At 28.7% G+C, this 72,089-nt stretch overlaps 2 protein-coding genes across 2 annotated transcripts; one reads left to right on the top strand and one right to left on the bottom strand.

The window, feature by feature from the left end:
- The first annotated feature begins 3,341 nt into the window (after positions 1-3,341).
- On the top strand, positions 3,342-4,513 carry LOC105846780 (zinc finger C4H2 domain-containing protein). The gene is made up of 4 exons (XM_065816334.1): positions 3,342-3,480; positions 3,582-3,685; positions 3,841-3,944; positions 4,048-4,513. Exons 2-4 carry the CDS (start codon positions 3,596-3,598, stop codon positions 4,328-4,330), a joined length of 477 nt encoding a protein of 158 aa, XP_065672406.1. The 5' UTR covers positions 3,342-3,480; positions 3,582-3,595; the 3' UTR covers positions 4,331-4,513.
- Positions 4,514-25,893: 21,380 nt separating this feature from the next.
- On the bottom strand, positions 25,894-55,085 carry LOC100209061 (alpha/beta hydrolase domain-containing protein 17B). The gene is made up of 2 exons (XM_065816855.1): positions 54,271-55,085; positions 25,894-26,715 (listed from the first exon to the last, which is right to left on the bottom strand). Exons 1-2 carry the CDS (start codon positions 54,912-54,914, stop codon positions 26,496-26,498), a joined length of 864 nt encoding a protein of 287 aa, XP_065672927.1. The 5' UTR covers positions 54,915-55,085; the 3' UTR covers positions 25,894-26,495.
- Positions 55,086-72,089: the final 17,004 nt, after the last annotated feature.

Genomic DNA, 72,089 nt, shown 5'->3' with positions numbered 1-72,089 from the left:
CACCCTGCCTATAGCGTTTGTTAGCTTCCGCTATACCTGACTGTTTATCCACATAAATATAATACTTCGCCAAGTTAAAATTCAACCTTGTGCCAACGTTGGATTGCTGATGTTGGCGACGTTGCACTTGTAACTAAAATGATATAAAAACAAAGTTGGCGACCGACGTTGCGGCAGCCTAACTCCCAGCATTGTTCCACCGTTTTACAAACTTATGTAAACAAACTGGGCAGAAAGGAACTTGATAGCTCACTACAACATAAACATCAATAGTTTATCAAGAGCAATAAAGCTGGCTACAGTTGCAGATTAGAACCCTGCTGCCCTATAAAAAAGTAACGTTTTCTTGAGATTGCATAGTTCCAACAGCCGTTGAAACCTTATTGTTGTGATTTTTTTTTAACTTTCAATTTAAGATGAAGAAACTTTGATGCTTTGAAATTTAAAAAATAAAATTAGGTTAAAGTAGCAAATATTCATTAAAATAAAAAACTATAAACAAGTTAACAAAGGTGTGTTGTTACTCAATAAAGTTTTACACAATTATCAACACTAAGTTTGTTAGATAAAACACACTAAAAGAAAACACCAAAATTTTTAGTTTGAGTGTCTTCTTTAAGTGATGTTAAGTATATAAATAAGTTTTAAAATGCGGTAGTGGTGTAGTGGTGGAGCGTTCGCTTCATAAGCAAGAGGTTCCGAGTTCAATCCCCACCACTTCCCAAGTAGTACCGCGCTCAACTTATTTCTCCGCGGAGCGGTCTTGTTCGTCAAGGTTTGTGTTTCGGAGTTAAAGAGTTGAGAGAGGGTTATAACAACAATTAAGTAGTCTCCTCGTCTGTAGTGGTCTTCTGGGCTTTGGGGAGTTGATAGTTAGTTAGTTAGTTAGAGTGTCTAAAATGCATCTATGCTTGCTCAGTTTGTATTGACAACTGAACTCTGCTGCAACTTTTCCATTCGCTCATAGCGACACCAAAAGTTTTGTGTGCAAGTTCATCCATCGCGCATTGTTTTCATATAAAACCTATTGTATCTATGTGCCCCATTTATCAAATTGCCCCAAATCCCGTTAAATCCAAAAAATATCTATTATTTGGGGTTGCTCAAACAGATGATCAATGAAATTTCATATCTGCGTCTGGTTATAGCGCCTAAAAATTAAACAGTGACAAAGAGTTAACCTTGATCCTGGAAAATTCAAAATGGTCAACTTTACAACTGATGAACTAAGATGTTCTATTCGTAATGTAATAAAATCAGAAAATGACCTACCGAACAACATCGATACACTACTCAATCTAGTCCTGATATAAGCGTTTAGATGCTTGCTCATGTGAATGATGATAATGGTTATTATCATTCAGGCGCTTTGCAAGATTTCTGATTTCACGATATTTAAACATCTTGCAGACTTCTTAGTTGATTCAGTTGATTTTCGAGTCGTGCGATAAACTTTCCATAGGAAATTATATTTGCCCCAGTTTATTTTTAACAGGAAAAAGTCCAGATATTGGATTTGTGATACGTAATATGTATGGATTGATTAGAGATTCCTATCTCTTTTGCTTAAAAGTAAATAAATCTAGCTTAAAAGAAAATGACAAGATTTTTTCTTTTAAGCTAAATTAGCTACAATCTTGCTTTTGAGTGAAAAACCTTTTTGAAAATTTTATTTTTCTAATGATCACTTTAGCAAATATAAAATATTTTTAATCTCTTCAATGTAAAATAAACAACTCATTTGAAACATAAAAAACATTATCATTGTACAATATAAAAATAAAATACAAAAGAGATAAATCAGGTAATGATTAGGCTTTAAAAATCTTTAAAGGCAAATTTTCAAAATAAAATGTTATGGAGAATGGGGAAAGTGGAACGCAGGAGATGTGGGACCGTCTAAAAAATTCCAATTAGGAGAGGTTTCTAATTAAATTTATCTGATGTAAAGAAAGAAATTTCCTCCAATCTATTTAACAGACATCACTTTATCTCCCTGCGAGTTTTTAAATCCGCATATTTTAAAAGCATCCCCTGAAGTGTATATCTTTAGCTTTTTTGCGTATTTTGTTAATTTTTTAAAGAAATGCAATTATCACGTAATATTATATAACATATATAAATTTTGTAGCTTTATTGGGTTATAGTTTTAATTTTTTCAAGAGATAAAGTGAGAAAAATACAATAGTCGATGTCTCACTTCTCTCCCATCATTTGTGTGAAGATGTTGTGGAAAGTGAGATAAATACAATAACTGACGTTTACTTCTCTCCCATCTCTTGTGCAACTATATAGAGGAAACCTTTAGAATATTTTGATGAGGATTACGTTGTTTACAATTTTATTAGTTTTTAAATAACAATTTTTGATAATATGTTTTTAATTACTTGCTTGTCCCACTTTACCCACACTTATCCTACTTTATCCAAATAGAACGGTTCTTTTAAAATCAAAAAATATATACTTTATTATAAACAGCTCACAATCTCAAAGGAATTGGAACCTGAAATGATGCTTAGTTTGTTAAAACTTGTTTGGTTCAGTTTAAAGGCTGTGTTAAAAAAGATATTAAAATTATTTTAGAACTATTTGTTAGTTAATATAATACCATTTCTAAAATAATTTTAATACTATTTATATTTTATATTTAAATACAAAATTTCAGTATAAATAGTAAAATAATTTAAATTTCAAATCAACAACTATAATAACTATTTCATATTTTATTCAAAAGAATATTTTATTACATGTTTTTCATTTAAAGCATAAAAACAAAGAGAAATAGTGAGAATCAAAAATGCACTTATTTGTTAGTATCAATAATGATATCCAGTATGATAACTCAATTATATAGAGGTACTTCTATTCAAGTAAAAAAATTTTTTTCATCTTTATGAATAAATAGAATTAAATCCAATATAAAGCACAAAATAAACATCTAAAATAAAAGAAAACAATGCTAAAAAGTTCTAATTAAAAAACCATTCATTTAATTTAAAAAAAAGAATAGCATGTTTCTTATAAGTAACTGATACTATAAAATCAGAAAAGTTGCAAGGGTACTAAAATTTTTTCTCATTGCAACAAAGACTTTAACATAATAAATTGCATGCATAATTTATGCTGACAAAGAATAGAAGCCACAAGAACATCAATTTACAAACACCGATAAAAATTTCGATTTCAAAGAAAAAAAACAAAAGAAAATATAAGAATAATAACATAATAAATGCAAATAAATACATAAAACATAATAAATACATTATATCAATACATTGATATAAAAAAGTATTTAATAAAGAATGCAACAAAACAACAAGAAAATAACAGGTGAAACATATACTCTAAAATTGATATTAAAGCAGTTGAACAAAACCAGCAAGAGTTGATAGAATCCAAAAGAAACTTTTGTGTAAAGCTCTACATAAATAGAACAGTTGTGAAAGAGTCTTAAACATTACAAGAATAAAATAGAGGAAGGTAAAAAATTTTTGGAGCAAAAAAGTTTGTTACAACTTTTTTTTAATATTTCTAAAATCTACTGTGTCTGAACATATTAAAAAATTCAAAATTCTATTTAGCAATATCCAGCATCATGGAACTAAGTCAAGTTGAAGCAATTTTAAAGCAAGAAGAAGCAAATCATTTAAAAGCATTAAACGAAATACAAATGAAATTGCTACAGGTAAAAAAAAAATTTAATGATTAAATGTTAAAATTTAATAAATAAAAATATAATTAAAAAAAAGAAAAAAAGAAAAAAAGATTTTAATAACTGAAAATAGATTTAAAAGTTTTAAATTAAAACTAAAAAAATAATAAACTGTCATTATTTTACAGATAAGATCATATCTTCGTAGTAAAGAATCAGAAGAAAATCACTTTAAGTTGTACAACCCTTCAATAAATAAAGAAGTATACACACCGTGCCACATCTGTGAAAAGTAAAGCTTACACTCTTTTATGAAATTTAACAGCATTTAAAGTTTTATTGGTATAATATTAATGACTTCTATAATTAATAATAAAAATTATTATTTCTGTTAGGGAGAGAGAGTCATGGCAACATGAAACTGTAAGAAAAATGTGTTTATCAAGCTCACATCACAGCATAAAAGAAAGAAAAAATTCTGATGACATATGTTCACCTTTAGCCAATAAACCAAGCGAATGGTCTTCAAGCTTTAGAGCAAAACCTTTAACAGGACCCCCAATGAAGACGTGCTTATCATGTGGAAACAATATTCATAGAAATGCACCTGTTTGTCCAATATGCAAAGCAAAAAGTTACTCAAGAAATATTAAAAGAAAAATTAACTTGAGTGAATAAAAAATTGCTTAAAAATATTTTAAAATTTCATACTAGTTTAAAAGTTTAAAACCTGATATGTAATTATTGTATATAATATTTATTGTAACAATTATTAATTAAAATTGTATATAATGTTTATTGTAACAATTATTTGTAGAAAACTTTAATTGTAAAAATAATTTTTAGATAAAATTTTAAATAAAAAAAAATTACATTAAGTTTTGTTTTGAAATTTGTTGCACACTTTTTATCTGATTGATTATAAAACAATATAAAACAAAAAATAAAATCTAATCAATTTTACTTCGTCAACTTTTTATTTATAGCCACTTTATAAAATTTTCAGACATTGCATAAAATTTGTAGAAACTGCATGAAATTTTGTAGACATTGCATGAAATTTGTTTGAATCTTGTTTTTATTCTAATAAATAAAAACTTTCTAAAAACTGTCTAAAACAATAAATTGCTAACTTCTTTTATGCAAAGAACTTGTCTGAATAATTGTGTGTAAATAACAAGCTGATAAAGTAAAATATTAAAGATAATGGTTTACTTTCAACTGAATATAAAGTAAGGCATTCGATATTTATTGAGCTAAAATATCTTATAAGTGTGAGAAGGAAATTGATTATAAATAGTACGAAGTAATCTAAAAGCATAATTTAAAAGATAATTGAGAGAAGTAAAATATGTTTATGTAAGTGGCTAGCTCAAATATTTGAGACATTTGAGACAAGTAGAAAAATGTTCCATTCTTCTAGAAAATAGTTTCAGAAATAGTTTAAAAAAATGCTTTCTTATATTTACACTTGAGTGCTTTTAGTGCACCCAAGTGAACATTTGAACAATAATGCTTAAGTAAGATCAAAATACCTCAATAAAATACGTTGAAAAAAGTTGTTTTTTCTCATCTAGTGTTTTTTGCATAGAATAAATGATTCAAATATTTTTTAGTACATTTTAAAAGATATTATGATGTATGCCTAAGAATGTCACCAACGTAAGAGTGTCACCAGCCTAAGAGTGTCACTAGCCTAAGAGTGTCACCACTTCACTAGTCAATAAAATAATGTCAGTTGACCTTTTGACCTATTGTAATACACCGACCTTTTCTATACTTGTTCCTTACTTTGTAAAGCTATAAAATAAATTTTCTATTAACATGTGATAACTAAAAATCTGGACAAATTAGAAATGGTATAACTTTTTAACGGAGTCATCTTTTTTAACAATTTAAAAAGTATAATAACAAAAAATATCAAAATAATAAAAATAAATAGAAGTTTTTCATGCCATGACGACGAACTACTACTCTTGTAAATGTGGCGGCAGCAAGCCGATGTACACGTTCTATGTCGATTCTTTAATTGAAAACTCTATCCGCTTTTTAAGTTTGCCTAGGTTTTCAGCTTGCCAGTTTTTGTTGTACACTAATCTCTTAAGTTCAGACCAAAAATCTTCAATTGGACATAATTCTGGCACATTAGCAGGATTATGCTCTTTTGGCACCAATTCAATATTTTTTGCTTTAAGATAACTTTATACTTTACGTGAATAATGCGACAAAGCTAGATCAGGCCAAAAAAAAATATTGTCATTTTAATGATGTTTTTCAATGAATTTCTCCAATCTTACAAGACATTTTGAAATATACACATCTTTATTGACTGCTTGGCCAGACGGAACAATGTACTGCTGATAGATTCCCTGTGTTGAGAATGCAATCCAAACAAGTAATTTTGGCTCAAATTTGTCTTTTCTTTTTAACCTTACATCATTTGATGCTGCATTTATGTCAGAAGAGTAAAATCCAGCGTTTCCAGAAATATTAGTGTTGCTCAAATAAAAATATGATTCATCGCTTTATCTCTTTTACAGGCATCTTTATCTCTTTTACAGGCATCTTTTCTTTCTGGTCCTATATTGTTCCTCTTTCTTTTAAGTATATTATAAATAGTAGATTTTGGTATGTTCTCCATTCGAAAATGATTTACAATAAAGTTTTTGTTGTCATCCGGATGCAAATCCAAAAATGCGTACACTCGTTTCCAAAAGGAATTTTCGTTATAAGCTTTTTTTTCATTTTTAATTATTCCTAAATAAATTATTTTTTAATAATACATTTAAAGAATTAAATTTGCAACAAAATAGAAGTGATTGTAACTATATAAAATTTTTCCTTTGTATTTTTATATTTACACAAACGTTGTCCAGATTTTTATTTATCACATGTTATAATTAACTTTAAATATTTTAAAGTTAAAATATTAAAATTTTAAACGTTTTGGTAGACGTTGCGCGAAACTCTATTTATTAACGAAATGGATATCAGTACTAGTCTAAACAATATTTAGAGTACCTGCTGGAAATGTTAATTAATTACCATTGGTATAAAAAATTTCAAAAAACATGAGATAATAAGATGAGAAGCTTATTTGGACTCTAGCCCTGTTAATTTTAAAGAAAATTAAAGTTCCTATGTAAAATCTTTTTCTATAAGAAAGAAAGCTGTCTCTTTAATGCGTATATATATATTCTATTACTATACACATTAAAGCCTTGAACTCTATCACGACATTTGCGCAACAAATTTCTAACGGTGTTTTCACACTTTTAAAGATTTTATAAAGCTTTTTAAAAAATTCTCCCCTTTCGTTTGTTATAGTATATAATATCTTTATATATGTTATACATATAATATCTATAGGCCTTTAAAAATGTTTTACTTTGTATTCTAGAAAATTGAAAAAGATTTTCAATTTTCTAGAATACAAAAAAAATTAAGTGTGAAAACGAAAAGATTTAAACCCACGCGAAGCACTTCAACCACTTAAGCATGCTATAATATTATCTTTTAACACTATTTAATAAACAGAAAACTTATTAAACTTTATAAAACGGCATATAAATGCTCTATAAAAATGAATATAAATCAAAATTAAGCTAATAATGCCGCAATAAAATTTTTAAGTAAAAGTAAATCTGTAACATTTGATATAATTTCTAATAATTTACATAATTTGAAGTCTACATTAGATGTTTGCATAGACTTTCGTAAACATAGATAAAATAACGACGGATTGTGGTCTCAAAAAAAAAGCTTAACAGCTTTGTTAAATTAACGATATTTTTATTTACACATTTATTAACAAATAAACAAAAAATAATTATTCAAAGAGCGCACCGTATCGAAAGACGTATTATCACATTATCACAGAGAGTGTAAAGGATAAACCAAGAACTATCATATTTAAACTGCTGAATTATAAAGACAAAGAGAACATTCTGAATCATGCAAAGATGCTTAAACCTTTCGTGACGAGTATGGCGGTTCATAAAATATGTTTCTAAATGACGAGTGACCCATATGGCGGTTCATAAACAATTCTGAATACTTTAAATCATCTATAGCAATTGGAGAAAACTTTGAACTTATCTTTGAAATGTGAATAATTTCTCAAGTTAATGCTTCAAATCGTTTGTTAATTGCATTTATAGATCGCTCAAAATCAATTTTAAATAATGACAAAAACAGATAAAAAATGTAATGTCATTAATGAGGTCCTTGATATTTTTTTCAATGATAGTGGTAAAGATTTTTTTTGTTTGATCATCACTATTAATGCCTCATTTATTTAATATCAAAAACGATATGTTTACGTATTTCTTCTTTATTTGTTTCACTAGTCCCAGTAATCATGAGAAACTGTCACGGAAGACTCCGAAAAAATCCTTTGGAGGGAATGTTCCTCACACATTACTGTTCTCAAAAATCCAAAAAATGAAATCTTTTGTGACCGTCCGAGAAAAAAAAATTGGTTTGAATTTTTTCATTTATTCCTTAAAATCATGAAATGAGAACTCCGACTCTTTTTGCATTTTTACAGCATATCTAAACAAATTCTACTCAAGTACGCTTTAGCTATGGATACTAAGATGAATGTGTACACAATAATCTTTAAAATCGATTCCTAAATCAAGCCAAACAGATTATAAACTCTTGATGACTTTAGACACTCTTGCTGTTGAAGTCAATAATGCATGTTTTGAGCCACTTTGCATACTCTGGATGGTTGTTGGGCCTTTTGTATCTTTCCCAATGATATTTAAAGCTGTGATGCAGTGCCTCAGTGGCTTGCTCACTGTATTTGCCAAGTGAGTCTTTTTTTAACAGAATAAAGTCTTCCACATGAAAGAACACTGCGTAAACTTTTGGGGTGACACTGACCCCTTTGAGAGAAAGGTATGATGCTCTGAAGGCCTAAATCTTTGAAGCGAAGTAAGGATCAAGGGTGCTGCCAAAGCAGGAGGACCTTACAGCATCAAACTTTTGAAGAGTGTCAATGATGCCAAAAATATTGAAGGCACAATCCTGTATAAAGAAATGCTCAAATTTAGTAAAGAAAAACAGAAACAAAGCACTATACCATGTACTTCTGAAGAGATTAGCATAAGGTAAGTTGTAAAACTTAAAAAGTACCTGCTCTGCCAGTTGCCTCAGCTCATCTACATTCCTCAGAAGCTTACGACATTCATTGCCAGCAAACTGGTCACCATGGAAAGGCTGGCTCTTGATGTGCAGTTATCTTAGCCAATCATCAGTCTTTGGCCAAGCCTCTTCCAAGGCCTTGAAGAGGTGATTGACCACACCAAGGAGGAGGTGGAGCTCCCTGGGTGCTATGAAGGTGAGTACCAAAGAGCTGTCTGGTTTGTCGAAGAGTTGCAAGTGAATGACATTCTTGAACAGTCGTGCTTGTTTCGGATCTTGCCCATGTGCCTGAAACACAAGGATCACAGAGAAATTCTCATTACTAATTTACAAAAATCTCTTAAGTATTTAAACCACGATAATAATGTAGCAGTACCTATTAATAACAATAAGTTTTACCTTTCTTCACTCGCAAAGGGCGCCCACCAGAGGCTTGAGCCAGTTTCACAGTCCCATGTGGAGAGGCTTCCTTGGCAGCAACTACAGATGCTGCAATTTGCTCTCCAACCTCAGGGTTTTCAAGTGCAAGTGCTGTCATATTTTCACTGAAGGAGGCATTGCTGCAGTTGTGTGGCATCCCTCTTCCAATGATTCAAAGGCAGTTTGAGCACCTCCGCTGTGTTGCTTGAGGCTGTGCTGAATTTGAAGACGGTGGGTTGTCCTGAGGATGCTTTTCAAGGAACTTCATCCACCCTATCCACATGCTTGCTCTCTTGTAACTGGTCTTATCCTGATAGAGGAGAAGTCAAAGACAGTAGAAATGGTGACAGACTCTCCCCTTGCTTTTTTCCCTAATGCAAGCCTACATGTGTCACAAATGCCTCTGGGCACTCTTGAGTCACTGAAGTCTATAGGAGTTGGAAGGGTTTCTAGAACAACTTGTATCAAGTGACCTGTCACCTCTCTGACACACTTTCTCATGCAGAGAAAACAAACTGTTTTCCTGCATTCATCATGGGACTTGACTAAATTAGGCATGATCGCAAAGCAGACCTAAAGAAAATCACTACTTTTATGCATATGATTAGGGCTGTCATTGGTGACGAGCAAAAGGTGACATTGAAAATGTATTTAAAAATTAAAAAGAAAATGAGTTATTGGTCAAGAAACACCTTGTCATCATTAAATTTTTATGGAAAATTTACCTTTAAAATGGGATCCGAAGCAGATAAATTCTCATGCACAGATATGTACGTATTGCACACTTTATTTTGTCAGTGCTGTTTCCCAGAATTCAGAAAAAAAATTTTGAATAAAAATATAGCACAAAGCAAATATTTAAAGATCGGTCCTTTAGACATATTGGGAAGAACTAACAAATCCTGTCTAATAAAAAACTACATATCAGGAAATGGTATCATTTACGGCTTGTTAGAATAGATATAAAACTTTAAAAAGGATTTATATTAATATATTTATATTTTACTTATTTTTTCTTAGTAAAAATGTTTTCGGTCAAATTCATCTCAGTATTCATATCTAAAGAGTGCTTGAGTAGAATTTGTTTAGATATGCTGTAAAAATGCAAAAAGAGTCAAAATTGTCAATTCATGATTTTAAGGAATAAATGAAAAAATTCAAACTGATTTTTTTTTCTCGAACGGTCACAAAAGATTTCATTTTTTGGATTTTTGAGAACAGTAATGTGTGAGGAACATTCCCTCCAAAGGATTTTTTCGGAGTCTTCCGTGACAGTTTCTCGTGATTTCCGGGACGTGTGGTTTAAGGTTACATAGAGAAACTATATATTTTTGTTAATTTCAACATGATATATTTTGATCACGTTACTAAGATAATAAAAAATTTTTTTAAGTCTTTTAATTTTCTGAAAGCCAGTTTGAAGAAAAAAATAAGGTCTTATTTATAAAATTCTGAGTAGTAGTTTTTATTTTATACTCTTTTAATTGATCATGATCCTCGATCGTTATTTTACGCGCAGTCATATAGCTGTTTTTAACTCAGTCGCGAAAGGGTTAAAGGAACAGGCATTTTTATCAATGAAGATTTTTCATACGAAACAAACAAAATAAGACGTGAATTCTTAATTCACGTCTTATTTTAAAAAAAAGGAAGATTGCACGTAATGCTGGAAAATATGCTGTTATAGAGTACGACAAGCTAATGGTAAAAGAGTTTAATTTGTTTTGTCTTTTTTGTTTTTTTTGTTTTTAGGTGCCCCAAGAAGTCCAACGGTCTTATCACAGAGCACCGCGGATGTGCATTTAACCATGAAGTTCACGCCTCCTTCCTTACCGTGACGCGAAAACTTGTCCAGAAGCTCGTTTCGAACTTTTTTTTTTTTTTTTTTTATTATTTATTTATTTTGCCGTTGATAAATATTACAAAAAAGAAATTACAATAAAAGAAAAATCCTGGCCGGAGCAAGAAGAAGACAGGTTGTCTAATCACCGAGCCGCGTCACACAAAAATTTACATGCACAATAAATGATAAAAGACAAAAAGACAGTATAAATACAAAAACGAAAACAAATCAAATACTTCAGCAATAAAATAATTTGTTGCTAACAATCTTCCAGCAGAATAATTTTAAAAATAAAAAAGTAAAAACGACAGAAAATCATGAAAGTTATAAAAACACACAAAAAAAAATGCGTTGTTTAATTAAAAAAAAAAAAAAAGCAATATATGTAAACATAAGTATTTGGGCTGATTATTTATTATCATCAAAAATATGAACGAAAAAGACAATTTTATTTTCGTTATCTTTAATACTAATGGTTAGAAACCATTTGAACAAAAGCTAAAGAAAGTGATAAAGATTTAATTTATTTTCAAGCGATCCAAACCTTTAAATTGTTTTCAAAAAAGGTATTTGAAATCTAATATATCGAATTCCATGTTCAGTAAATACCGTTTTGAATCATCCTTAAAACTTTGCAAAGTGCAGTTTAAAACGAAGTTTTGTTTTTTACTAAAGATTGGAAGAAATTTTTTCCAAACTAAAGGTCCCCGATATTGAATTTGGTACGAACTTAATTTAAGAAGGTTTATGGGAAACACAAAGTTATTCACTGAAAATTTGGTTGGATATTTATGGGAGATTTCATTAAAGTAGGATTGAAATGTTACTGGAGAAAACCCAAGTTTTGCTTTAAACATAAATAACATTACTTGATGAATATTAAGCTTATAAATATTTAAAGCTCCAAGCTGACGTAAGAGAGGTTCGCATTGTGTTTTTCTATTTGCCCAAATACTATCCTGCAAGCATGTTTTTGTTTACTATAAATTTTTGTGATTAGTGCTACCCCAGGAAATGTTACAGTATGAAAGATAACTGTGTATAAACGAAAAATATAAATTTTTTAAAGACTCGTTATTAAGAAAAGTTTTTGTTCGGTATAACATGACAATATTTTTTGAGATCTTACCTTCAATATATTTAATATGAAATTTCCATGACAATTTTTCATCTAAGAGCACTCCCAGAAAGTTTGTAGTCAATTCCCTTTTAATTATTTTATTATTGATTAAAAGATTGGGTAGTTTAAGAGGAATATTCTCGGCTTTACTAGGTTTATGGAATAGGATAAATTTTGTTTTCTCTACATTAAATGATAGTCGGTTACTTATAAACCACTCGTTGATCTTATCTAATTCTTCGTTAAATATTTTAAAAAGAACAGTAATATCTTTGTGAAAATAAAATAAATTAGTGTCATCTGCAAATAAAATAGTATTTAATACTTTTGATGATAAATATAAGTCATTTATATAAAGTAAGAACAATAATGGTCCCAAAATAGAACCTTGGGGTACTCCACAAGTTATTAAGTTGTTTTTTGAGTCTTTTGTTTCTTTAAGTACAAATTGCTTTCTGTTAGTTAAGTATGATTTAAACCAAAGTAAACTTTGATTTTTAACACCATAGTTTTCTAATTTTTTCAAAAGAATTTCATGATTTACTGTGTCGAAAGCTTTGGATAAATCAATAAAAAAAACCTATTGTATAGCAATCACTATTAAATCCATTTGATATATGCTTAACCAATTCAATTATTGCATGGTTAGTAGAATGATTTTTTTTAAAACCGTATTGATTTTTATAAAAAATCTTATTTTCAGATAGATATTTATAAAGTCTGTTGTACATAATGCGTTCAATTAGTTTAGAAAAGCAGGGTAAGACTGAGATTGGTCTGTAGTTTGAAATATTGATCTCATCATCAGATTTGAAAATAGGTGTTATTTTTGCAATTTTTAGTTTATCTGGAATATGACCTGATTTAAGGGAGAGATTAAAAATATGGAATAATGAGGGTTCGATAATATCAAAAACAGATTTAATTACATTAACATTAATTTGATCTATACCTGCACTTTTATTTTTTTTCAGACTATTAAAAGCAGTATGTAGTTCACTTTTGGTTAAAATCGGTTCTTCCATAATTAAATCAGTTGTTGCATGATATGAATCAAATTTTTTTTGACCAACTGGAATTTTCACAACTAGGTTTGGGCCAACATCAAGAAAAAAATTGTTTAATTTCTGAATAATAACTACTTTATGATGAATCATTTTTCCCTCAATAATAAGTTTTTGTGGTAAGTTATTTTTTCCAATTTTATTTTTCGCAATTAAGTCTCTAATAACACTCCATGTTTTTTGAGGGTTTCCTTTGTTTTTTTCAAGCAGTTTAGCATAGTAATTTACTTTTGATCGTTTTTTAGTTTTTTCAAATAAACTTTTATAATTTTTGTAACTAGTTTCATTTTTATAAGTTTTTTTTTTTAAATATTTATCATACAATTTTTGTTTTTTCCTTGATGATTTTAGTAGGCCTTTGGTCATCCATGGGGATACAATCGACTTTGAGTTTATTACTTTCACTTTTAAAGGAAATGCCTTATCATACATTTTAGAAAATTGGTTTAGAAATAAATCATAAGCATTATTTACATCGTGTGATTGCAGTACAAGATTCCAATCGACGTAATTATTTAATAAATTTTTAAATTGGCATATGGAACTTTCATTGATTTGTCTCATGAATACTGTTGATTTGTGGGTAGCATTATTTAGAGTAACGCTCTCAGTAATAAGGAATATTGGAAAATGATCGGTTAAATCAGTCTTGATTATACCAGTTTTAAAACGGCTATTATGAAAATTGTTAGTTATAACATTATCTAATAATGTCGATGATTTTTTAGTTACTCTTGTTGCTTTGTTTATAGTTGGGATAAGGTTGTATTCGAGAAGAATATCAATAAAAGTTTTTGCTTCACTATTTAAGGCATGGTTGAGTAAGTCAATGTTGATATCCCCAACTACGTAAACATGCTTTTGCAATATATTTTTTGTGTTTAGGAATGTGCGCAGATAAGTTTTGAATGTTTTTAAACTACCAGCTGGTGTTCTATAAATAGCATTGATTATAAAATTATTAGCTAATTTATTTATTATCTCAACGCATAATGCCTCACAATCTGTATTGTTTACATTAAGATCTTTACGCTGAATAAAATCAATAGAATTGTGAACGTATATGCTTATACCACCACCAACGCAAATATCGCGCAATTGATGAACTGATGTATAGTTTCTTAACTCAAAATTAGAATTTGTTTCATTGCTTTTAAGCCAAGTTTCTGTGTAACAAATTATTTTAAAATCATGATTAAGTTCTCCCAATAAACACTTAAAGTTCTCGAAGTTTTTATTCATACTTCGAATATTAATATGCAATATTGAAAATTTATTCTTATTCTCACAGAGATATTGAATAGATTCAGGTATTGAATAGTACTCACTTTCTAATAAGGTTTCAGTATGATTATCAGAGTTATTATCGCTAAAAACAATATTTTTAGCATTAATATTAGAAGAGAGATTATTCTCCATTTCTAAAAGTTAAACTAAAATTTGAAAAACTAAAAAAAAAATAAAAATAAAGTATCGTTAAAAGAAATATAAAATATTTACGTTGCTTTTAGAGACCATTCGCGAACCACCAACTTGTCGTATGAAATATACGCAAACATTCCAGCTTCTCGTGCTTTTTTCATGCCCGCCTGTAATTCTTTTCTAATTAGCATCGTCTCCGCGCAATAATCCTCATTGATATAAATATTTTCCCCTTTCAATTTCCGAGAGTTTTTTAGAATGTTTTCCTTGTCTTTATAATTGAGCAATTTCAAAACTATGGATCTGACTTTTTTATTGTCTCTGGAACCAGTTCTATGTGCCCTTTCTATTTTTATATCTTTTAACCCAAGAGTTTCTTCAAATAATTTTAACACTTTAGCCTCACTATCACTCCAACTTTCATTTTTGCTTTCCTTTAAACCATCAACTCTCAGATTGTTTTTTCTGAATCTATCTTCTATTTCTCTAAGCTTACTTTTTAGTTTTAATATCTCGCTGTTGTCTTTTAGCTTTGAACTTATCTCTTTTGTTTTTGATTTCACAAGTTCAAATTTTTCTGAAGCAATATCGTCATTGATTTGAATAAATTTTTTCATTTCAAGTAAATCATTTTCTAAGGAGACGACTTTTTTATTTGTTTGTTCTAAATCATTTTCGAATTTATTTATTTTTATTAGGTTCTTTATATTTTCTTTTTCGTACATGTCAAGTCTCTCAGTGAACATATTCAAGTTCGCAGCTGTTAAAGACGCAAAGCTTTTCTCTTGTTTTTTCAAAAATTTTTTGGTTTCATCTAAGTTTGCATTGCTTTGTTTTTCAAGTAAATCTGCAACAAATTTCTCAATACTTTCTAAATCCATATTATTATGTTATCTTGATAATGTGATATTTTTATTCAGTCTTCTTTTTTATTTTTATTATAATTATAATAACTAATAAAAGAAAAAACTATTATTTTTTATTTTTCTATATTAAACTTCTTCCGTTCACACGTCTGCTCTTGTTGATTGCGTATTGCGTATAAGTTCTTTAAAAGCTCTCAGCAATTGCGTTGATTGGTTTGTTTGCCAACCAACAGGCAGTGAAAAATCAATTGTGTTTCAATGTCTATCCTTTTTTACCTTCACTTTAAACTTGTTAATAAAATTGCAATCACCTGATAGTATTCGATATGAATATGTATTAAGATGTGCAATAATAAAGTTTTAGTTGCTTCTCCGTTTCTAAGTTGAATGAAAGATCAAGAAAACATTCTTAGTAAAAAGGGAATCAAAGTAGCTTCTTTAAAGCATAATCAACAGAGAAAAAATATTGAAGATCATCAAACAGAGGTAATAATTATCATTGAGTTGCGAACAAAAATACTTACGCCTCCGCCACAATATTTTTTTCGCGGTTGATGAACTTGGATCTCCTGCTTTGAAAGCAAGCGCTCTAACCACTGCGCCACGGCCGCAATTTGAGGGTTATTAGTAATTATTTTTTAAATTTTTTCTAATTATTAATTTATTTTTATTTATATCTTAAATAGAGGAGCCCCATGAATTTAAATTTTCTTTTGATAATCTTAATGATAATGACACTGATACAAATTGTTTCGACAAATTTAGTTTTGAAAGTAAATACTACACGGTTTGGGAATCTGCACCATATTTAATTAAAAAAATAAAGAAGCGTTTTCAATACTAAATATTAACATCCGAAGTCTAAATAAAAATTTTAAAAACTTTAAACTTTTCTTGGATGGAATAAAACATAATTTTAGCATTATTTGTATAACAAAAACGTGGTGCAAATATGATGAACAAAATTTACATTTTTAATTAATTAATTACAATTCATCAACCGCGAAAAAAATATTGTGGCGGAGGCGTAAGTATTTTTGTTCGCAACTCAATGATAATTATTACCTCTGTTTGATCATCTTCAATATTTTTTCTTTGTTGATTATGCTTTAAAGAAGCTACTTTGATTCCCTTTTTACTAAGAATGTTTTCTTGATCTTTCATTCAACTTAGAAGCGGAGAAGCAACTAAAACTTTATTATTGCACATCTTAATACATATTCATATCGAAAACTATCAGGTGATTGCAATTCTATTAACAAGTTTAAAGTGAAGGTAAAAAAGGATAGACATTGAAATACAATTGATTTTTCACTGCCTGTTGGTTGGCAAACAAAACAATCAACGCAATTGCTGAGAGCTATTAAAGATTATTTTTGGTAATCCTTCAAAGATATAATACAAAATAACTCACAAACTATTTAAAAGCATACTGTAAATTATCCTTTTCGCTTGTCATATAGCTTCTGAATAGCACTGATAATTTAATAAAATAAACTTAACCGCATTTTTAAAATAAAAACCCCCGAAACATTACGATATTTCATAAAGATCAAAGCAAAGCCGCATGAACATATTTGTTCCGGTAGATGATAAATTACATTAGCGCAAAAACCAAAGTTTTCTCGTCTGACTTCCCAAAGTTCACGGGAAAAAAAAAGTCAGACGAAACATCGTCTACATTGTCCCAAGAAATGAACTATGCGTTAATGAAACAGGTTGTGAGTCATTATTCATTGAAATTGTTAATAAAACCACAAAAAACATAACAATTAATACTACTTATAGGAAACCGGCTGGAAATTTAAAAGTGTTTAAAACTCTTTTAAATACATTTTTAACTTAAGTCAGTAATAAACGAAAGCATGAATACATAGTCGGGGATACCAATTTGGACTTGATGAGACATGCTTCAAATAACGTTAAATATTTTATAGATACTCTTCTTCAACATAATTCCAACAATAAATTAATAAAACTTTACTGAGTTATAATAAAACTTTACTGAGTTAAATTTTATGAATTTGAGGTTGCTTTTAAGTCATTAAAACGTAATAAAGCTACTGGGAATGATAATATTAACACAAATATTGTGATTGATTCCTACGATGTTATAAAAGATATTCTTTACAAAATCTTCAGAGCATCCATTGCACAAGGGTCTTTTCCAGATAAACTAAAAATAGCAAAAGTAACTCCAATCTTTAAGACAGGGGATCGTACAAATATAACAAATTATCGCCCTATTTCAGTTCTTCCAGTTTTTTCAAAAAATTATGAAAGAATAATGTACAACTGAATCTACTCTTATCTTGTTGAAAATAAAACTCTATACAAAAACCAATTTGGTTTCAAAAAAAATGATTCAACCGAGCATGCCATTCTTCAACTTACGCCCAAAATAACTGACTCTTTTAAAGACTCTTGTTTTACACTAGGAGTGTTTATTGATTTGTCTAAGGCATTTGATACCATCAATCATCAATTCCTGTTAAAAAAACTAATATCATATGGTATTAAAGATAAAGCCCTATTATGGTTTGAAAGTTATCTTACTAACCGTAAACAGTTTGTTTACAATAAAGTTTCTATATCTCATCTATTAATGAATATGACATGTGGTGTTCCACAAGGATCCATACTTGGTCCACTTATTTTTTTAATATACATAAATGATCTTCATAAATCATCAAACTTAACAACAATAAATTTTGCAGATGACACTAATTTGTTTTGTCTCATAAAGAAAATAATATGCTTTTTACTAATATGACAAATTAATTAAAAAAAGTATCTGTTTGGATTAAACAAAATAGATTGTCTCTAAATATAGAAAAAACTAAATGGGCATTTTTTTATCCACCTTCAAAAAAACAGAAACTGCCTCATATTATGCCAGACCTTTTAATTGATAATATAATAATAAAAAGAGAAAAAGTTACTAAGTTTCTTGGAGTATATATTGATGAGAATGTATCTTGGAGAAATCATATTGATAATACCTCCAATAAAGTTGCTAAATGCATCGGAATTCTCTATAAAACAAGAAATATATTATGTAAACACCAGTTAACACAATTATATTATTCATTTATACATAGAACAAAGCTAAAATCTCTTTACCTTCATCAGAAACACGCAGCCCGCGCAATAAATTTTTAAAATCGTTTTTTTCATACGAAACAACTTTTTAAAGAAATGAATATTTTAAATGTATACTAACAAAATGTCTTTAATATTTTATGTTTTATGTTTAAATGTAGAGAAAATTTGTTGCCAAACGTATTACAAAATCTTTATTGTATGAAACCTAAAAACAAATATAATCTTCGAATTAATAACAATCTTATTGCCCCTTTTTGCCATAAAAGCAAGGACCAGTTTTTTGTTTCTTATCGACGTCCTTATCTCTGGAACAAAATAGTCTTACCAAATTTTGATTTTTCTAATCAACTGATTTTTGCTTCATTCAACATTTTATCTTGCCTTTTTAACATTTTATTTTGGTTTTTGAATGTTTTTGCATAAAGGTGTATTATTATTTTACTAAAGACATTGTATTTTTATTAAAAAGTAACCATATATTGTAAAGGGTTTCATGACAAGATCCTCATGATCTTCTAGAAGTCCTGTCGTTACTAATGTAAAAATTATAAAATATAATTGGTTATTGTAATATTTTTAAACGGTAAAATATCAACAAAAAAAAAAAGCCAACCAGAATAATTAAAAACTTATCTACATTACTAGATAATATAATCACCAACAATTTTTATAAAAACCCTATTTATACTGGTATAATGAAGACAAACTTATCAGATCATTTTGCTACTTTTCTAATTACTAAAATATTACAATTAACAATAAGCCTTCAAAAACTATTATTTACAAGAGGCAGATCAATAAAAACTCCTTAAAACAATTCCAAGACCTTTTAAAATATAAGATTGATTGGGACCTTATACCGAAATCAAGTGAGGCAAACAATGCCTTCGAACTATTTCTTCATCATTTTTGTAATCGTATGAAAATGCGTTTCCTGAGAAAAAATTTTTATAAATACCAAGTCATTTCTATGTCCTTGGATGTCTAAGGACCTACTAAAATCCTCGAAGAAAAAAAAAGTTTTATGAAAAATTCTCAAAAAGTAAAACTTATAAAAATGAAACAAACTATAAACATTATAAAAATGTATTTGAAAAAACTAAAAAAAACTCCAAAAAACTTTATTACTCAAAGTTGTTAAAAAAAAACTAACAGAAACACTATAAAGACGTGGAAGGTAATAAAGAAAGTATTGGCAACTCAAAATATTATGAAAAAAATAATCTGCCAAAAAAATTTTAGTAAATGGTAAATTTATATACGATAAAGCAATAATTGCCCAAAATTTGAACAGCTTCTTTCTTAATATTGGGCCTGAAAAAACTCCCTCAAGTTCTTCTTCATATGATTTATATTTAAAAATCTATGATGAAGTAATGGATGAATCTAAACTAGATATTTATGAGTTGCGATCTGCTCTAGATAGTCTTAAAAACAACACTAGTGCAGGTTTTGATCAAATTAGTGTGCATGTTGTAAAATCAGTTTTCAATATTATAGAATCCTCTCTATATCACATTTTTGATTTTTCTATTAAATCAAGTACTGTTCTAGAAAAAATAAAAATTGCACAAGTCTCACCTATTTTTAAATGTGGTGATGATACAAATTACAGACAAATATTCAAAACTTCAAATTACAGACAAATATTGGTTCTGCCATGCTTTTCTAAGTTACTCTAACGCATAATGTACAATAGGCTTAACAGCTACTTAACGGTAAACAACATGTTGTTCAATAAGCAACTTGGTTTTAAAACAAATCACTCAACCGATCACGCTTTGACCGAGCTAGTAACCCATGTAACAAATGTCTTCAATGATGATTGTTTGAAATTAGGAGTTTTTATTGATCTATCTAAAGCCTTTGACACCGTCAACCATGTCATTCTTCTTAAAATACTTGAAAATTATGGAATAAAAAACCAAATAACTTTTTCTGGTTTAAAGAATATTTATCAAGCAGAAAACAGTTTATACAATATGAAACAGGTAAAACGTTCAAAAATATATCGACATGCTGAGTTCCTCAAGGCTCGATTTTAGGACCGTTACTATTTTCACTTTATATATATGATATATTTTTTACATCAAGCTTATTAAATTTTATTTTATTTGCGGATGACTCCAAACTGTTTTATTCACATAGAGATATTAAAACGCTTTTTACAGTGGTTAATGAAGAGTTAAACAAAGTAAACGAATGGTTTATAAGTAATAAACTATCACTTAACGTAACAAAAACTAAGTATATACTATTTCATACACAAAATAAAACAGATAATCTTCCCCTAAAATTACCTGATCTGAAAAATAAATAAAATAAACAAACATCTAGACAAACATCTGTAAACTTCTTAGGTGTTATTTTAGATGAAAATTTATCTTGGAAGACTCATATAAGCTCTCTGGAAAGAAAACTTTCAAGAAATAATCTAATAATGTATAAAGCAAAATCATTCTTAAACATTAGGTCTTTAAAAAATTTATATTTTTCATTTATACATAGTTATTTAACTTACGGAAATATTGTATGGGTAAGCACAAACTACACAAAGTTGAAAAAAACTTATTCAAAACAAAAACATGCATGCAGAATTGTATATGGAACACAAGAAATGTGCCTTGCGAGCCACTTCTAAGTAAGCTTGAATCATTAAACGTATACAAAATTAATATATATTTAGTCTTACAATTCATGTAAAAAATAAAACACGAACTCCAACAATATTTCATCAATATTTTAGTAAAATAAGCCATAAATACCCCACCAGGTTTTCCAAAAGCAATTTTGTAACTCCAAAATTTAATCTAAAGTTATGTTCTTATTCTACTTAGTATTAGGGACCTTTTTTATGGAAAAGTTTTAAACAGATTGTTTATAATAAAAAACAAACACTTCCGCAATTCAAAGCTAATTTAAAATATCATTTAGTAAATATGGATTTTAATATTCTAAATATTGCCAGTCTTTTTTAGAAGTTATCAAAATAAATTTATGATACATTACCTTAAACTTCTTTAATATGTAACTACTAAAAAACTAAAAATAATAAGAAAATCAACTATTATTATTAAGAATATCAACATTTTTATTACACTTCTTTAATTTGTTTACTTTTGAATTTTTAGTCTTGAAGTTTAAAAAGATTTATTTTTTTGTTTTATTTAATCTAAACATGCAGTACCTTTTTGTAAATTATCTTGTATCTATTTTATTTTTGACACTTTTTTATATTTTATGTTTGCAAATCAAGACATGCTCCAAATGGAAATCAAAAATGCCGGTTCGCAGGGTCCTATATATATATATATATATATATATATATATATATATATATATATATATATATATATATATATATATATATATATATATATATATATATATATATATATATATATATATATATATATATATATATATATATATATATATATATATATATATATATATATATATATATATATATATATATATATATATATATATATATATATATATATATATATATATATATATATATAACTTGCAAAGTTAACGCATTAAAGCGCTAATAATCTAACGCAAGTTAAAAAAATTAACGCAGATCAAATTTTCTAAATCATTAACTTTTTTGGCGATTAGATCAGATAAGATCATAAATTTTTTTGGCGATGCTAATTTTGATTAGCATCAAAAAAATTTTTTTGAGAAATAATGAAATTTCTATACTACTTTCTTATTTCTAATTAATGTTTACTCACGTGATGACGCCGTTTTGTTTTGTTTTATTTGTCTCAAATTTGTCTCTCTAACCTTATACTTTTTGTTTTCGAAATTGTTTTGATTGCATTGTTATTTTGTCAATTAATTTATTTGAAATATATTTTCTATTGGTACTGATAACGGTAGAAACATTGTAAAGGCTGTATCAAGTTTTTCCTTGAAACATCTTTCATGTTTCGCAAATACCGTCCAGGTAATTATAAAATCTGTTATTGAGGAGACTGCATTTGACAAAACACTACCTAAATGTCGCAGAACTGTTGGACATTTTAGTCCAGCAAATAATATAGAACTACATGAAAATCAGATTGATCTCGACCTGCCACAAGAAAGTCTAATTCAGCATGTTTTTACAAGGTGGAATAGCATGTATGATATGCTGAGACGTATGTTGAAACAAAGAAAAGCCATCACAGTAACACTTGATGAGCAAAACCATCGCTTACAGACTTTGACAGAAAGAGAGTGGGAAAAAATGGAAAAAATTACTGATGTTTTGCAACCATGCAAAGTGGCTTCAGAATTGTTAGGTGGTAACAAATATGTATCTAGTTCGGTGGTTTTACCAATTATATGCCACTTATCACGTGAAATGGTTATTCAAGATGACGATCCTCGTTACATCGCGCTATTTAAAAAAAAATTTTTAAATGAAATGGAGCTCAGATTTAATGATTTTTCGAATGATAGTTGGTTGCAAATCTTATCAGCATTAGATTCAAGATTTAAAAATGGATCGTTTATAGCTTCAAATAAAAGATCAAATGTCTGGCAGAGATTATCAAGGCTTCTTGAATTTGTTCCAGAGCTCAGACCAGTCAATCAATAGAACCAGAACCAAAAGAGGTGAGCATTTTGTAGTAATAAATTTGATATTGTTTTTTTATTGAACTATTCTAACGACATAATAATGGATTTAAAATTGCATTTATTAAAGTAATCTTTTTTTTTCGGATAAAATTCTATGAGTACTATAATAATAATTGAAATAGTTAAATAATGTCTATATGCTTTATTAATGGTAATATTTGAATAATTATTTTGTAACAGGCATCAGCAAAAAAGCTTAAAATGGCGTTCAATCTACCAGATTTGGATGAAGTTGATTCCCCAAATGAAGATGAATTGATATCGAAAAGAACCCTGCGCTAAAATGGATTCAGATCCTCTTCAGTGGTGGAAGCTACATCAAGGTTTATATCCTCGATTAGCAGCAATTGCGAAGAAATATTTGGCAGTTCCAGTGACTACAGTTCCATGCGAAAGACTGTTTTTAACTACTGGATTTATTGCTGACAAGCACAGATCATCATTGCTGCCAGATTCACCGAACATGTTATTATGTTTAAAAGACTGGCTTTAAAAAAATTTTTATTTCAAAATTTTCAAATATTTTATTTTTATTGGTTGTATTAAAACTTTTTCATGACGTTTTATCATTTGCATGTAAATAGATCAAATGATTTAAAAAACTTTTCCTGTTTGTTTCTTTATTTAATTTAAATTATAATGTTCGATTAATCGCGCGATTAATTATGATCAAAATATTTAATCATGTGATTAATTGCCATTAAAAATTTTAATCGCATTTAAGCCCTAAAATATATATATATATATATATATATATATATATATATATATATATATATATATATATATATATATATATATATATATATATATATATATATATATATATATATATATATATATTTGATAAGAAAACTTTTGTTTCAAAGCAACAATTAAGTGGACGAGAAAGTGGATTTATATAATTTTCATTTCTGTCTACTACTTCAACTACAACTGGTTCAATCATTTTGACTATGTTTTATTTGGACTGAACTCGACACTAATATATGAGGAACTAGAACATGACTGTTTAACAGAAAAATTGTCTTGATTCTGATCAACTATGGTGTTATAGTATGTAATGGAGTTTACTTTTGATTTATATTTTTCAAGTAAAGGCTGACTGTGTGGAGTCAGTATTTATTGTACTATTCCTATTTAGAGGTTGATAGCTAGGGAAGAAAAGAATAACTTTATGTCTAGAATCGTATCCAAGGTTTTCAGCGAGATACGGATTTTGTAATGTAGGTTCTTTATCTTTAAAATGATTGGAGCAAACTCGTGCATCTTTCTTTCGTCAAAAAAAATCAGTTGTTCCAGGAGTTTTTAGGCGGTTCAAGAACCAAATTTTACGTTAGAAAGGAGATTATTTTATAGTTGGAAAATATATATCCACTTTCCTCTTTTTTAGATTTATGTTTTGTGCATATTTCATGTTTCCACTTCATAAGTCATAACTTCCATTTGAGCAACTTTTTACGACACAATGATATGCGCCAATAACTACTTATTAAAACTAATGAAGAATAATGACGGTTTAAATTCAAAAAGTTTTTATCTTAAAATAACTATTTCCGATAGAAGTATCTTCTATGCTAAAAAAATATCTTCTATGCTAAAAATAACTTTGCTCCTTTATAAAATGTACCATTTTTAATGTTTGTTTACTCGAAATTTTAAATAGTGATCGACGGAAACAGAAAAAAAGCCTAAACCGAAATAAACCGAAATTTCGGGTACACTAGTTTGGTGTCGAAACCGATATTCGGGCAAATATTTTACCGAGACCGACATTTCAGCTAATCAAAATTAATTTCATTAGAAAATTTTATTTAAAAATGCAATTTTACATATACTGTTTTTTTTATACGTGTTAAATGTTTTCATGTAGAATTGATTACACGTGTTCACAAATTAAGATTTAATACATAAGTTGGCATTCTAAGTTAATAGCGAAAGTTAACAACTGGTTTCAATTTTCTCTGCAAAACAAGAACTTTTCGAGGTATTTCGTGAAAATTCTTAAAACTTTTGTGATAATTCTCAAAATGTTTTGTGAAAATACTCAAAAGTAACTATTTTTCTAAATAAGATAAAAATTTAAAATCTTACAAATTTTTCGGTATGTGTTTCAACCGAAATTTTTTGCTTTTTACCGAATTTATAAAAAAAACCGAAACTAAAATTTCGTCCGAAACCGATACCAAAACAGAATTTTGGTCGATCACTAGTTACAACTTTTAAAAATTTCGAAAACCGTATATTAACTCAGAGCTTTGACAAACTAAGCTGCTGCGCGGATAAACAAGTTGAGCGCAGTACTAACAGGCACGTGACGAAGATGGAACTTATTTTTTCTAGTGGGCAAAAGACGTGTTTTAGAACTATAATATAAACGTACTAAAACGTATTTATATGTTAAACATTTAAAATACGCCTTATTAACGTTGCAAAGCCTTTACCACTACACCACTACAGAATTTGTTGTTCTGGTAAGATCATTTGTATTATAACAAATTTTAATTACTTACAGAGGATTTGGATTTTATTTTGACGATTTAAGTTGAAATGAGAGTGGAGCTTTTTTAAGTAATTAGCGCCAATCACCCTCGGCAAATAAAAAACAAAACTATTGAATATAAGTTAAATTAGAAGTTTACATAATAACAAAACAAATAAATAAACTTCTGTAGAAAAGACTGAAAATTTCTAGCTTTTTCACTTAGAAAGCAAAAAGAAACTAAAAACAAATAATAGATATGTACATCAAAAATATTGTTATAAATGAAAAGTGTATGAATATTATTCCAATAAACACTGCTAATATAATTTTATTTAAACAAACTTAAATTTCAAGTCTTTTAGTGACTTGTCAATAACTTTTATGCATACTTTATTTTAAAATAGATTTTAAAAAAGTGTAAAAAAAAAAAAGTTAAGCAATAATATTTTATATGTAGTTTCAAAGTGGATTGGTTAATAAAAAAATTAATAAGTTTGTTACGATTATCACTACTAAAATGAAAACTAACGATATATATATATATATATATATATATATATATATATATATATATATATATATATATATATATATATATATATTTATGTATATTATTATTTACAAACACACTTGAAAATTGTCAGGAATAAAAGAATATTTATTTTGATGAGACAAATATGATCAAATAAAAAAAAATTCGCGACGTTCGTAAAACAGAAAAAAAAAATATCATTCTTTAACAAGATCATACTGAACAAATTGTTTTAATCTTTCTAAGTATTGACCATACAGCTCAACATCATTGTGACCGGCACCTTCAACCCACAAAGGTTCGACTGCTTTAGGAGATTTTTCATAAATAGCCAATCCATGAGAAAAATCTATAACTTCATCTTCTGTGCCGTGAATTACCAAAACTGGTGAGGAGATTTTGTGGCACTTTTCAATGCTAAATGAATATTATATAGCAACATTAAATAACGTCAATATAAAAAACTTTATAACACAAAAAGTATTCAAAGAATTTTCCTTGTAAAATTTTTAAGAATTTTATTTAAAAAAATAAAATTTGCCACGTTACTACCACCTCGCATTAGACTATAGCAATACCACTTATTAAAAACCTCTTTATCAAAAGGATACAAAGAGTGTTGTTTTTGAAGTTTTAATTGATTTTAGCTCAATTAAATTAATCTAGGCAACTATACCAATTTGTACCAATTGTTAAATTTAATAATTAAGCGATTCTGTACTTTTAGTAGTAGTATAAAAAGGTAAAGGAAAAGAAGTCAATATTAAAAAAAATTAAAATATAATAACCAGCATAAGTTGTGCCTGCAGAATAAAACTGAATGGAAAAAGTTGTTTTTAACCAGATATAACCCATTAATTCACATTTTTAAGCGTAGGTTTAAAAAAGCTAAACACTTTATCTTCAAATTTCATAGAAAAACTAACTAATTTTTTTACATCCAATGTAAAAATAAAAATACTTTCCTGCATATCATTCCTATTACGGAACTTAAAAGAACAGCAATTTAGAAAAATAAAGTTTTGAGAGCATGATAAATTAACTTTCATTTTATTTTAGAAAACTCACAGTGGTGTATTGGTACAGTCGCCATACAAGATTAGACAACTATACCTTTTGAAGGCTGAAACAGGTAACAAGCTTTAAAATAGTTTACATATACAAGATTTTAAACATTTTAACAATAAAAATGTGTATATAAAATTCTTTGCTAAACAGGCTAGCACAAAAGCTGTACGTGATTTAAAATGAGACAAATGTTTTTATTTTCACAAGGACAAACTAAATGCTATTAATGGTGCAACGGTCTTTAATTCTTAATAATGAAGTTTGTTTGCTTTTAAATCAACTCCACAATTGTAGTTTGGGTTTCCATAATGCCATTTTCTTATTTAAATAACTCACAAAAATAAATTATAGTTTTTTATATTAGTGTATTACTTTTCCTATATAAGTTTCCATTGTCACAGGTAAGAAACTTGGTCTGCACTTATGTGAGGTATATGCATCATTGCAGAAGAATTTTAACAAATTTTTACAGTAACCTGTTTTGTGTATCAAAAGTATTTTTCTTTGATAACAACATTAGAAAAATTTATACCAAATTGTATTACATATACAATTGTATTATTACTGTATTAAACATTAAACTAAAAACATTTAACTAATCAATCAAAGTCAGATTAATATAATGCTTTTCTTTTAAAAACAATTTTTTATTAATGACTGATTTATATATATACATATATATATATATATATATATATATATATATATATATATATATATATATATATATATATATATATATGTATATATATAAATTTACTTCTTCCAAAGCTTCACCTCTGAGGGGCCACTGTAGTCTACTCAAATTTTTTTTTTGCAACCCAATGTCTCAACCCTCAATTCTAAACATCTTGTTAAACAAAGTCACTGCGTGGAGAAACAGGTTAAGCGCACTTCCAAAGAGTGGACTCTGAATATTCTAGCCTAGTTCCCAATCCACTGCATTAATTGTTAACCTACTTATTATAGATATCAACTTAATATCTAAAGGTAGATTAAGCTCATAATCAACTTAACTGTTTACGACTCCTACTCTATGCTCCACCAATGTTGTTTAACTAACTTTTATCTATTTTACAATTATTGTATAACTGATTGATAAGTAATATTATAGTATTTTAAGTATATTTTATTGGAGTTAAAAATTAGGTGATTAATTATATCTTTAAGAACAAACATGAAAAAAATTTAAATCTTAAATAATTTATTTTTTTACTTTGGAAAAGTATTTTTTATCACTAATGGGAAATTTACCTTAAATTAAAAACAAGATCCTCAAATTGTGAAGGGAACACTTCAACAAATCCCTAATACTAAAGTGTTAAAATAAAATCACTTGAATTGTTCTTGGAAACATACAAATGGAAAAGTTAATGATAAACTGTAATATGGCATTTCTTCAAAGGTTTTAAACAGTAGATATGCAGGTTTGCAACCAAATGATAACCTGAAGAATTGTTATTAATGAAATAAAATCTTTCTTTTAAGCAAATTTTATTATTTAAATTATAAATTCAATAATAAATGTAGTAATAAAATATATTTCCTACAAAATTACATTTAGTACAATGATTCACAAGTCTTTTAAAGGAAGTTTTGCTTCTTTTAAGCAAAAAAAAGTCTGGTTTGGTCTCCAAAAAAAAGTCTCCTTTAGCCTGCTAATATTTAAAATGGTAACTGAAATAACTAAATTAGTACTTAAGTTATTTTGTAGGTGCAAGGTGTTTGGAAGAAATGTCTTTAACTAGTTCTACATGACTTTTCTTAATTTTAATACCCTTAGTGAAATCAGATCATTGTTGCTAAAAGCAATAGATAATGGTGTCACAGGTTATTTTGGGACGAGAACATTTATGATAACTAATCTAATACACGCATAATTCTTTAAGAATTTCTCAATATACAAATTTATCTTAAACTTACATTACTCTCAAAAGTATTTGATAAAATCTGTTGCTGAATTTTCAAGCATGATATTTTATTTGTATTGTTTTAAATATAATAATTAAAACAATTCCTTCAATGCATTATAATATTTCAGATGTGTATGGTGATATAGCTTAGTTTAGGTTTATACTACAAAATTTTTATTTTCAATACATGATAATGAATGATATACATGACAATAATAATGTCAGGACTTTTAATTGATAATTTAAATCAATCTAGATTTGACAAATTAATTGTCAACCATAATCAGTGTGTTTAGGTCAACACAACATGTTATCACAACTTAAAGTACAAATAACTTTTGTTTGTACTTTAATTCGTGATAAGTTAAAAAGTAAATAAAGCCCTTGCTCCCAGCGCTTTAACTGGCAAGTCAATGTATGCACACTCATTTTTTCTAATCCCTCTTCCAGTATGATGTCATCAATCATGACATCATACTTAAGTATGATGTTTACTTTAATTTAATATTTATTTAATTTAATTTAATTTATTTAATCTAATTTATTTAATTTAATATTTATTATAATATTTATTTAATTCAATATTTATTATAATTTAATTTAATATTTTAATTTAATATTTAATTTAATATTTAATTTAATAAATTTAATAATATCATTCAAAGTTTTCCAACTGAACAATATTTAACTGAATAATTGCACAACATTACAATAGTTGCCTTTTTTTTAAAAAAAAACAATATTGTTTTTAGGGACACCCTAATAAACATACACACACATATTTTTTCTGTACAACACTACACAATTTTTTTCATGCCACGACAATGATCACTATTGAAAGCTAACCCACCACCATCATACCAAGCTATGCATCAAAAACATTTTCACCGCATTGGCCCAAAGAAAGAAAAAATTAACTTTTTAACTTAATAAATTAACTTAAAAAACTGAAACTAAAATAGTTTTAAAATCATTTAAAAGCGTTTTTTTGCATAATATAAATGGCTGTAAAAGGCTGCAAGCAACCACTATTAGAGTTGGAAGTTACTGGAAGAGAAAAGATGAAGTTTAAAAATCAAGATAACAATTCACAGACAATTTTAAAGATTGCAAATTATATGAATCAGGAAAACAAGATGAAGGGAGCAAATTCCAAAGAACTGATGTTGAAGGAAAAAAACTAGACGAATAAAAGATTTTGGAGCACTTTAAAACAGTCACAGTAAAAGGGTGAGACTTAATTGAATGACAAGTAACATGAGAATGAATTTTTGTAGATGACATAAGAGACACTAGCTTTTTAGAGCAGTGCCCATTAGAGTATTTATAGAAAAGAGAAAGAGAAGCAACATTATGACAATGTGACAATGATTGGAGGTTGGCTGCTAGAGTAGGTTCAACTATGTTTACAATGCATTTGTGCACCTTGTCTAAAAGAGAAAGGGCATCATTAGAAGATCTGCCTCAAATATGGCAACAGTATTCCATAGAAGGACGAATTAGAGATTTATAGAGATAAAAAATAGAATTCTGAGTAAGAAAGTGGCAAGATAAAGAGATTAGGAATTGCCAATTTTACTAATTCTATATTTGGTTTCCTAGAAAGATTGGAAGTTAAAAATGTAAGAAGATCTAGACTGTTGCAATAACAATTAGTTGAAGAAAAATGAATTTGATCTGAGTTAAAGTTAAGAGAGCCCCATGTTGTAGCAGAAGTGAGATCCTTTTCAACCTCAGATGCCTGATCCAAGCAATCAGAACTTCTTATCAAGTCAAGAGTAAATGGCAGTATAGTCAGCAAACACCTTAAAATTTCTGGGAGATCATTATTGTAAATTTAAAAAAGTATAGGGTGAAGGTATGAACCTTGAGGAATTCCTGATGTTACAGGAAATGAAGAAGAGTGCTGTCCATCAAGGACAACTTTTATAATGTGATTGGTAAGGAAGCATTCAATAATCTTAAAAATATTACATGATACACTGTAAGAAAAGAGCATATGGAGAAGACCAGCATGCCAAACTTTATCAAAGACTTTAGCAATGTCGAAAGTGATAGCCTTAGCCTCAACACATCTATCTAATATACAATTAATTATAATAATCTCTGCAACAAACCCAGGTTTATATAAGGACATCATTTTTTTTCAGTGACATGGACTGGGGAGGGGGAGGGAGAATGTTCTTTAAGTAGCTTTTCCCACTCCCTCACCCCCCAGTAAGTGACTGGGGCCTCAGCCCTGGCTAAAAATAAGACTTTTTTTAAACAAAGGGGTTGATAGCCGGGACTAGAAAAAAATTTATAATACTTTATAACTTTATGCTTACATTTACTACTTATTAAATACTGGCATATACTTATATATTTTTAAACTCTAATTTACTTCCTACAAGATTGCAAGCAACCACTATTAAGTTATGAGTTACTTTAAAATAGAGAATAAGTAAAAATAGTAGGAAATGGTTAAATGAAGACTTGAAAAGTTGTAAGTTGTATAAAAAAGAAAAACATGAAGATGGCTAATAGTTATAAGGTTTTTTTGGTGAGCAAGGAAAAAAGCTGGATTAATAAAAGTTTTTAAAATCAAAAAATAACAACGCATTATGGTTTAAAAACGAAAAAAACTGGGTTAATAAAAGTTCTTATAGCATGAACGGGCAGATACAGTAAAAGAATGCAACTTGTTGAATAAGAAATAAGCAAGAATGAGTTTTGGTTTATCATAATATAGATAATAGCTTGTTTAAGCATTAACCATAGCTGTATTTGTAGAAAAAAGAAAGAAACGTAACCTTACAACAATGGGAGAGTGGCTCAAGCTTGGCAGATAAAGCAGGTCTAATTACATTTACAATGTGAAGGTAAGAAGGTTACTATTTATCAATATAGGAATGCCAACAATATTAAAATATTTTTTTTCAGTAAATAAATGAGTTTTGTAGACTAACAAAAATTGGATTTTAAATCCAAACTTAAAATCCACAAACCACTGCAAGTCTTGGGCTGTTACAGTAGAGAGATTGGATTAAAAATCAGCTGCTTGTTCTATCCAAATTTTTATTCCAGAAGGAATAAAAGCTTCCAAGATGCACTTTATGCATACATATTATGGATATAAACATATGTTTGCTATTTATTTAGATGCCGGCATACAATATCCTTTAATTTTTATATAAACTTTAGTATTTATATGGATTAGTATTTGCCAAACGAGAAGACAATCAGATGAATGTGTGGTGTGACTTAAGCAAGACAAAAAAAGAAGGCATAATCTTAGACATTTGAAAAAACATTGTAACGAACAACCTTTGTTAGAAAAGATTAAAGTAATTTAGGCTTCAGCATGTAGAGAGGTAGCAGCTTCAGTAGAAAATTATAGTGGTAGTAAGAAAACTTGAAGGGAGTGCCTTACATATTGTATGAATGAGCTTTAGCTAAGAAAAAAAATGCTCTAGATTGTTTATATTAAAGAAACAGTATAAAAGAGGAAGGCTAAAGTCTGATGATGATCATGATGATCATAATCATCATCATCAGGGTTTAGCATTCCTATTTTATGCTGTTGATGATGATGATTGTGATCATAATGATAATGATCACGATGATGACTGTGATAATCATGTTGATCATAATGATGTTTATATATGCATATATATATATATATTATATATATATATATATATATATATATATATATATATATATATATATATATATATACATATATATATATACATATACATATATATATATATATATATATATATATATATATATATATATATATACACAAAATATAACATGAAATTTGAATAAAAAAAAAATACTTTAGAATGTATAAATGTTTATGCAACCCCGGTCACAAACCCGGCCCCAGCTATATTTTATCAAACCTGGCCCCAGTCAAATATCAACCCCGGTTGTTTACTACCCCCCACCTCCTTCCCAGTTAAAATTGGTGCCATTATAATTAATTTTAAATATCAATTTGTTTGCATTCACCTTGTTTAGTTTTATCTGAAGGCAATGAGTTAATTTAAAAAAGTGTCTTATTGTAAAAGGCATTTCTATAAATACATGAATTTGGCGGTAAACGTAGGCGTATGCTAATTAAGTAACACTTTGAAAAACTATTTCATTTATGATTTTAATAAACATTCAAATTGCAATTACAAATATACTACGCTACTTATTGAATACTAAATATTTATTGAAAATTGTTTAAAGTATATTTAACATCATTTACTATTTATTTAAACTGTTTCAGTAATTTTTATTTTAGTAGTTATATATATATATATATATATATATATATATATATATATATATATATATATATATATATATATATATATATATGTATATATATATATATATATATATATATATATATATATATATATATATATATGTATATATATATATATATATGCACACATAAGTTTATAATTAAGATGCTATTAATTAATTAATAACAGCTTTTAAGTAAAAACTGTACATATAATAATATGTACAGTTTATACTTAAAATATATTTATATATATAATATAAGTATAGTTTATATTTATAAAATTATTAGATATGTAATTATGTGTGTGTGTGTGTGTGTGTGTGTGTGTGTGTGTATGTGTGTAATTCTATAGAGGATATATATCATATAAAAGGTTATCCAAGGTGAAAATGAAATGGCATCACCATATAGTAGAAGCATCAAAAAAGATAAGTATAAGCATCTACCTACTTAGAAAGTTCAATAAACTATTGCCTAGTAAATCTAAAATTGTTTTATACAATGCTTTAATCAGAAGCCATTTATTGTATGGTGTTGAAATTTGGGGAAACAGTATTCAAAATAAAAAAAAATTATGCAACACAAATGTTTACGACAAAAGAAAGCTCTACAGATTATTGGTCCGGACAAGGTACACACAAGACCGATCCTAAAAAAATGGAATCTGTTATCGTTAGATCAAAACTATTAAATGGCTATTAGAACCCAAGCATGGAAGATACATGTTGGATTAGCACCATCATCTTTAATTAATGATTTTAGCTGGATTAACATTGATAAATCTTTGAGAGTTAACAGAATAATAGCACTTCCTAACTTTAAGAGTTGTGTGTTGGCGAATCAAGCCATTAACAAAATTGCTATTGAAGCTAATCGATTGAAAGATATGAATTTGCTTTTAAGCACACAAAAATTCAAGAATCAAACAAAAAAAGCCTTTTTTTCAACCATTTACATGTTTGTCAAGCCCTAAATATTTATTACAATTTATTTGCCCTTGGCCTACCTGACATTAGTAGCTATAACATTTAATTAAATATTTATACACACACATATATATATATTTATGTATGTGTGTGTGCATGCGCGCGCGTGTATGTGGGTAATACAATAGAGGATATATATCAGTTTTTGTTTCTTTCTATAAAATTAAAGTTTTATTTATATATAAACAGTATTTCTAAATTTTTTAGATTTTACAAACTTTAATGATTTCCAGGATATATTGGAACAATAGATGGAGCATATTCTATAACAAGTCCTGAGGGAGAAAATACAGAATTGTATCAAAACAGAAAAGGATATTTTTCTTTGAACTGTCAAGTAATTAAAGGTCCTTCAAAAGAAACTTTGTCTACTTGTATTTAATGGACTAGATGTGTTCAAGGATCACAAGATTTTACCAACTCAGCCATTTAACAGGTTTCAGAAGCTCATCAGCATGTCCATGTTATAGGGAACAACACCCCAAATTCTCAGCACAGGTGTGACAGTGGAATGTTGTTATTGAATTTGTTTGCAATATCTCTTTACAAATAAAACAAAAAAATTTTATAGACATTATTGGATCTTACTTTACTTTACAATATTACCTTTTAACAAAATGATCTTTAGGTATATGATTAAATGTAAAATCATAATGAGGAAAATGGTTCCAAAACATCTACGAGAAGTTTTGTAGGAGAAATTAAAACAGTGACTCGATTCTTATTATTATTTAACTTATCAAAGAATAAAAATAATCGAAAAGTATCAACGAAAAATTTTTTTTTTAATAATTTTTATCAAGTAAATAACTTATCTTGTGAAATAAAAATAACATTCAAAAACATAGAAATGCTCTATAAACAATCTTTAAAATTGTGTTTATTAAAATCAATGTATTAATATGTAACATTGTCAATATTTTTTCTAAATTTTTACTTTAATGTAATAATACTTTCATTATTTTTTTGGCTTTTCTGGTAATTCAAGTTCTCTAATAATATCAGAAGACCTTACTTCAAATATGAACTTCAGTAATTCTAAAATTGCATTCTATAAATTTTTAAAATAGAGTTAAATAATTTTGTGGCAATTTTTTCAAAATGTTGTCTCTTGTTAGGATATTAGAGTTTGAATAGGTCAGTTTCACCAGTTTTCTTTTCCTCTCTTTTACTTAAATTCGAAAAATAAACAGGTTTATTTAGCCGAAATTAATTATTTATATTATAAACTTAATGAATGCAAAAAACTTTTTCTCTAATTCATATATTGAACCAAATGGTCACACTCTTTCTGACACTTCAATGGTACAAGTCAGCTCAAACTGAGGGCAATTTTTTGCAAAGCATTTTTATTTATAATAAGTTTTAACATATAATTGCTTGGAGTTTGCTCCATGTCCAGAGGTTAGCTATCTCAAAGGACATAAAATGCTGGATCCGCCTCTGATCTATACAGATTTTGATTCTATCGTTCTATTGCTAACTTGTTAACCATTATAATAAAAATAGGTTCTGCCGTACATTAGATGAAATCTAACTTGAATTTACCATTTTCTTCTACTAATTTTGTTCTCTATCTCTATAAATATTATATTTGTCATGATATTGAAAACTGTTGTCATAATCTTAAATTAATTATCTGCTAACTCACAACGTAATTAGTGTTTACTTGCAGCTTTGTTGGAATTTAATTTTTTTAACAAAAATTTCAATAAGAAAAATGAATAATAAAAACCTTGTGTTTGACATATATGCTTTGCTGATAACCGCATAACATATATGCTATTTGAATGTTAAGCAGCTGTTACGTTGAGTTAGAGCCTTGGACTAAATAGAAGGTAACACGAACATGTTCATTTAAATCCAGTTTTTTTAATTAAATTACCAAGTTTTAATAAAAATAAAATAGTTAAATTTATTATTTTTGTAACACCTTTTAATTTATTTTTATAAGTTAATGCTTTAGAGTATAAAACTCAGAAATATTATTTAAAAATATATAGTTAATTTGCTTTATTGAAAAGGTTTTCCATTTTCAAATACTCTGCCGCTATTGGTTGCAAAGTGTTTTTTTTCGATTCTGTCTGCCTTTTAAGTTTTTCAAGTTTGACTTTTTTAAGCGCAATCTTGAAATTTTCAAGTTTCGTTTACGCATTTGGTCAAGCTTTTTTTTGAAGTTAATTTGACAATGTTTAAGTAGAACCTCACTCAAGGTCGCTTCTTGCATTCCACCCTTTATCTTATGTTTTATGATCTTTATCTTATGATAAAATAGTATTTTTTTAAGTATATTTTGTTTTGTTTTTTATGAATATTTTGTGAATATTTTTGTAAATACTATTATGAATATTCTTTTCTTCTTTAAAAACTTTTTACAAACACATAGGATTAGTAGTAGTTTTTACAAACACATAGGATTAGTAGTAGTTTTTACAAACACATAGGATTAGTAGTAGTTTTTACAAACACATAGGATTAGTAGTAGTTTTTACAAACACATAGGATTAGTAGTAGTTTTTACAAACACATAGGATTAGTAGTAGCGACTACCTTACTATTAATATGTAAGATAAATAGATATAATAGTAATTACTAATAGTCCATAGAATTGATAGTAATGAAATGGAACAATCTATCAACAAAACAAAATGTAATTTCTTACTAATAGCCTTTTTGTAAATAAGATTTAAAGTTTAAGTTCCTCAATATTACTTAATTGATTAATATTTATAAAAACTAAACTCAGTCATCAAAACATGTTTCTGGTATATACTTCATAATTGTTTTGCATATACATTCACCTTCAGAATTATTGCAAGAGTAAATTGTCGACAATGTAATACCTCGTCAAACACATGTATATAATGTGTCAAAATGCCAAGTCAAAAACATCTATTTTTCAGGAGAAACATTTTTTTATTTATAAAATCAAGTTTTGTAGTTAATTTAGTCAATGTTTAAAATAAAATGTTTGGACAATTTTTTTATTAGTCTATAATGGAATTTTAATGATAAATCATTTTCAAAATGTTTTTTTTGGATTTTCAGTGTAGTTAAGGAGAGATCTGAAGAAAAGTATTGCATTTAGACTCTTTCGTTTTTAAAATATGCTGATTTCTTTTTTGCGCGTTCTGATTGGTTTATTTTTTTTTCAAATCATGAAACTCATTGTTTTATTTTGTTTATAAATAAAATTCTATAACTCTGAAACATGAACCTCAACGAACAAAGTCGCAGTGCGGTGAAACAAGTTGAGCGCTGTACTACCAGGGACATGACTATGAGAAAAGAGTTAAATAAAAGCTGAAATGTTTTTTTTGAAATTGTTTTCAACAACTATAAAGAGATTATGGAAGTAAATTGTCTGAAGTGAAAACTGATGTGGAAATTTTGATTTTAACATTTTTACTGTTTACGGAAAAGGAAAAATATGAGATTTAGGGCTATTTGTTAAATATTTTAATGCTAGAAACAAAGAGACTTTTTACTATTGAATAAGAGACATTTCTTTGGATTGTAAATACTTAACACTTTGGTTTGAATTGTTTTGTAAAGGCTGCCCTGTTGTGTTTTATGTATTATTGTGATGTTTTATTTTGTTTGATAGATTAAAAAAAAATTATAAAAAATAATTAATTGAATAAGAGGAACTTTAATTATACTTTTTTTAAATAACAGTAATAGTCAAAAATGAGCAGAAAACAAAAAATTGAAGTTGAAAAATAAATATTTTAGCTTTTAAGAATTGCAAACCGTTCAGATCAAAAGTTATGAGATTTTATATCTAAAATACTGATAACTGATTTACACGATAGTGTGTCTATGTTCTCTTTAAACCGTCTATATTATATATACATATATATATATATATATATATATATATATATATATATATATATATATATATATATATATATATATATATATATATATATATACAGCGTGCAAATAAGAAATTGAAGGCAAGCGGTGTAATTGACAGTCAATTGTTTTTTTTTGGACGGTCAAAATTTTTTTCCCCTTTGTTTTAATTTTTATTTTAGTAATAGTACATCATGTTCTTAGCAATAGTTCTTTAATCTTCAACTTTATAAATACAAAAATAAGTTAATGCTTGAAAATTAACAAACTTGAACTATTTTAATAACAATTTTAAATAAATTCAATGCATTTTTTTAAAGCACAAAAGGGCAACTGATAATTTTTAATTTATATTAAAATAATTAATTTCATTGCAATGACTTCGCAAATGGTCAGAAAAGCTACAAGAAAAATAATTAAAAAGATTGAATGAAAGAAAAAAGCACAGTTGAGATTATGTTCTTAATTACATACAATAATTTCAAATAATAATGAAATAAGTACTTCAATCTCTGAAGTTAAAGAAGAAAAACTAGCGCACATTTTAAATCTCTAGCTCATTAAAATCATTTCAAAAACCACTAATGTTAATTAGTTAATAACAATATTATCAACTCTCATTCACAGATACTATTTAACTGAATATATAATATTAGGAAGATAATTGTTTAATGAAACAATGCTATAAAAACTACTGTTACATAAAATGAGATTTAGGATATATAGTTGTTTATGCAGCCCTGGCAGGGCAGTGCCTACTAATAGGCAAACCAGGCAGCTGCCTGCAGCCCCCAACATCCAAGGGGCCCCAAAGAGGCTTCAAGTTTTTTCAAAATTTTGAAATTAAAAAAAAAACATTAAAATTTAAAATTTAATTTACTAAATATTTGTCTAATTTTACAGCAAATGTCTTTGAAGCAGAGACCATTACAGCATTACTCAATGTAGTACTATGCTCGTGCTCTTCTTTGTGCATCAATACTGCTCACTCTTGGGCAAAATTGGAGAGACTGGCGCAGTGTCTATTGTTCTCAGTACGTCTGTGATACAGTCAATGATACAGAACATGTCAAAAATTGTGTAATAAGATAACTTGTGCTAAAAACTGTAGACTTTGAGAATGAGTTGAAATTATGCTAGTGGATTCAGCAAGAGAAAGAAAAAGCAAGAGGATAAGAAAAAGATTGAACTTTTGCCAAAAATTAGTTCATTTTTCACCCAACCACAACACGAAAATTAAGTTTTGCCCATTCAAAAACCTCTAACATGGGCAGTTGATGATGCAGCAGCAGCAATTATTGAAAATGGTGAGGACAATATTTTTGTGTCAAACCCTTTGGCAGAACCTGCATCAATTATAACATCAAGGGAACTAACACCAACAAAATTCCTGAGGTTGAGCTTCACGAGATTTCTTCAGATCCTGCACACTGGCCTGGTGATTTGTCTTATCTCTGAAAACAATTACTTCTATCAGGACCAATACAGGTAAAGGATTATGCTTTCCCAAAGAGTTGCTTTTCCAATTCCAAAGCAAAACAAAGATTTTGCGCTTCAAACTACAATAGATTCCTGACAAATGATCAAACCATAACAAGATCATGGCTTGTATACTAAAAAAAAGCAGATGCTGTACACTGTTTCTGCTGCAAGTTGTTTAGTGTGAATAAACAAAAACTTAGTACCACTGACTTTAGTGATTGGAAAAACACTTTTTCCATGTTAAGTGAGCATGATCATTCATAAGAGCACAGCAATTCCTGGATAAAATGGAAAGAGCTGGAAAGTCGCTTGAAAGCAAACAATATAATCGATCAACAGAATCAGAGTATCTTTCAGCAAGAACAGCAATACCGGCGATCAGAAATTGAGGGAATTATTCAATATTTGGCAAAAAAACAATTTGGCTTTTCGTGGCAGTGAGGAAAAGCTTTTTGCCCATGGGAGTGGAAACTTTCTTGGCCTAGTGGAGTTATTGACAAAGTTTGATAGTGTCATGCAGGAGCATGTTTGTTGAGTAATCAACAATCAGTTGCCAAATCATTATTTAAGCAACAGGATTCAAAATGAGCTAATCAAAATGAGCTTAATCAAACTTATGTCAAGAAAAGTGCAAACTGAAATTATTCATCGTCTAAAGGTAGCAAAATACTTTGCCCTCATATTGGATTGCACCCCAGACTTGGCCCATGAAGAGCAAATGACTGTAGTGGTACGTTTTGTCGAAACTTCAGAAAGTTCTGCAACAATTAAAGAATATTTTTTGTGCTTCCTGGTAGCTGGAGAGAAAACAGGTAAAGGAATTACAATATTAATTACTACTTTTTTTATTGAAAATGACATAAATATTGATGACTGCAGAGGACAAGGATATGACAATAGAAGCAACATAAAAGGTTGCATCAAAGGAGTGCAAGAACGAATTCTGGAACAAACCTCTTTTGCTTTCTTCTTTCTGTGTGGTGCCCATTCATTAAATCTGTTTCTGATGCAGACAAATGCAATCCATCCACAAAGTTGTATTTTGGATATCTTCAACGCTTGCATACATTTTTCTCAGCATCACCACATAGATGGAAAATCATGGAACAATGTGTTGGAGCTACAATAAAGAAATGGAGTGAGACATGCTGGGAATCTAGAATAGAAAGTGTAAAAGTTGCTAGGAACCATTTACTTGAAATTTTGAAGGCCATAGAAGAATTAAAAGACTCAATAAGTGATCCCTTTGCCTTTGCTGAACTGAGATCTTTGACAAACAAATTATCATCATATGCCTTTATCATAAAGACTGTGATACGGTATGAACTCCTGCTGCAGATTAATACTGCAATCAAGTACTTGCAGTCTAAAAAAATGGACCTTCAATTAACTATGCAATATATCAATAATTGTGAAGTAGCTCTAAGTGCTCTTAGAAATAATTTTGACAGTTTGTTACTTGAAGCTCAGAAAATTGCAGCTAACAGTGAAATTGATACTGAGCTGCCTTAACCTCGAATGAGAAAGACCAAAAAACAATCTCTCTACAAATCAGCTGAACAAACACAGTTTACACCAAACTGATTAAATTCTTTAATGAGACAAGAGAAGTAGCCATACATGGGTTGGATGAACAATTCACTGAACTAAATTATTTGCCTGGAACATTTGAATTCCTTTTTAATATTAAGACTGCTGATAAAGAAGGGTTAAGGACTAATTGTGAAGTATTGAAAACAAAACTGGATAGAAAAGGGAGAAGTGATATTGACAGCCAAGAACTTTTCATGGAAATTTCGAATATTATCAACTTACTACCAGTTGATGTGACATCACCAATTGAAGTGCTTCAATATATTACCAAGAAGAATATCACAGAGCTATACCCTTACCTTTGTATAGCACTTCGAATTCTACTGACAACTCTAGTCACAGGGGAGAGATCTTTCTCCAAGCTGAAATTGATTGAGACATATTTGAGGACCACCATGTTACAAGAGCGACTCAATGGGCTAGCATTACTGAGCATTGAGCATGAGATAAGCACTAGCCTAAAGTACGAGGAAATATTAAGAGAGTTGGCAATAATTAAGGCCAGAAAGATTGCATTGTAAAATTGGAAGAATATGTCAAGTTGTAAAAGTTTTTCTTGAAATACAGTTAACTGAAGGTTAACTTTATTTTAAGAAAAACTTTTAAATTGTGGTTGGGGGCCCCAAAATAGGTCTACATGGCACTGAGCCCCAGTCACAAATTTGGCTGGGGCCGGATATGTGACCGGGGCTGCATAAACAACTATACATCCTAAAGTATATTTTTTTCATTCAAAATTCATGCTATATTTTGTATATATATATATGCATATATAAACATCGTTATGATCAACACGATCATCATAATCATCATTACCATCATGATCATGATCATGATCATCATCAGGCTTTAACCTTCCTCTTTTATGCTGTTTCTCTAATATAAACAATCTAGAGCATTTTTTTTCATTCAGTAAACCTCATTCATACAATTTGTAAGGCATTCTCTTCAGCTTTTCTTACTTCTAGCACTACTATTTTCTATTGAAGCTGCTACCTCTCTACATGCTGATACCTAAATCACTTTAAAGGGATCCCCAAGTGCAGAGACAAATTGTGTTCATATTAAAGAAAATGTTTAAAAAAAAATAATTGAGCTAAATTTTTTTGATTAAAAATAAATATGAATAAAAAAAATAAAAATAAATATGAGTCAAAGCTTGCTGTTTCCATATTTTTTTTTGGTTCTTGGAGTCCGATAATGTTAGTCGCAATCTGCAGACTTGATAATTTATTCCATGCATGTTTAATTCATAAGATTTTCGGTATATGACATCATCGCGTAAATTTTTTCTAATAAATTATATTATTTTTTTGCCACAATCACCAAATCATGTTAATTGTATAACTTTTTACTAATCCCAAAAAAAAGTTTGTGATAGAATTAAAAATTAAATTTATAAAATAAAAATTTAATATATAACGAATATTTGCAGTAAAACGTACTGGTTTAAACTATATATAAACTAGATAATAAAAGAATAATCTTACTCAAGCATATAAATTAATTTTAAGTATAAACTTAATAAAAAATAAGTGACTTGAATAAAACATATAAACTGAATTAAGTAGATTATAGATATTAAACAAATTATTTTACTAATAACTGTACAAATCAAACTAAATTAAAGTTAAAACAAATATTTGTACTTAAATATACTAAAGTTAGTTACAATATAAATATAAAAACGAAGAATCGCATTAACTTGTTTGCTACCAGATGAACAAAAATCTTTTTGTAGCGACCATATATTTTTTTGAATAAAATTTGAATGAAATAACATTGACAATTAATTAAAATTTGAATAGTAAACCTCTTTAAAAGCATAACAAACTATATATCAATAGAAAGCTAAATAAAAGTACTTTTTAATTAAATAACTTTTTAACACGCATCATTGAACAATAAGAAATACAAATTGCCTAAAACCATTGTTTTTATAAATAGTAACTAAAACATTAAGTCCGAAACAAAACACATTTAATGAATAAAAAAGTATTTTTTCTTCAAAAGACTTTGGTAATTACTTAACACTTCTACAATTTTGGTAATTTCTTAACAATTATTTACTAATTACTAATAAGTAAATACTTTCTACAATTTTGGTAAATACTTTCTACAATTTTGGTAAATACTTTACACTTCTACAAGTTAAATTTCACAGAGTTAATGTTGCTTTATTTTATAACTAAAGTTTTTTTATGAAGGATTATTCAAGATTTATTAACTTTGTTAAGTGATAACTTTTTATAATTACACAATATAGCTCTTATTTTTTCTTGATTATGTAGAGAATTAACTAAACCTTTAGAACAAACAAATTATATGTGTCTAGAATGGAAATTTATGTACAAAACAAGATAAACTGTGAAGCATACTCAAAAGCCGCTACCAGCGGCTTGCGGTTGTGAAAATGTTAAACCATATAAACTAAATGTAAATTAAACATAAAATGAACAACTCTATGAACTAAATATAAAATGAGAAACCACATCATACTGCCTTATTTTTTTCTCTACCTGCCAACTCTAATAATCACAAAATATTTATAATTTTGTCATAATTTTGGCTGGCTTCTAAAGCCAAAATCATGACACAATTATAAATACTTTACTTCTATCAAAGTAATAATCAAGCAAGTAAAAAAAAATTATACAAATATTCGATTTTCTGATTGTAGTAGAAAAAACGCTTATATCTTTAAAAAAAACAACAACAAAAAAATGCTATCTTAAAAAGAAGTGATGACATCATATACCAAAACTGTTATGAATTAAACACGTATGGAATGAATTATCAAGTCAGCAGATTGCAGCTAATATTATACAGACTCTGAGAACCAATAAAAATGGAGACAGCGAGCTTTGACTAAAATGTGAATTTTAAAATTAATGGTGCACATTCATTATTTAGTTTTAATCAAAACAATTTAGCCTAAACGTTTTTTTAAAACATTTTCTTTAATATGAACACAACTTGTCTCAGCACTTTGGGATCCTTTTAACCTTCTCTAGCAAACATTGTTTGATACAACACTTTTTTCTAATGTCTAAGATTATGCTTTCTTTTCATGTCTTGTTAGAGTGACACCACACATCCATCTGATTATCTTCTTTTTCGGCAAATACTACGCCATATAAATACTAAAGTTTATATAAATATGAAAAGATATTGTAAGCCAGCATCTAAATAAATGGCAAACATATATTTATATCTATAATATGTATGCATAAAGCACATCTTGGAAGTTTTTACTTCTTCTGAAATAAAAGTTTGGAAGTTTCTATTCCTCCTCTTCAAATTTAAGTAAAGCCTCATTCTACTCCACATTTTTCACCATCTTGAGCAGTTGCTTTATTAAACAGTAATAATTTTTGTCATCTTTTTTACAAAAATATCTCTCTTAAGAACAAATGTCCTGTCTGATGTTAAGCTCAGTTTACTAAACCTTGTGTCTTATCTCAGATGTTAGATTCTAGATACTTTTGGCTATTCTTCAACAGTGCCATTAACTGAAGTAAGTCTAACATTTAATCTCTAACTCATGGATCTAATCTTTTTACTTCTCCCCAGAAAAAGGCAGAGTTATTTGCAAAAAAATCTTACTCTAACTTGACTCTTGAATCTAATAACCATATTCTTCTTGTCATATCAGTTAAACAGATTAACCCTATGTAAAGCATCACTGTGGCTTCCAATGTCAAAGTTAATTCTCAATTTAACACTTCTACAGTTTGTGCTTCAGACAAGATTTCCATCATAGTCTTAAAAAAGTGTTCTCCAGAACTCTTTTCAAATTTTTGCTAAACTATTAAAAAGTGCTAAATAAGTGGCTCTAATTTTTCAAAACTATAGAGAACACTTTGACCTATTTAACTAACCTACAATTAGTCTTCACTCTGTTAATAGTTTCTTTATATAAAGGTTTTACGATTATTAAACTACTTCTTTCTAACAGCAGTAATAAAGTTTCATTCTTGAAGGCCTACACTCCTCTTAATTTCAAGTAACTTTAAGGGTACCACAAAGTTTTATCTTTACTCCTCTAATGTTTCTTATATATTATATTTTCATTAAGATTGTTATTCTACAATAACAATCTTCATAAAAATTTTACATCTAAAGTGGCTCTATTTGCTGACGACTGAATTATATACTCTTGTCTTGACAAAAAATCTTCACTTTTTGATTGTTTTGAACAAGCAGCTGGTTTTTAATTTAATCTCTCTTCTGTAACAGCCTAAGGCTTGCAGTAGCTTGTGGATTTCAATTCTGGACTTAAAACCCACAATTTTGTTAGATAACAATACTCATTTATTCACTGCAAAAAAATATTGCAATATTGTTGGCATTTCTATAATGACAAATAACAACCCTCTTACTCTCAGACAAAGTATAAAAATTGTAAATGTAGTCAGACTGCTGCCAAGCTTGAGCCACTCTCTCAGTGTTGTATGGTTGCATTTCTTTCTTTTATTAACAAATACTATCATGGTCAATACTCAAACGAGCTATTATCTTTATTATGATAAACCAAAACTCATTTCCACTTGGTTTCTTATTCAACAAGTTGGATCCGCTTACTATATCTGCCCCTTCATGCTATAAGAACTTTTATTAACCCAGTTTTTTTCGTTGGACATCAAAAAACCTTATAACTCTTACTCATTTTCATGTTTTCTTATTTTACACAACTTACAACTTTCAAAGTCTTCAGTTAACCATTTTATAGTATTTTAACCTATCCTCTATTTTAAAGTAACTCATAACTTAATAGTGGTTGCTTGCAATCTTGTAGGAAGTAAATTAGAGTTAAATAGATAGTTTATGTAAGTAAAAAATTAAAATATAAAAAGTACTATAAATTTTTTCTAGCCCCAGCTATCAACCCCTGCTAAATCTTATAATTTTGCCGTGGCAGGGAACAGGTTTCCAAAAAGCCTCATTTTTAGCTAGGGACAAGGTCAGGGTCCGGTCACTTCCTAATAGAAATCTTTTATTTCTATAAAAAATGGAAAAGGACTCTTGAAAATTGTCAGTTGTTGGCCAAGAGAACAATGGCCAAAATTACTTTTTACTGATGAATTGAAGTTTATTTTATACAGACCTGATGGTATTAGATAAGTTCGTCATCCAAAAAGCTATAGAAATTATCCTAAATACCAACAGTAAAGCATGGAGGTGAAAATCATTATGGTTTAGATTGCTATACACTTGATTGATGCCATTATGAACAAAAAATATGCAAGAATATAATTAAGGATGTCATGTTATCACATACTAAATCTGTAAGGACGCTATGCTATCACATACTAAAGATAAAATGCCGAGGAATATCAAGGATAGATATTTCAACATTGACCTAAAGTAAACTTCAACCCTGGTCAAAGATTTCAAAAAAGTCCAAAAAATGTGATTAATGGAAGGCCTTTGCAAAGTAAACATTTACAAACAATATCTAGTAATGCATTGAAATCTAAAACATGAGATAAAATGCACTCATTAATTTGAGTAGAAACATTTACATAAAAAGACAGAGTTACAAAGAAAGAGTTTTGTAGTTAGAGGTAAATCATCAGTTTTAAATGGTTACATTGGATTATGTGAAATAGTTAAATTATAGTGCTTAAAGTTTAAGTATAAATAATTATATTAAACTATAAATAAAACTTTAAAATTAAATGATTAAATAAAGATTTTAATTTTTGATCATTGTAAGAAATATTTTGCCGAAAGGCCATTTTATAAAAAATAGCAAAAAACACATGCAGGGTTTCTGCATAGCTTCTGGGGCCAGCATGTCTATGGATATATAAATACAAACACCCTGTTTGTAAACAATTGCTGCATGTCAAGTAATCTTCTAGTTTTATTTAATATATAGAAATAAAAATGCTATATTTAAGTACTAATTAAGTTGATACAAAAGAAAAATAAGTTTATTGACTTGTTAGTTAGGTGCGAATTGTTTTATTGAGTAAGCAATAAACTCCATTAAAGTTGAGGAGAATAAACAGCTAGAACAACAGTGGCCCGATGCAACAGCCATCACAATTATAACAAATATACTTATAAGGAGTAACTTTTTTCACTTTAATTTTTCTTAAAAACAGTGTTTAAAAAAAATTTTGTAATTGAATTTATATACAAAAAATAGTTTTAGCTGTTATAAATGTTTCTGATACTTTTTAAATACCAGTTCAAGCATTTTTATCTTTTTTTAAGTTTATATTTTCAGAACATCATGCAGATATTTTAGATTCTTACATTGTTTCTAAATTTTAAATTATCAGAAATAAATTTAAATTCAATTTCAGAAAAATGCAAAATAAATAGTTTATACTTATTTGATATTTTACACATATTCAAATTTAAAAATGAATAGCGAATGATGAATAATAATAATAATTCTGAGGCATTGCCGAATGCCGACCCTGAGAATCAGGTTGGCATTGCCGAATGCCGACCCTGATTCTGAGGCACAACCCTGATTCTGAGGGTTGTGCCTCAGAATCAGGGTCGGCATTCGGCAATGCCAACCTGAAAGTGTTTGAATTCGGCAAAAAATTGCCGACCTCCTTTCTATGTTTTATGGTCACACCTTTGTATCAAATAATTATTGACGACCTCAAAAAGATTGAGGTCGGCAAATTATTGCCGAACTCATTTTTCCTAATTCCGAGGGTTGAATAACAGTACAATGCAAAAATAAAAAACAAACATAGGTACTATATTGAAGTAAAAAAAAATGATGTTTAGATTAAAAATTCTATAGGCAATGCTAAATTAAAGAGTTAAAAAATAGGTTTTTGTTTAGATGACAACTTATAAAAATGGTATCAATATGTCAAAATTAGGAAGTTAAATTAGTTGAATACCTAATTTATTTAAAAAAAGAAACTATTTATAATTTATAATATATAATTTGAAATTCTTGTACAACATTTGTATATTAGCTTTAACTAGCCGGTTAGCAATAATTTGATTTGCATATTTTGAGGTTTTAACTAGGATTATAATTTTGCAATTTTTAGCAAAAATTGATTATTTAGTTGTTATGTAAAAATATGTCAATTGATTGATTGTATGTAACTATAACAACAAAGTAACTATAACAATTATTTATAACCAATATATTTATGCAGCTACACTCAAGTAAAACTTAATATATAATAAATATTCAACTTTTTATTTATTATAAATAAAAAGTTGAATATTTGTGATATATCACTAAAATTGAGGTGAAATATCCAGTAACTAGAATTAAGCTACCTAAAAGTTACCATTAAGTAACAGTACAGATAATTTACTTTGTGAAACCCTAGTAAATATATCATCATTTCTTTTATTAAATCAAAAGCAAGTCAGCATTCTTATTTTCCTTTTGTTTTATTTATTTTTTTAACTCTCTATAAATAATTCATTCTTAAATAATTTATTGCATTTCTATCACTTCATAATTCTATGACTTCAGATTTCCGAAGATAAGGAAGTATGAAGAAGTACGTCTCTCTGAAAAGTATTCTGAATTTTATAGTATTTAAGTGTTTTTCAACAACAAACTAAATCAAATCAAATGCACTGGTTTACAAAAAGAAATAATGTTGAAGCAATGTAGTGGAAATTTAATAATTTCTTTAAATTGTTATAAATATATATGTGTGTGTGCGTGTGTGTTTATATATATATATATATATATATATATATATATATATATATATATATATATATATATATATATATATATATATATATATATATTTATATACATAAATATATATATATATATTTATATAAATATATATATATATATATATATATATATATATATATATATATATATATATATATATATATATATATATATATATATACACACACACCTATAGTATCACTTACGGGGACAGATTTTACAAAAAAAGAATACTTACGGGGACATGAGCATTATTCTGGACATTTTTGTGTATCTGTTAAATTTCGACTATCAAATAGCCTGACTCACAAGAGTGCTGCTACATCCACTGAGGGTTTGGTTAGGGTCAGCATCAAGGTCAGGCTTAGAGTTAGAGTTACAGCAAAGTTTAAATATGATTGTATTACTGCAATAAATTGTTTTTATAAATAGACGAAAATAAAAATGAAATATAATATATAATAAATAAATAAAAACAACAAAAATAAACATTAAGAATATATTTTTTTAATAAAATAATAAATTTAAATATGTATAACTAAAAATAAAATATGTAAAAATATAAATAGTATAAATAAAATAAAAATTAAAATATATAAATATGATAAAAATAGTATAAAAAAGTAAAAAAATAATACATAACAGGAACAAAAAAAATGTCCCCTTAAAAGCCAACTAGGATTGTATATATATATATATATATATATATATATATATATATATATATATATATATATATATATATATATATATATATATATATATATATATATATATATATATATATATATATATATATATATATATATATATATATATATATATATATATATATATATATATATATATATATATATATAAAACCCCAAACTGGTTGTCAGAAAGTTTTTCCGTATTTTGTTGACAAAAAGTAAAAATTAAAATGCAAGACCAGAATTTTTTTTTTTATTATTTGATAGACTGCCTGCCCCAACCAAACCCTGAGTAAATGTAGCAGCACTCCCTTGCTGGTTAGGCTATAAGATAGTCGATGTAGCAACACTTCGCACATGATTTACAGTTTAAAAAAATAAAAATATTATATTAAAAAAAATAAAAATAAAAACATTGTTTATATTATTAAAAACATTTAGAATGTTTTAAAAACATTCAGAATGTTTTTAAAAACATTCTGGTCAATTAAATTTGCGTTTTTGCGGTTTTTAAAAAAAAACAAATAATTTGTAATTAAACTAATGGTTTTAACTTTCTGACAACACGCAAATGTTGGACGAAAGTCAAAAGTAATTAAAAGTGACGTATTTGTTGGCATAAGAATCATTTTTTTCTTTCCGCACTCCCAAATGCAACAATCAATATATATATATATATATATATATATATATATATATATATATATATATATATATATATATATATATATATATATATATATATATATATATATATGTTATATTCTTAAGAATTATATATTATGAACTAAATAATTGATGTCAATCATGTCATTATAATGATACGGTTAAATGAACTTAAGTTATTCTAATTATATTTAATTGCGCAATCAAAATACTCGATAACAAATATCAAAAACGATCAACAGCTATTATGATGCGCCACAAACTTCGCTCTTTCAACCAATAAGGAGAAACAATTGAAAGCTTCATGAGCAGCCTGAAACAATTTGCAAGGAAATGTCCAGCAGAACCCCTAACAGCAGAACAACATATTAAGTTACTAATTTGTGACACTTTTGTTGCTGGAATTTACTCACCTTCTATTCGACAATGACTCCTCGAATCTACAGAAGACAATCTAGAGTCATAGCCTTACGAAATCTCGTTGTTACTGGTGTGATAATGATCCACATCCAAAAATTATATGCCCAGCGCAGAATTCCACTTGTACAAATTGTCAAAGAAGAGCCCACTGGGCTACTGTTAGTCTCTCAAAAAAAAATAAAAATAAAACCTACACTAAAGCAGCAGTTGTTAAAGAATATAAGGAAGAAAATGATAACGCAATAATATCTTCAGTAATAGCAGCAATTGACTCACCTGGTAGACTAACTAACATCACCATTAACAAAAATATAACACAGGCACTGATAGATACTGGCTCCAATAAAACATTAATTACATTGGAACTTCTTCAACATTGGAACCTTTCTTACGATACTCAATGTACCTCGAAGGTATCATTGGCAGATAATTCGACATTAAAAGTTAAAGGAATCTCCAAGGCTCATTGTTATTAGCTTGTGAAACATTGAAAGTGCAGTTCCTCATTGTAGGCAACTTGGTAGCCCCTGTAATTATTGGAATGGACATGTTAACACAACATACCTCAATTACTATCAATTTTAAAGAAAACAAAGAGCCCTTAAAATTTTGTCTGGCGACAAAAAGCATGAAGTGTACTACTTACGCATTAATACCTGGAATTGATATTGACAAAATTAAACCAGTCACGACAGGTTCCCAAAAATAACTCCTTTATAACAGACTAGATAACCATATGTTAAACCAATATATAATTCAAGTGAGCCGTAATCCTTACCGTGCACAATGTTTTGTAGTATCATCAGGAAACAAAAATCATCTTGTGATCAATTATTCAAATACAATCAATCTACACACTGGATTCATACCCAACACCCCTAATCAGCGATTTGATACTTAAGATAGCTGCTCATAAAGTCTTCAGTACGATTGACCTCAAATCGGCTTATCATCAGGTAAAAATACAACCTGAAGATTACAAGCTAACCGCATTCCAAGCTAATGGCAGACTATACGAGTTCAAACATTTACCTTTTGGTTGCACAAATGCTGTACCAATTTTTCAGCGGGTTATGGATGAATTTATTCAGATTAATAAACTAAAAAACACATATGCTTATCTCGACAATATAATTATCGGTGAAAAAGATGCTAGACAAAAGAGCACAATAAAAATCTTAGCCATTTACTACATGCAGCTAAAATCGCTGAAAGAAAACACGCAATTGTTAAGAATGAAACAGCTGCCATAGTAGAATGCTGTAGAAGATGGAAACACTTAATTAATTCAGTACCATATATTTATATAATTACAGACCTAAGATCCATTTCCCTTATTTTCAATAAACAGATTTCAACAAAAATTAAAAACGAAAAACTAACTCGATGTCGTTTAGAATTAGCAGATATTATTACAATTTCATACAGACTAGGAAACCAAAATACCGTAGCCGCTGCCCTTTCTCAATGTTGCTCGATTCGAAATACCAATAAAACCTTTTACAATATTCATTCCCAACTATGTCATCCTGGAGTTGAAAATGACACATTATTGCAAAACCCGAGATCTACCCTACTTTACCACTGAAATTAAACAACTAAAGAGCCAATGTACAACCTGTAATGAACTCAAACCACGTTTCTACAAACCTCTATCTACAAACCTCCAAAGGTCTGACAAAGTTCATCTATGGACTTTGTCAGACCTTTACAATCCACCTCAGCTAATAAATACATCCTCATGGTAGTAGACGAATACTCACGCTACCCATTTGCATTCCCTTGTAAATTCCCTCAGACTTTTTTCATTATTTGGTGTACCATCATCTATGCATACAGATCAGGGAACATAGTTTGATAGTTTGAAAGTATAAAACTTAAAGTATTCCTAGAAAGAAACAGTGTCATCCAAACTGGAACTATTCCATATCACCCACAAGGCAACAGTCAATGTGAGTGAATGAACAAAATAATACTTAAAACTGTTAGTCTGGCCCTTAAAACATTGTCTGGGGAAAGATAGATGGGAGGTAGAGTTGCAAATGGCTTTATCCTCTATAAGAGGACTTCTGCGTACCGCTACTAATGAAAAACCCCACCAGAGGATGATGAACTTTCAGCGTTCATCAATAATAGGTACGGTTCTACCAAACTTCCTAACAGAGCAGGGTTTAACAATTTTATACAGACGTCAGATACAATTAAAAGGAGATCCACTTGTCGACAGAGTTCAACTATTAGAAACACTATCATCCCACTTCGCACGTGTCAAACTTCGAAATGGAAAAATTGATACGGTTTCAACAAAAGATCTCGCCCCACTACAAGATGGAAACCCCTTAATAGAACCAGTCCAACAACAGTCCGAATGCTCAAACAATAACAAAATTGTCATTAGTAACAACAGCCACAATTCTGGAAATAGAAAACAAGATGAATTAAATGACACCAACAAAGTAGCTTCGAACCTACAGAATTTGTTTGGAAATCCAATAAAAGATAGCTTCTCTTATGACAAACTAACTACAACAATACCTAACCAACCATCTAAACAAAAGGTTACTACTCCTGACACACAACCAGGACATACTATTAAAAGGCCAAAATATCTCTATGACTACCTTCCTTCATAGAGTATTATCCAAGAGTAAACAGAGAAGACTGTTATACTCTTAAGAACTATGTATTATGAACTAAATAATTGACATCAATCACCCCATTATAATAATACGGTTAAATGAACTTAAGTTATTCTAATTATATTTAATTGATTTTGTAGATCTTGAATTATGTTTGACTTAATATTTGATAGAAGCTGAAAATATTTAATATAGATTTATTACGGTTTCACAACAATATATATATATATATATATATATATATATATATATATATATATATATATATATATATATATATATATATATATATATATATATATATATATATATATATATATATATATATATATATGTATGGTTTTAATATTTTGTTGCAGAATAATATCCCACTGCCTCCAGCCTTATAATTTTTAAATTAACTTTTATGTAGCTTTTTTCATGTCTTGACACTGTATAGCTTTTTTCTTTTATAATATATTATTCATTTTTATAGAAAAATAAGTTTTATAGAAATAAAATTCAATTTTGAATTTTCTATTTATTTACAAAATAAACTAGTAAAAATATGAAAGTATAAAATATATAAATATAATGCCCTATTTTACCCTATAGTAAAGTTAAACATTACACTACATAATTACAGAATAAAAAATTTAGAAAAAAAAAATTAATTATACTTGACTCACCTTGGGAAAACATCAAAACAATATGTTTTTTTTGTCTCAGGAAAGGCAACTCTCATTCCCGACATTAATGGTGAATGTAATATAACACCAGCACATTCAAAACGAGATGCTAAATCAATAGTTGGAACAGTTCCTATACTTTGCCCGTAGAGTAGTACTTTATCAGGGCTTATTCCATATCTAGTCCTCATAGAATGCCAGGCAGCATCAATATCTGCATATATATTTTTTTCTGTTGGCTTTCCGCTACTTTGCCCATATCCAGAATAATCATATGAAAATATATTGCAATTTATTCTTGTTCCGAGTCCAATATAAAAACTACTCATTTGACCTAAGTCTACGGCATTGCCATGACTAAATAATAATGTAAATTTTGCTGTAGGTGAACATCTCACATACATGCAAGTAACTTTGTTTCCTCGGTTTGTTCTTGCCTGAAAGACCTCAATGCAGTCTAACTCTTTCTGACCATATTGCCATTCTGCTCTTTCACTAAGATGAAGAGCCCAAGTGCCGTCTCCAAGTTCTTGAATAGTATAAGTTGGCTCTGGAGGAAGAAATGCTAATTTTGAAGCAATAACCGAAGGAAACGGCGGGCAACAGAATAGACAACATAGTTCTGAAAATGAAAGACCGTTCATTTCAGAAATAAATTTATTAATTCATTACTACAAAAAACTCTTTATGAGTCATAATAAATATCAGCGCCTGGATTAGAAATTATAAGGATTTTAAGTATTATCTTTACTTTACTTCCTCCTATATGTAACAAGATGGCAGCCTTAAGCCGCGTTTAGGAAGTTTGGCACTATATAAACAGCGTCGGGTTGATAAACAAACGCACAAATTAGGAGCAGATGCGCCGTGCTTCCTGTTGGTTCGTCTTCAAGATTTTATATTATTTCATTTGATTAAATGAAATTAATAAAATTGTATTTCAAAATTTTAAAACATTTTATGACACTTTTATGCTAAATGTTTTTAGTTATGAAATTGAATTTATTTTGTTCTTTTTTTTGTAATCTTTTTAAATGTCTAAAACATTACAAAAAATCTTTTGTGTGAGCCAAAAAATAATTACTAAACCAATTTCAACAAATGCAAATTTTTTATAACTTTTATAAACTTCCTTTATTTATGCAAACTACTAACTTAGCAAATAACAATACATTCAAAATAACTGGCATGCATGTCGCCACAGTTGGTAAAGTGCTCCCAAAAACCTGACACAAGACTTAAACCAATAAAATACGGTTTTGTTAAATTACTACTTTAAAAAAAAATGGTATTTGTTTGTTTTTCAATAAACATTCTTTTATAAACCTATTTTAACTTTTCTATTTGGAAAATCTAAAATAAAAGTATAAAAAAATTATTACTCAATTTAACATTTCTAATCTACTCGAAGCATTGCATAAATTATTTATGCACAAATGAAATCAAAACTTAAAAAACAATTTATGCAAAAAGATACTATATATAATATACATCTTATTTAATATATATATATATATATATATATATATATATATATATATATATATATATATATATATATATATATATATATATATATATATATATATATATATATATATATATAGAAGATACTCGAAAACATTTTAATTTACCATTTCATGCTACACACCAGCATTGTAAAATTTTGCGCATGCGCATAGGATAGATTGCGTTTTACGTATTTTTTGGACCAAAAAAAAATTTTGGAGCATCGCTTTCTTTTAACTTTACTTAAAAATAAGTTTTTCTTATAAAAAAAAAGGTTTTCCCAACTCGTCAATATTTCAAAACCCCCAACTCGTCAGTATGCCATCATGGGTAAAAGTCATCATTTTCATTAAAACAAGCTGTGTCTGCTTTGTTCAAAAGATAAAACTAAAGTAACTATTCCACTAAATGCACAAAACTTGAATATAAAATGCATGAAAATTTCATTTCTGCACAGTTAATAGTAAAATCACAATCTTAAATATATGAAGGAAATAAAACTACAACAGCACATCCCAAAATCGATTTTTGTTGATTATAAAAACAATACTTGTGCACAAGGGGCGTTTTTTCACTAAAACTAATGTAAAGTCAGCATAGTCATGTAGGTCTAAACATTTTTTTACCAAAACCAATTTTAATGGAAATATGACCGGTATGCCATCATAGGCGCTATGCCATCATAGGCGCCTTTCCCCTATATATATATATATATATATATATATATATATATATATATATATATATATATATATATATATATATATATATATATATATATATAAAGGGTGTTTTTTTTAGAGGTATAGAACTTTAAGTTGGCATTACTGTTCAAGATGGCGACCGATTTAACAGGTGACAAGTGATTTATTCTCAGTTTGGTTTGGCAATTCATCATGAATAGACTCACGTCTGAACAACGCTTGCAAATAGTTCAATTTTATTTCGAAAATAATGGCTCTGTGCGGAATACGTATCGCGCTCTACGTCCATTTTATCCTCGACAAAATCATCCATCAGAGCAGTTAATTCGATTAACCATGGAACGTTTTCGCACAACGTTTACTCTTATTGATAACTCGTATCCCCAGAGACGCCGTACGATGCGTACAGAAGAAGCTATTGCTACTGTAGAGCGTAACATTGCGGAAGACCCGAATGAGTCTATCCGCCATCGAGCACAGGAATTGGATCTGTGTCCATCCACTGTATGGAAGATTTTGCGGAAGGATCTTGGTATGCGTGCTTACAAAATCCAACTCGTGCAAGAATTGAAGCCAAACGATCATCAAGCAAGGCGTAGATTCGTCGAATGGGCCCAAAACGAGATTGCCGTTGTTCCCGATTTTCATAAGCGAATTTTCTTTAGCGATGAAGCGCACTTCTGGTTGAATGGTTACGTCAATAAACAAAATTGCCGCATTTGGAGTGAAGATAATCCTCAAGTGTATGTCAAAACACCGTTACATCCAGAAAAAATGACTGTTTGGTGCGCTTTATGGGCTGGTGGAATCATTGGTCCGTACTTCTTCAAAAATGATGATGGCCAGAACGTTACAGTCAATGGTGATAGGTATAGAGCCATGATTACAAACTTTTTCTATCCTGAATTGAACAAGCATGATGTCCAGGAGCTGTGGTTTCAACAAGACGGCGCAACATGTCACACAGCTCGTGCCACAATCGATTTATTGAAAGACACGTTTGGTGACCGCCTTATTTCACGTTTTGGACCTGTGAATTGGCCTCCGATATCTTGTGATTTAACACCGCTAGACTACTTTCTGTGGGGCTATGTAAAGTCATTGGTCTATGCGGATAAGCCACAAACGCTTGACCATTTGGAAGACAACATTCGCCGTGTTATTGCCGATATACGGCCACAAATGTTGGAAAAAGTCATCGAAAATTGGACGTCCAGATTGGACTACATCCGAGCCAGCCGTGGCGGTCATATGCCAGAAATTATATTTAAAATGTAATGCCACAAGATTATCTTTCTAATAAAAAAAAATTCTTGTCAATCGAATAATCCATCGTTGTTTTATTGCAATTTAAAGTTCTATACCTCAAAAAAAAACACCCTTTATATATATATATATATAAATATATGCTGCCTTTTTTATTGATATCAATTTATATATTTATAGACATGTTGTATAACAAGATTATGAAATTTAAGGAACATGGGTAAATATATATATATATATATATATATATATATATATATATATATATATATATATATATATATATATATATATATATATATATATATATATATATATATATATATATATATATATGCTGCCTTTTTAATTGATATCAATTTATATATTTATAGACATGTTGTATAACAAGATTATGAAATTTAAGGAACATGGGTAAATATATATATATATATATATATATATATATATATATATATATATATATATATATATATATATATATATATATATATATATATATATATATATATATATTTATGTATTTATGTATATACAAAGCCGGAACCAGCTTTTTTGACATGGAGACATGGAGCAAACTCCAAACATTTATATGTTTATATTTATGTCAAATAAAGATGCTTTGCAAAAAATTGCGATGATTGGAGGCTGGGAACAAAAAAGCCCCAAAATTTGTGACACCCCAGCCCCAACGTGAGAGCAACAAGTTGATGAAATATTTTTTGTACTGTTTTTAACTAGACTAATATTCATCAATAAATTTTAAATTTCATAGTAAAATATTTTAGCTTTCAAAAATTATGATCATATAAAGTTTGAACCCCCCTCAATTTGAGGGGGTTATAAATTTTATATGGTCATTATTTATGAACGCTGAAAGATAATACAATGAAACTTAAAAATTATCGATGAATATAATTCTAGTTGAGAATAGTACAAAAAGTATTTCATCAACTTGTTGCTTTCACGTTTGGGGCAGGGGGTTGCACAAAATTTGGGGCTTTTTTTGTTCCCAGCCTCCAATCATCGCAATTTTTTGCAAAGCATCCTTATTTGACATGAGTATAAGCATATATTTGGCGTTTGCTCCATGTCTGGAAGTGAGCTATCTCAAAGACCAAAAAAAGCTGGTTCCGACTCTGTATATATGTATATTAGTGTTGCTATCAACTTCTACTAAATCGACTAAAAGTCAACTTGTCGAAAGCCGAAACTCGTTGACTTTGAAAAATCTAATAGTCGATTTAATCGACTATGGACTTTCTACTAATCGACTAAAAGTTGTTTTAGTCGAGTAAAAATTTTAAAATCCTTTTATATTCTCAATTTAACTTTTCAATTAATTTAAGTTTCGATCTTTAATTTTTGTTTGTTCATTGCATAACAATGACAATACAATTATATATATATATATATATATATATATATATATATATATATATATATATATATATATATATATATATATATATATATATTAGGGCTCCTCGAATCGGCACTTTTAGTTTCGAATCATATCTCGAATCGAGGCGGGTCTTGATTTGCAAATTGAATCCCGAATCGAATCGGCAATATGAGGAAATCCAAATTTAGGCATTTTTTTTTTAAAAAAACTGTACTTAAAATTTTTTTTTTGCTCGGAATAATTTTTCAGCGGTTCTTTGAAAGCAGTATTAGAATTACTTTCAATTACAATTACTTTACTTTGACTGAGATAAATAAAAACATTTTGATAGCATCTTAGCATTAGATATCTAAAAAAACAACAATACTCACAAAATAAACAACGATTTGAAAAACTCGAATCATTTTTTTCGAATCGATTCTCGAATTGAAGCGACACTTCTTATATGTATATATATATATATATATATATATATATATATATATATATATATATATATATATATATATATATATATATATATATATATATATATATATATATATATATATATATATATATATATATTAGAGATGGGAATCGAACCCTTTTTTTAAAGTTCGGGTCCGGTTTGGTTCGGTTATATTTAATGTTCGAGTTCGGTTCAGTTCGGTCTTAAGCACAGTTCGGGTTCGGTTCGGTATCAACACAACTGTTTTTTTATTAGTTAGAAAGCTTTACATCCACAATGATAAAACACAAATAAATTAAAGTAATACTAAGTAGTTAAAGCATTGCAAATAACTTGAATAATAATAATTTGCAATGCTTTTATACTGCAACTTCAAAAGTTCAAAAAACAATGCAGTTGCTAATAGCTGCAGTTAAAGTGCACAAAACATTAAAGCAGTAACTTTCTGAACACAGATAACGGTAGCTTAAGTAGCCTACTGTCAGTCTAGTAATCAGGGCTGCATGTTGTATTTGAGAAATATCAGCATTTCCAATGTTTCTGGGTTTAGGCGAGCCCTGCGCTCACTCATCGTCACCCCACACACTGAAAACACTCTTTCACTGGCAGTACTTGTAGCAGGAATAGCCAACAACTTTCTACCAATCAATGCCATCGTCGGAAGCATATGTTCACGGTCATTGTCTTTCCAGAATTGTAATGCATCACACGCTGTCACGGGCAGTGCCAAGTATTTGTCAAGTTCATGTCTTGTGTCATTACTGTCGGCGTTAGACAATGGAGCGGCAACTGTTTTTAAGTCTGCCAGCAAATCATACGATTCAAGATCAGCTTTATTCTTCTTTGCAGGAGGCAGCTGATCTGAATGACTGCATTCACTAAAGCTGTCTATATCTTTCCTTTCGTATCACCTGATTTGGTGAAGAAGAAATAATTTTGTCCACCATACTACGCATTTCTGAATAAACAAAATTGCGATCGTCTGTGTTGACAAAAGACAAGTATTTGTAAGAAGGAACAATAAGTGTTGATAGCTTGTGCAAAGGATGAATAACATACTTTTCATTCAAACTGGACAGAAAAACTGCCTTCAAATCACGAATACTGTCGCTGTCTGAACCATTGATCTTACAGACTGATCGAAGATAAAAAAGCATTGGCCATACATCAGGGGACGTCGGCACATTGTCATGTGACAATTGTACAGTAACTTTGTGAAAGAGATGCAAAAATTTTACGACGTCATGCAACAATTTTTCATTAACGTTGTTCAGTTGCTCAAGTTTGTCAAACTGCTTTGAATCAGCAAGAATTGACTTGACATGATCTAACTGGCATGACAGTGATTGCAAAAGAAAAATTGACTGTTCCAACGAGTCGCAACATCCTGTTTGAGAGTGTGATTTAGTTCCTGGTTTTTCCCACTATGTTTAAAGTAGCCCACCATTTCCTTTGAAGTCTTGATCATTTCATGAACTAAATTAGCACCAGGGGATTTCAAAGCTTTTTCAACAGCTAAATTAAGATTATGACCTGCACAACTAAGTCTAACATCGTTGCGATAAGCCAACTTCATATTATTCCCATTATCAGTCACAAATACCAAATTGTCACTTTTTATAGTCTTAGGGAAAAGTTTTTTAAGTATTTCAGTTGTCTTTGCTTTTACGGCAATGCCAGTCTTAGACTCACTAAACTCAAACAATCCAACACACTTACTTATAAGGCAATAACTGCTGTTAATGTAATGTGCTGTAAAAGTTTGATAAGAGTATTTTAGAATGTCATCGGTCCAGTGATCAGTTGTTATTGCGATATGAGTAACCCCAGCAAGTTCGTCTTTCAGCTTTTGAACACATTCGTTGTAGAACTTTGGTAGTAGTGTCTTAGACAGCGTTGTTCGATCACACATAATATCCTCAAGTTTCACTGATCCATACTTCGATCCAATATCAATCATTGTTTGAGCAAAGTGACGGAACCCATCATCCTGAACACACGAGAATGGCTGAATGTCTTTTGCAATCATGTAAAGGGCTGCACGTTGAGCATATTCACAAATGTGTTTAGGAACCTGTAAAGTATAAAGCAATAAACAATAGACATTAAACACATAGCAATACATAATGGCCTTTTTTTTTTGTACTACAAAAAACATTGTATTTCTAAAATATTGCTAACAACTTGTAACAAATATATTTTGCTATCAATGGTAGCAAGTGAAAAGTTAAAACAGTAAATAGGAAAAAGCAAGATCCACAAGCTATATTTATTAACCTCTGTCTTTTTAGGTAAAAAGCTTGTCATTTTTAATTGTCCAGGTTCTGAACTGATCTTATTGATGTGTGATGTATTATGTCTTTGTAAAGTTGTAGTATGATCAATTGGCACTGACAACCATAATCCACACTGCTTACAAACGGCAAACTCCTTGACAACCTGTTGATCATAACACGATTACTCACAGTTATACAAAAATCAAATAAAGTGTATTATAACTAAGGTCAATTGACTCTATTTAGCATTTGATATTCAATTAATTATCAAACCTGAATGCTGCTCAGTTTGGCATTGTGTGCAATATGCAATGCCTGAGAGATGCAGGTGATTATTGATTTATTGAAATATTTATAAAACTAAATAATTTTATATGCAGTAAATATAGCTACAAACCTCATCCCCAACTTCAACGCAACGGAAGCGTGTCCAGCATTCACTCTTTGTCCATGATGCAGGTACTAAGCGAGCCGTTCCGTCTGTTATCAATTTCTTCAACACTTTTTTAGTACGAGTTAATTTACTGTTACTCATTATTACTACAATATTATGTAATTATTGCAATCATTAATTACTAAGATATGAATAAAAACTCAGAACATTAACAACACCTCAATATTGCAAATATTTAAAAACAACATTTCCATTTTGGTTGGTAATGTTATGAATTGTAGACTTATCGCGAGGTTAGAATTATTTTGTTCTATTTCCCATTTTAAACGTTGGGAGAAAATTTTTCATTTTTTTCTAAAAGTAAAAATTACTTAAAATTTTAGCTAGTTTTTAAAGAAATAATAACTTATGCTTTAAATAATTTTGATTTAAACAAATTATTTAGAAGAAATTTAAAAATTAAAATATATTTTAAAAGTAATTATTAATTACTAAAATTACTAACTTATTTTCTTCCAACTCTTAATATAAGAGATAGAACAAAATAATTCTAAACTCGTGGTATGTTATACATTAGGTAATGAATTATGTTATGTATGTTACACATTAGGTAATGTAGCATGTTATGTATTGTAGTGATGTGCGAATTGCAAAATTTTCACTTTTTCAAGCCTCTATTTAGCTTGGTTAGGGCAAGAACAGTTGGTTTGATTCGGTTCGTTCACAACGGTTTTAAAGTTCGGGTTCGGTTCGGTTTAGTAACAACTAAAGTTCGGGTTCGGTTCGGTTCTGTCGTAGATAAGGTTCTAGTTCGGTTCGTTCGGTTCGGGTTCGGTTCGTTTCCCATCTCTAATATATATATATATATATATATATATATATATATATATATATATATATATATATATATATATATATATATATATATATATATATATATATATATATATATATATATATATATATATATATGTATATATATATATATATATGTATGTATATATATATATATGTATATATATAAGAAATGATTGGGAACAAAAAAATCAAAGCTAATAGTTTACCTACTCAAATTATTATAAACAATAAATGATAAAATGCAACTGCTGGAAAACTCAACGAGCGTCAAAAATTAAATCACCTCATCACTTGGCGAGGCCAAGGATAAACTAAAATTTAAAGAACTAACTTATGAAGAACTTAGCTCTGCTCTAAATTCCTTAAAATTAAATAAAACTCCAGGATGACATTTATTGTTATGTAGTATTAAACGTTTTTACAATAATAAAAAAACCTATATTCAAAATATTTAAATAAAATTAAAAAAAAAATCCTAAATAAGAAACAATTCGACTTCCAAAAGCAATATTCATCAAAACACATTATTTAATTAATACTATATGCGTTGCTTTTGACAAAAAAAAATTGCATTAGGAATCTTTATAGACCTGTCAAAAACGTTTGACACTGTAAACCATAGCATTTTAAAAAATGGAAATTTACGGGATAAAAAACATCACCATTGATCTGTTTAAAAACTACGTTTGTTACAGACACAAAAGTATTATTTCAGATTATAAATATACAAAACGGTTAAAAGTAGAACGTAATCTTCCTCAAGGTTCTATTTTGGACTCTCACTATTTCTGTTATATATTAATGATTTTGCTGAGACTTCAAAAAAACTTGGTTTAATAATGCTTGTGGACGAGACTAACTTATTTTATTCCTCAACGCTAGTTAAAAACCTTTTCGAATATATGAATAACGAGCTTGAAAGTATCAATATCTGGTTGAAAGTAAACAAACTATCATTATATATTTAAAAAAATACATATTGTTTCATTCTAAAAAGCAAAAAACTAGAAATAAATCATATAAACATTAAAAGAACTGAAACAACCAAATTGCTCGGAGTAATAATTGACAAAAATATATCCTGGAAAACTCATATAAATTCCTTAAACACCAAAGATAAACATTAAACATACTCTACAAAATAAAATCTATGTTGTGTCGAGATAATCTAAAACCTTTTTATTTTCCCTACATCATAGCTATTTTACGTATGCTAGTATTACGTGGGCAAGTACCCACAATTCCATCATAAATTCTCTTCATATAAAACAAAAACACGCATTAAGACTAGTTTTAAATAAAGATAAATTGAAATGAAACCACCAAAAGATCTTAAGGGTAGACCAGTGATTTCAGAAATTAACTCGCCAACATCACTCCTAAGTCAGTTCTTACACATAATTTTATCTCTAATTGTTATAAAACAAAAAACTTTTATTTAAGATGATTAGATTTTTTAACAAAGATACCAAAAGAGAGAAAGTTGTATTTTGACATATGACATTCTTAATCTCTATACTAATACTCCACACAAGTTAGGATTAGAAGCCTTTAAGTTCTGGATTACAAACATAAAGAAATAATAGATGAGAGATTTACTTAAGAATTTATATTAGAATCAGCATCTTTTATTTAAAAAGAGAATAACTTTCTGTTTAATGACGAAATGCATCATCAAATTACAAAAACAGCGATGGGTACTGATTTTGCTTTCGACTATGCATGTCTCACTATAGGGTTTTTAGAAGAAACAAGACTTTTTCCTGAAATCTTAACTAAGCACTTTTCCGATCAAGAAGTTAACGATATAAAATAGTTTTATTATAGATATATAATGACGGTTTTATAATCTGACCAATACAAATGGATATCGTAAAGTTTATAATTTTCTTTAACTGAAATAAATATTTCAATCAGTTTTACAACAGACCAGGTCAATAAAATTATAAAAGATGGTAACAATTACAATGTGATCAACTTTTTAGAAATATCTATTATTCTTGAAAGTAGCAATAAAATAAAATAAACATTTATTATAAAGAAACCAATACTCCAATGATCGACCGAAATTCTGTTTCGGTATCTGCTTCGGTATCGGTTTCGGTTTCGGTATCGGTTTCGGCCAAAATTTCAATTTGAACGAATATTGAAATTTCGGTTTCGGTACTTTTTATAAGTTCGGTAAAAAGCAAAATTTCGGTTGAAAAACATACCGAAAACCGATTTTTATCTAATTTAGAAAAACAGAATATTTTAAGAATTTTAACAAAAATATTGAGAATTTTTACAAAATACCTCGAAAAATCTTGATTTGCAAAGAAAATCTGTCAGTTGTTAAATTTCGCTATTAACTTATATTGCCGACTTATGTATTAAATCTCAATTTGGGATGCACGCGTAATTAATTCTAACATAATACAAGTATAAAAAAACAACAAATGTAAAATTGCATTTTTAAATAAATTTTTCTAATAAAATAAATTTTGACTAGCCAAAATTTTGGTATCGATTTCGGTTAAGTATTTGCCGAAATGTCGGTTTCGGTTACAGTACCAAATTTGAGTACCCAAAATTTCGGTTACTTAAATTATTAAAGCCATCATCCTTATCACAGTAAAAAGAACATCCCTTTTAATCTGGCTAAAAGAACAATTGTTTTCCCATTTGATTATAAAAAGGAAAAACAACGATAAGCAGAACTAAAAATATGGCTAAAAGAATGTGAATATCTTGATAATATTATAGATCAAGCTTTTCACTATGCAAAACTCCAAGGACCAAAACCATTCTAAATTCTATTCCTCAAAACCATTCTAAAGAAATCTTCCCCTTAATTAAATGAAAGAGTAAAGGAGGTTTTTTCAAATATCCAGTCAGTAATTGCATTTAAACAACCACCCAATCTGTTAAGAATACTGACCTCTATTCCAGTTAATTGATAAAGAAATAGGATTATTTAAAAGTAAAGATAATTGTCGTAATTTATGCAAATTCTCTCTTTAAGAAGTTAAAACATTTACAACATCAAATGGTTCCATATGGAACATAAAGAGTCATATAATTTGCAATAGTAAAAATGTAATATACTATTTAAAAATATATATCTTGCAATAAGAAAACTACATACACCGAAAAGACTAATAATTTAAGACTTCGTACAAATGGATATATTTTTAGTTGTAGAACCGGACAATTAACCGGATAGATTTGATAACCATGTCCTTTGAAAAACATCTTCTCAACCAAAAACATGAGACTTTAAGTTGAAAATTTCTGTTTTAAATCAAATAAAAAATTGATTATTATAGTAAGAAAAATTAAACAATGGATGTATATCTTTTCCTGTTTAAAAATAGGAAAAAATTATTTTGATAACAAAAATAGCACTCCTGATGATTTTTTAAAAGGCCTCTAGTGCTAAATATATTTATATATATATATATATATATATATATATATATATATATATATATATATATATATATATATATATATATATATATATATATATATATATCATATATATATATATATATATATATATATATATATATATATATATATATATATATATATATATATATATATATATATACATATATATATATATATATATACATATATATATATATATATATATATATATATATATATATATATATATATATATATATATATATATATGTGGGGGTGGGGGGGTGCGTGTGTGTGTGTTCAAATGCTTTTGAGCACCAGACAATATCGATGACATAGTTGTCTAAAAATTTAACTGCAGCCTGTTTTTCTTGTTCAATATTATCTGCAAGTCAATCAGTTGAAGTCCGGATTCAAACTCTTTGACTGATATTGACTCCACTACCGATTCTGGTAAATTATTCTATCCAAAGACAACCCTGTTTTTCAAGAAGTGTTGTTTACTTACACAATTTTATAACAAACTCAGATTTAATACGATGTTTATAATCACTAATATTGGATGCTGAACCTGGTGTATTGATTGAATGCATTAGTATCTGGACTTTCTTCATATCAATAGATTCAAAACCTTGGTAACCCAGTACAATCTTCTTCATGTCCTGCTGCCTTGTAGAATACGCCTTTTTAGGCAAAGGCTAGGAGATGCTAACTCCGACTTAAAACACCCCCTGTTTTGGGGCTCTTGGTTGAGTAAAGACTAGAGATGGTGTCTCAATAAAAATACTCATCTTGGGCAGATGTTAAATGCATCCAGCTACTGTCTTGTAAAAGGCCTCCTAGGCAAAGACTTAAGAGGTAAACATATTCTATCTGTTGACCAACTCCGCACCCCTTCTTCATCTATTAGGCTGGCGCAAATGTATTTTCAATACATTTTTTCCAGTTCAGTGTATTTTCAATACATTTTTTCCAGTTCAGGATGTTGAATGCTGGATCTTCTTGACTCAATGCATGGAATTTGCTTGTGTCTCTGTTTTTATGACTAGGCAGATCATTCTATTATCTCCAGATGAGGGTACAGCTCTAAAACTCAGTTTTATGGTTCTGAGGCCAGCTGGTAGTCAGGTTTCCCGAACTCTATGGTAGCTCTCAGAGAGGCTGATTCCATCAACAGCTGAAAAATATCAAAGTATTAACAGTGCCATGTTGTGCATGGATGGTGTCCCTGTTTGTACTTTTGGTGTGCATTGCGGAGGCCACATTTGGAGCTTTTTGTTACGGCTTAGGGTTTATTAGTAGTAATGAGGCAATTGCTTGGGCTATTAAACAGTGTTCTGAGTACTATCGATGCTTTGAGTCAAGTTCTTCAATCTATATTTAAAATGAATAAAGTATAAAAAACTATAAAACATAAAAAACCATCATCATCACCAAGTTCTCTAAACCTATCATTCACTAATATTCGTGGTCTTTGACGTAACTTTTCTTCTGTTGAGTCTTATCTATTGCAAAGTTCACCAGACCTACTTGCTCTTTGTGAGACTAATTTGAGTTCAGCTGTCTCATCTTGCGATCTTAGAGTTGATGGTTATCTTCCTTTAATTCGTAAAGACTCCAATAGTTACATGCTTGGCCTGGGCATTTACATTCGTAAATCACTCATTTGTCGTGAAACTAGGTTTGAATCCACAGACTATTCTTTCATTTGCTTTCGTTTAGCACCACTTCACTCTATTGTCTTTCTCTTTGTTCTATATCGCTCACCTTCATCTCAAGACTGTACTCTTTTTGATGTTATTTCTGATCATATTGACCAAGCCCTCTCTCTGTATCCATCAGCTAATATAGTTGTTGTCGGTGACTTTAATGCTCACCACTCTGAATGGCTTGGCTCTAGTGTCATTGACTCTGCAGGCATTAAACCCACAACTTTTGCCTTTCACAATCTCTACTTCAAATAGTCAACTTTTCAACTCGCTTTCCTGACAACCCAAATCATTTACCTTCTCTACTCGACTTACTTCTTGTTTCTGATCCTAGTCAGTGCTCAGTTTCTCCGCATTCACCCTTAAGTGCTTCTGATCACAGTTTGATCTCTCTAAAACTAATATCTCATTCTTCTTCATCACCTGAATGCCCCTATTATCGAACCTCTTACAACTACAGTAAAGCTGACTGGGATTCTTTCCGTGATTTTCTTCGTGATGGCCATTGGGTAGAAATCTTTTGTCTTCCTGTCGACGAATGCACATCTTACATAACTTTGTGGATTCAGGCTGGCATGGAATCTTTTGTTTCCTCTCGACGATTCCAGGTCAAGCCTTACTCTCCTCTATGGTTTTCCTAACACTGTGCTGCTGCGATTGCAATCGAAACCGTTACTTCCATATTTATCAGCAAAACAACTCTCCAGAAAACAGACGTCTGTTTATTACTGCTAAAAACCATTGTAAAAAGGTTTTGTCTAACACCAAAGCCCGCTATTCTCAGGTCATGAAATCTCGCATCTCATCTCAAAAATTATGCTCTCGTGACTTCTGGAGAATCTTTAATAATATCAATAATAAGGGCAAATCTATAATTCCACCTCTCTTGTATGGTTCAGACTTTGTCACCTCACCTAAAGACAAAGCTGAACTGTTTGCTAAAAACTTTTCATCAATATCATCTCTTGATTCCACTAGTTGCGTTCTACCTGATATTGCCAACAAACAGGTTGATCCATTGTATGACATTCGTATCACTCCAACTCCTGTATATAAAGTGATTTCCTGCCTAGACTCTTCTTCAGCTTGTGGCCCGGACAACATACCTGTTATTGTCTTGCAAAAGTGTTCTCCAGAGCTGTCGTTTATACTCTCAAAATAAAATTTAACAAGTCTTGTTTTCCAACCTGCTGGAAAGCGGCATCCTTTATCCTTATCTTCAAAAATTCTTGAGAGCGATGTGATTCGTCTAACTACCGTCCCATTAGTCTTCTTCCTATCATAAACAAGGTTTTTGAATCTTTAATTAACAAACACTTAACCTCTCATCTTGAATCTAATAACTTACTTTCTGACCATCAATTTGGATTTCGATCTTCTCGTTCTACAGCTGATTTGATAACAGTAATAACTGATAAGTTGTATCGTGCATTAGATAAAGGTGGAGAAGTTAAGGCCATCGCTCTTGACATTTCAAAAGCTTTTGATAAAGTTTGGCAACATCTTTAAGATTATTGAATCCTTCCTTTCCAATCGTAGTATAAAAGTTGTCCTCGATGGACAGCACTCTTCTTCTTATTCTGTAACTTCAGGGGTTCCTCAAGGTTCTATCCTTGGCCCTATACTCTTTTTAATTTACATTAGCGATCTTTCAGACATTCTCACATCTAAGGTGGCATTGTTTACTGATGATACCACCATTTATACTTGTCGTGATTAGAAACCAACACTCTCTGATTGCTTGGAGGGGGCATTTGAGCTTGAAAAGGATCTCACTTCTGCTACAGCATGGGGCTCACAGTGGCTGGTGAATTTCAATACAGATAAAACTCAATTTTTTTCAGCCAATCGTTATTCCAATATGTTAGATCTTCCTATATTTATGAACAGTGATGTACTCGATGAGTCATCTACTCTTCATCTTCTAGGATTAACTCTTACTTCCAATCTTTCTTGGAAACCATATATCAAATCAGTTGCAAAATTAGCATCTGCTAAGGTTGCATCTCTTTATCGAGCTCGTCACTTTGTTACTTCGGATTTTATTCTCTATCTCTACAAATCTCAAATCCGGTTTTGTATGGAATACTGTTGCCATATCTGGGGCGGATCTTCTAACAATGCCCTTTCTCTTTTAGACAAGGTGAAAAAACGCATTGTAAATATAGTTGGACCTGTTCTTGCAGTCAACCTCCAACCTTTATCACATTGTCGTAATGATTCTTCTCTTTCTCTTTTCTACAAATACTATAATGGGCACTGCTCTAAAGAGCTAGCATCTCTTCTAAAGTTATTAAGTCTAATATTTTTAGTCTTTATTATATCCTACATTTCTTAATTCTGGTATCAATTTAATTGCTCTTCTTTGAACTTTTTCAAGTTCTTTGATATCTTTTTTATAATAGGGATTCCAAGCTTGAATCATAAACTCCAATTTAGGTCTAACGTACGCGCAATAAAGCATTTTCATGAGGTATTTATATTTATTCCTAAAAGTATTATTTGATTTTATTAAAATTGCAAGCATATTGTTTGCTTTACTGGCAGCATTCATTACTTGTCTTTCCTATTTCAAATCCTTGGATATATAAATACCTTAATCTTTTTCGAGAGTAGATTTTTCACTTTCTTTTAGTTCACCATCATTTTTCATGAAATAAGAATATCTTTTACTACTTGTACCTAAATGCATTATTTTACATTTTTCAAAAATCAAACCCAGTTACCATTCAACAGACCATTCGTTAAGTTTTTTATGTCATTTTAAAATGATTTTGAATCAACTTCGGTATAAATAAAAGCAATACCGTTTAATAATGTACTTGTTAAGGTGTCAAGAAATTCTAGTAAATTTGTTGTGCAGTTCTTACCTTTCAGAAACCCATGCTTTTCATTCGGTAATAGCTTGTTTATAATTAAATGCTTGATTATATTTATCAGTAATTATTCTTTCTAATATTTTACACGGTATTGACGTCAGAGATACGGGCCTGTAATTTGTTGGTTTCAACTTATTCCATTGTTTAAATTTAGACGTTATATTAGCCTTCTTCCAAATATCAGGTACCGTCTTCTGTAGATTTTTTTAAATATTTAATAAAGAGGATATGAAATTGATGAACTGCATTGTTTTAGAACTAAAGGATGTACCAAACCAACTCCAATTAATTATGATATATCAACAGCCTTTAATCTTCTTTCTATATCATTTTGTGCTATCTCGACAGCTTCTAATATCGCGATTAATAGGCAGTTTTCAATATTTTTGTTTACATCTTTATCTTCTACATATACAGAATGGAAATATTTATCAAATTCTTCAGCAATAGCCATTTGATCAATGACAATTTTTTCGTCACTGTTCTCTATCGATGTAAACTTGGTTTTTTACCGATTTTTTCTCATTAATATACGTATAAAGTAACTTCGGATTTATTTTACAATTATTAACAATATCCCTCTCAAATGACTCAATGTTTTCCTTTATTTCGTTTCTGATTTCAATCTTTAAATAATTATATTGAGTTTTGTTTGATTCATGTTCCCAATTTGTTAATTTATTTAAAAACCACATTTTATTTTTTAACTTAACTTTTGATTTTAGCGCAGAAGTCATCTACTTTTTTTTTAAATTAATTTTTGAGTTTTTAATTACTGGAATATATTCTTAAAACGCATAACTGTAATGAAACAGAAACAACTTATACCATTCATTTGTTAATTTGTTGTTAAATTCCTTAACCCAATCGATGTTGTCAATATACTTTGAAAATAACTTGTAATTGCCTTTATGATAAAATTTTATAGGCTTCTTAAGTTCATTACTCAGATTA

This window comes from Hydra vulgaris, chromosome 13 (genome assembly GCF_038396675.1).
Source record: "Hydra vulgaris chromosome 13, alternate assembly HydraT2T_AEP".
Classification (NCBI taxonomy): domain Eukaryota; kingdom Metazoa; phylum Cnidaria; class Hydrozoa; order Anthoathecata; family Hydridae; genus Hydra; species Hydra vulgaris.
This window is presented reverse-complemented; position numbering and strand designations above follow the sequence as displayed.

Bases quoted from the DNA above. Each gene is read 5' to 3' on its own strand.
- LOC105846780 (XM_065816334.1), top strand. From the start codon at position 3,596: ATGGAACTAAGTCAAGTTGAAGCAATTTTAAAGCAAGAAGAAGCAAAT. The intron at 3,686-3,840 runs GTAAAAAAAAAA...ATTATTTTACAG, and splicing joins TACAAATGAAATTGCTACAG to ATAAGATCATATCTTCGTAG. The intron at 3,945-4,047 runs GTAAAGCTTACA...TATTTCTGTTAG, and splicing joins CCGTGCCACATCTGTGAAAA to GGAGAGAGAGTCATGGCAAC.
- LOC100209061 (XM_065816855.1), bottom strand. From the start codon at position 54,914: ATGAACGGTCTTTCATTTTCAGAACTATGTTGTCTATTCTGTTGCCCG. The intron at 26,716-54,270 runs GTGAGTCAAGTA...ATATTCATTTAG, and splicing joins TGTTTTGATGTTTTCCCAAG to CATTGAAAAGTGCCACAAAA.